The sequence below is a fragment of the Hyaena hyaena genome, unplaced genomic scaffold, assembly GCF_003009895.1.
Source record: "Hyaena hyaena isolate Hyena2069 unplaced genomic scaffold, ASM300989v1 scaffold_1791, whole genome shotgun sequence".
NCBI lineage: Eukaryota > Metazoa > Chordata > Mammalia > Carnivora > Hyaenidae > Hyaena > Hyaena hyaena.
Window position 1 is genome coordinate 1 of NW_024082426.1, and position 72,089 is coordinate 72,089.

The 72,089-nt window shown below is 40.9% G+C and overlaps 1 protein-coding gene and 1 long non-coding RNA gene across 3 annotated transcripts; one reads left to right on the forward strand and one right to left on the reverse strand.

Moving 5' to 3' along the window:
• Positions 1–1,029: 1,029 nt before the first annotated feature.
• Positions 1,030–32,124, reverse strand: DRD3 (dopamine receptor D3). 2 transcript variants are annotated; one of them, XM_039224842.1, is made up of 7 exons: positions 31,839–32,124; positions 20,283–20,395; positions 13,741–13,883; positions 7,508–7,704; positions 2,995–3,130; positions 2,848–2,895; positions 1,030–1,697 (listed from the first exon to the last, which is right to left on the reverse strand). In XM_039224842.1, exons 1-7 carry the CDS (start codon positions 32,106–32,108, stop codon positions 1,501–1,503), a joined length of 1,104 nt encoding a protein of 367 aa, XP_039080773.1. In that variant the 5' UTR covers positions 32,109–32,124; the 3' UTR covers positions 1,030–1,500. The 2 variants fall into 2 exon arrangements, with proteins under 2 accessions (XP_039080773.1, XP_039080772.1); XM_039224841.1 differs by having other exon boundaries at positions 2,848–3,130.
• LOC120226666 lies at positions 14,775–31,425 on the forward strand. The gene is made up of 4 exons (XR_005527077.1): positions 14,775–14,989; positions 16,124–16,194; positions 23,969–24,105; positions 31,285–31,425. It is a non-coding gene; the product is annotated as an uncharacterized LOC120226666 (long non-coding RNA).
• Positions 32,125–72,089: the final 39,965 nt, after the last annotated feature.

A 72,089-nucleotide genomic window follows, 5' to 3' on the forward strand; every position in this document is an offset into this window, starting at 1 on the left:
TCTCTGCCCCTCCCCCGTTCATGTGTGCACATGTGCTCTCCCTCTCTCTCTTTCAAAATAAATAAATAAACTTTTAATTAAAAAAAAAGTAAAATTTTATCAGCGTTGCAGTGGACATCTGTCACGCCTGTGTCCAATCAGTTTTTAACAGTACATTTATTGAAGTTCAGGTTGATAACACTTCATAAATTATCTGTAAATTGTATTTTGATTCTGTAGTCAATAAGAAATAACTTCTGTAGGTGAACTGGTAGTGATGAGAATATTCACGTCCCTTCTAAATGCAATTTTAAATGATGTTGGCATGATGTTATTTTTATAATGACTTTAATTTCAGCTGTTGGAGTGGTCATGTTCAGATTCTGCACTAGGCCTTTACAAAGACTGTCCATGCGCTGTCTTTAGACAGCTATAGTCTGGTGCCCTCAGTTCTGAGGTCGTCTGGCAGTCTAGGGGAGTCTCTTCCATGCTCACAAGTAAATGAACAAACATAGGAGCAGGTGGTGGGATCCTTGAGGGCAGGAGCTGTCTTATTCGTTGTCATGTATCCAGAGCCTGGGAGGTGACCAGCACTTTGTAGTTAGGTAAGACCTACTGGGTTTAGGGTCCGAATGTATTGGGTCTCTGTTAAGCAGGAAATGAAGATGCCTGGGTAGAAAAACTTTATAGCATTATGAAAAGCATATCTAAGGCATGTTATGAACCGCATGGTTTAAAGTGATGCTACGGTAGGAACCGTCATTCCTTTTTCACTTGACAGCCTCATCCCGAACTGCTCTGAGATTGAGTCTCTGGGAATACGGGAATGGAGTCAAAGGGCCTTCTTAGCTAGAGCTATAATACAGGGGTAACAAGGTTTGAAAGGAAGCCCAGGTCCCAATGTGGGACAATGTTTCTCTCTTAGGGTGAGGAATTTTCCTCACCAAATGCAGCCAGATTCTACAGAGAGGTAGAAGCACTGGCCTTGCCCTTATAGTTCAGGATACAATGAACCAAAGGAATGACCAAAAGGGTGTGGGCTTACAAAAGTACAGGGTCAGCCTGATAGTTTAATTATAGGCTTGAAGGAAGAGGGACTGGCTGTTTTGCAAGATGGTTTACTGGCTGAGATTTCAAGGACCCCTGGCGAGTTAACAATTACGAGATCTGTTCGTTTTTCCTTCACTGTGATGAATCATGCCTCAGATGACAATTTGGTATGTGTATATAGAGTAGCGTCACGTTTTATCAGCTTCTTTCTGAATTATTGCTTATCATTTGGGGCCTCCCGACCATTTGAATATTACCAGGATGAAGTCAGATTTTTAGCTGGGGAGGTAGAACATTCTGTTTTGGAAGAAGCAGTTGGTTACACCTGCTACTCAGGGATGTCCTGGCTCCAGGAATCTTCTTCCTACCTCATGCCAGAGAACATAGCACAGTCTTCCTCAGCAGGCGCTGGCCAGTTGCCCAATGGCCTGGCAACTAAAGGTGGGTACTGGGAGTATGCTGTCCTCTCCTTTAGCAAGACAGGATCTTGAGGAAAGCTTTACGGAATTCGACATTGAAGGTGGTATAGATCACAGGGTTGAGGGCACTGTTCACGTAGCCCAGCCACGTGGTGGCACTGTAAAGCTCTGGGGACACATGGCAGGCTTGGCAGTGGGTATTGAGAATGTGGGTCAAAAAGAAGGGCAGCCAGCAGACAATGAAGGTCCCTAGGTTACAAAGAAAGAGAGAAACGGGGTAAGGGGTTTGCTTACTCCATTTGTTATAACACTGAAAATGACTCATGGTTGTTTGTTATGTGCCAGCCACTATGCTGGAATTTTACATACCCGTTTAACTGTATACCAACCCTATGAAGTAGGTGTGATTAGCCACTTTTTTTGGGGGGGGGGGGGGGGGAAAACTACATGCTTACCTCTTTGATTCATCTCAGGCCTTTGTTCCTAAGTCAGTTTTCTAGCTTGCTATTTAGGTAGCTCTTCACCAGTCTTTTCTACTTCTCAATTCAATTCAAATATTTATTTAATGTCTAGCTGTGTGAAACCTGATCCTAGGCACTAATAGGGAAGAAGACCTTAAAGACATGACTGACAGTTGCTGCTGTTGAGATTACCTCTAGATGTACTCCTAAAGTCCCTAAGCTATGAGAAAGTGAGGTTTGTCAGTGACAATGAACAGGATAAATTCCCTTCACTAACTCTATATGGTACTGTGACTTACTGATTTTTTTCTTATTTAAATAAATTCCCTGTTTTTCTACTATAACAACTAACCCTGATTTTGCTCATTATAGGAAACTTGGTAAATACAGAAATGTGAAAGAAGGAAAATAACCACCCACCACTCAAAGACAATCACTTCTGACATCTTGGTGAATTAATTTTCATGTTTTTTCTCTGTATTTAAAATAATCTAGATGTTATCACACCATATGACAGAAGTTTTTTGCATCCCTATTTCTTCACTTAATATTTTAGAATAAGTAAGCATTTATTATAAAATATCCAATATGTGCCAGAAATTTTTTATTGAATTGATATCTTCTTTATTATTTGATTAGTCCATTAAAACTCCATGTGATAGACAACAAACCAAATGGATAAATGCAGCTCACCTAGGTCACTTGTTAAGTTTCATGTTTCATAAATTTCAGCCTAGGTTTTTGAATTTTCACCGGAGTTAACATTTATATGCAAACCCTTTTCAGCTGTGTCATGAACATTTATAAACGTTACAGTTATTGAATTTCCAGTTTCTGATAAATGTGGCTTCTTAGTACCTCCTACCAGCTCTACCAACTCAACCTAACCTGACCAAATTCAACACAACTCAGCCCAACGCAGCGTGACTCAAACTCACCAAGAACGATGGCCAGCATCTGGGTTGCCTTCTTCTCCCGAAGTGGCACTCCGCGGGGTTGCAAGGACCCCAACTTCAGAGATGTCGACAACCTGCCGTTACTGAGTTTTCGAACCTCTAAGCTGAGCTTGGGTGCCATGGTGGGGCTGAGGGAGTTCCGAGTCTTCCCCTCCCTTTTCAATTCTCCTCCTGCTTCTTGGAAACCTGGTCTCCCCAAGGCAGTATCTTGGCAGATGCTGTAGTAGCGCTTCAGCTCCAAGTGTGCCCGGCCAGGGGATAGTGGCTGCAGGTGGGACAAGAGAGGGTCCTGAGATTTCTGAGAATACTGTTTACCTTCTGAATGTTCCTGAAAAGGAAAGAGAATGCAAAGAAGTTAGAGGAAACCATCATTTTGTGAAACCTACATCTGAAAGTAGTGGGATCATGAAAAGTTAAGGTATGTGAAATCTGCTTCTGGGGCGCTTGGCTGGCTTAGTCGGTTAAGGGTCTGACTTTCGCTTAGGTCATGATCTCGCAGTTGTGGGTTCGAGCCCCGCGTCAGGCTCTGTGCTGACAGCCAGCTCAGAGCCTGGAGCCTGTTTCAGTCTGTGACTCCCTCTCTCTCTGACCCTCCTCTGCTCACGTTGTCTGTCTGTCTGTCTGTCTGTCTGTCTCTCTCTCTCTCCTAGAAATAAATAAAACATTAAAAAAAGTTAAAAAAAAATCTGCTTCTGACGTTACAACTAAAAAGCACCTATCAGATATAGGATATTTGAGAATCACAATAACCCCTTGAGGAGGGTAGTATAGGATTATAGCCTGGCCGTTTTGAGTTAGAATGACCTGGATATACAGAGGAACATATTAAATGACACTACTAAAATGTAAATCATAACATCTGCAATGTGGGAAACTGTAAGACAAATGACTCGGGTTTTTTTTTTCCCCAACAAATAAATTGCAACAACAGCAACAACAGTAACATTTACCAGTTGCAAAGTATGGGTCTTATTTGAATTTTGATTCAAATAAACCAACTATAAAAAAAATACCAAACAATTGGGATAATGTGAACACTGATTGGATATTTAATGATATTAGGGAGTTACTGATTTGCTAAATGTGATCTATTGTGATGATATGTTTATAAAATAGTCTGTATCCCTTAGAGAGTCTTACAGAAATATTTTTGGCTGAAATGTTATGATATTTGGGATTTGCTTCATAAGAATCCAGTAGGCATGGATGAGTGTAGGTGAGAATGTAGATGAAATAAGACTGGTCATGAGTTGATAATTTTTGCAGCTGGCTGATGGCTACTAAAGGATTTGTTATATTTGTCTTTCTACTTTTTTATTTTTGAAGTTTTCCACAATAAAAAGTAAAAAGAAAGGAAGAAAGAACGAACCTAGGGTTTTCATCTCAGCTTTCCTACTTATCAGATATATCCTTGGCAAGTTAATTAAATGCCTCTGAACCTCATTTGTAAAACAGAAAAGAAATTGGGAAAAGTAGGTTTAGGATGATTAGACTCTGAGAGTAGGAAACTGCAGCTATGTGGATGTTTCTGGTATTTGGTGAGGATGTATGTGTTCAACATCTGAACTTCTTTCATGCTTGAAGAATCAGACTCTGTGTCAATCTTGAGTAGTAGGCAGGATGCCTCAGCTCCCATTACTGAAGCCATAAAAGCCATATGATTTACTCTCCCCACATCCCCACTGGTTATCTAGAATTCTGGCACATAAACCAAGCCCAGCCATTTAGAGAACTGTACCTATGACCTTGAATTGGAGCTTGTGAAGCAGGGAGACTTCAGAATATGTCTAGCAGTGGTGGCAATCAGTATCCAGTATCCTATCTCTTCCAACCAGATTCTTCCTGAGGCATGAACAGCATCATCTGAAGTTATTCTTCATTGTCTGAGTTACTTGGTATCCTTTTAGTAAATTCCTCTTTCTGTATATTAGTCAGTGTCAGCAACCAAGATTGCTCACTATTTTCTCCTTAGTTCAAGGAATCACAGTGCGATTGCACTGTACACACAGAAACATTGATGAGTGAATGAACGTGATGGACCTTTAAGATGAGAGAGTATTTTTAAAACTGCGCTCAACAAAGGTATTCATAGGGATTTTAGTATAATATAATTTAAAAGTTTTTGATGGGGTTTTAAAATAATTCATATAAACATATTATGTTTTTTATTTTTTTCTTTATTTTACAGAGAGAGAGAGAGGCACAAGTGGGGGAGAAGGGTAGAGGGAGAGAGAATCTTAAGCGGACTCCATGCTCAGCATGGGGCTCAACTCAGGGCTCAATCCCACAACCCTGGGATCATGACCTGAGCTGAAATCAAGAGTCTGATGCTCAACCGACTGAGCCACCCAGGTGCCCCAGCATACTGTCTTTTCATCTGAATGGCCATTTATAACCAAAATTATGATTGTGCTGGCATCTGGTAATCTTCTGCAAGTGAGAATGCTTAACTTCAAATGCATTACTTCTGAAACAAATTCTTGAGGATCCTTATGAAATCTCAGGTTTGAGAACATTGATCTAGTACGATTTGTCTCCATTTCTCATATGTGGAAATTCAGTCCCGAAGAAGCAAAGTGATCCTTTCAAGATTATATACTGGTGAGTGTATTTTTCAGCTCTCTGCAAATGCTCATCACTACCTCTATGGCTGGCATGGGGAAACACTGGATTCCTCTGGGTCTGGCTGACAGAGCCCTCCACTCCCAGATGGTAGGACAGGACCTGTTGTTCCATACTCCTGGCAATTCCAGCCCCTTGGTTCTCCATTCTCTCTTTAGTAGTTACTGCTTTTCTTCCTTTTGGCCTTAGAGCCTCCTCAGGCCTTAGATCTGCTATAGGCAACTTAAAGTTCTTACCTATTTTTAAAAAATTATTTACAGCAAGAATCTATCTGCTATACCAGGCCTATGTAAAAAGTGGTTAATTAACTACACTGAGAATAGACAAAGCTCAGACCTTCATCATTATGAGTTTTTGAATTTGATCTTCTATTTAACAGCTCCATCTGCACTCAGCTAGCTTGGGAAGACGGGGCTGGATTAAGTAAAAGGACAAGGATAAGGGAGACCACAAGATTGTCTTGGTTTCCCTCCACATACAATGGGAAATAGGACACTTGAAAGTCTCTCATTAGCATCTCTTCTCTGCTTTTCTTGGCTCTGCCCATGTGTGTTTCACTGATACCCTGTTCCCTCTAGGCAGGTGACTCTGGATGGCATCCTCACACCATGCCAAGAATCATTGGCTCCAGTCATTGGTATCTAGTTCAATAGTGATATGCTTTTTTGAATATCATTTGGTGATTCCTATTCTGAAGCTCAAATCAGAATCTCATATTCATTAACAAGTAAGGGATTGAGGCCATTCCATTTTGGGGTGGAAGTGGAAGCAAGTCAAGTCAGCATCTTGAGAAAAGGTATATTATTTTTTTCTTGTAATCAAAGTCATGGCTTACTTACCATTTGCCCAGTGGCATCTGATGGAAATCTGTCCCTTATTGAAAACTGCCGAATGGGGTGCAGCCTCAGACAGGAAGACTAGGGTAGGTAGAAGGAGAAAAAGCATAGGTTAAGTTCTGCATGGTTGAGCTATATAGATGCCAGTGTTTTGAATATAATATGTTCATATCCTCATTCTCAGGTCCTTACCTCTTATTTCATGGACACCAATATTCTTGCTCTACCCACGTCTTGGGATTTCAACTTTGAGAGACTAACTCTCACTCAGGTCATTATAGGTTAATCTAAACATCCAAACTGGATCAGCCTTCAGGATCAAATTCAGTTCTAACACTGTCTATAAAGTCCTTTCTTGAGCATATTAACCTCTCTTTTCCAGTTACCTCCATAGCACTTATATTTAGGTGCTTAATAGTCTTCATCTCATTTTGCAAACATCCCATCGGGTTTGGGACTGTTAGTTAACTTTGAAGGTGTGTTTTATTTGCTTGTCTGGATTCTAAACTCCATGAAGGCAGAGGCTGTATAATATTCCTGCTACCCTTTTCTTAGCGTATTGCAAGTGACTGGCATCCATCCACTAATGCTTCAAGTATATCTTGAAGCGTGTGCCAGATGCTAGGATAAGTAGACTTACAGCCCAAGCAAGTGGAATATCAGTGCTGAGGCAGCTCTTCTTTTCAGAGCCTTGAAAGGCCCAATAAAACACATCATCAGTTTTCTATTTCACAAGCTGGGCAGCATCTTGACACAGGGGCACATCTAGTAAGGAAAAGCGGTTTCTGTGGACCCCAGTGATTCTTAGAATAAGTGGTCTGCTAAAAAGTCAGTCCTGGGGACCTACCAGCAATGTGTGGGACAACTACCACACTAAGACTATGAATCCTGTGTGACATCGGAACTGCTGTCCATTTGAGGGCAGTGAAAAACTTTGATGAAAAGGAGAAGTCCAGAAACCATCTTATCATATTGCCAAGCAATCTGAGCTTCAAGGAAGACTAGCAGTGCATTTTTTAATCTAATTTCCTACTCTAAGCATAGCCAATACCAGTAGATGAGAAGGTGGGTGTCAGATGTGTGTCTCCTGTGTGGCAGTATGGGCAAAAGCATGTCTGGCTGGACACAAGGCTGGAGGCCACCAGGCTGGGGATTGTTATCCTCTGCCCCTCCATGGTGCTTACTTGTTGTGGGAAGCCAGGCCTGACACTGATGCACTGACTGTTCTGTCGAGTGAGGATCCGTTTCCGTCTCCTCTGTCTCAGCACCACGTAGATCCTGGCATAGACAAGGACAGTCACTACAAAGGGCAGGTAGAAGGACACCACCGAAGAGTAGATGACAAAATCAGGGTTGGAGATGGAGCAGACAGTGGGGTCTCCTGTGAGTGAGAGAAAAGGAGAAAGTAAAGCTGATGGCCAAGTAGGAGATATCAGTGGGGAGTACACAATATGGCCCCATGTTATGTGTGGTATCTCCACCATCTAATCCACACAGAGCTTTGGGAAGCGGGGATTCCCAGCCCACCCGTTCCCTCATTGTGTCTTGGTTCACATCCTGCTGCATATGTGGAGGCTCCTAAAAGCCAGGAGCAAAAGTGGGTGTAAGTATGCTTCTATTTGTGGAAAAATGGATATACCCACACACGTGCACACACATGTTTGTGTCTGCATACTTATTTCAATCTTAAGATTACTAGTGTTTGCTTCTAGGGAGGGTTACAGGGCAGCTAACCATCTAGGATAGAAGGGAGACCTACATATATGTACGTGTACATATCCCTTTACACCTTATGTTTTATTGAAAGCATACGGATGAGAAGGAGCAAAGAGAAAACACAGAGCTATTTCAGAATCACTGACCCTTGAGGACACTCAGTATCCCATCACTGAGCCTGCACTATCATCCTGTCCTTTCTTTCATATCTGGGTAAATTGCTGTCTGTCCCTGGATTAAGTTTTGTGGCCTCTCCCACAATTTCTCCATGCTTGACTTCCTGTGAGGCCTGTCAGTGGGCAGAGTGACACTGGAGGCTAGTGAGCAGTGAGTGGGGCCCTGCCCCAGTTCCCATTGGATCTGGCCCAAGGGTATGTCTTGTCAGCGGGGCAGCGATTCTAGAAGCTTCTCTCTGCTGAGTCTCAGATGAGGTGGTGAGGACAGTGAGCCCACCCAGGAGATGAGGTGCTTTGTCTCAATTATTTCACTGAAACAGTACCATGCTACTAGTACAATAGCTATTGGGTGAATCCAAGAATGATGAACACATGAGCAGGGCAGACAAATGAGCATTTTGCAGAAGTACAGAAGCAATCACTGGCTGGACCATAATGAGGAAAGCCTCATAATGTGATTGACAATATTTACCCCAAATAATCTCAACATTTAAGGAGGAAAGGATGATAAGAACTCACTAACTTCCTAATTCAACAAAAGTTTATGGAGCACCTACTATGTTCCAGGCACCATGCTGGGTGATAAAAACACTAAATAGCCCCACTGTGTGATCAAAGAGGCTTTTGTTGACTAGCCTGGGAACTTGAGTCTCACAATTTGAAGGGCAAGGCTGGAAGCAGGTTGACTTGACAGGTTCATGAACTTAAAGGACTTTGAAGGATTTGTCTTCAACTTGTTTCCAAAGACAGAAGAGCTTGATGAATCTGAATTTAGGATGAGCCTATTATTCTTTTAGCTTTGGGCTTCTCAACTGGGCTCCCACCAGCTCCCATCTTCTGAAAGCCAGGTGAGGTGTTCTATTGCTCAAATCTAGAGAGTACTCCTCCATTTCCTTGTTTCAAAGGAAATTTAAGACTATTATTTTTATGTATGAAATGAAGGGATTGTACTGCCCATTCAGAGATCTTTAGAATTTCCTCTAGAACCAACACTCTGTGCTCCACCACTGTCAATGATGGGACTTTTAGCTAGACTGCTGAGCCTTGGCGGGGAGCTGGGACAACTCTAGTGAGCCAGGTCTCCCAACTTTGGGACTCTCTGTGACCCAAGATCCTGCCTTATGTATGTGTATATCCAAAAATGCATGTTGCTCTTTTCTCGGACAATAAGGACAACTCCAAGATGGAAGAAACTGATGTTCAACTTTTTTCTTTTTAAAAAAAAATTTTTAATGTTTGTTTATTTTTGTGACAGAGAGAGACAGAGCACGAGCTAGGGAGGGGTAGAGAGAGAGGGAGATACAGAGTCTGAAACAGGCTCCAGGCTCTGACCTGTCAGCACAGAGCCGAATACAGGGCTCAAACCCATGGACCACAAGATCATGACCTGAGCCAGAGTCGGACGCTTAACCAACTGAGCCACCCAGGCGCCTCAACATTCGACTTTTTTTCTGCCTTATGTTGTCTGATAATTCACAATCCTATATAGCAGCCAATTTTATTAAAAAGAGCTCTGCCAGGGGCGCCTGGGTGACTCAGTTGAGCATCTGACTTCAGCTCAGGTCACGATCTCACAGTTCATGGGTTTGAGCCCAGCATCAGGCTCTGTGCTGATAGCTCAGAGCCTGGAGCCTACTTCAGATTCTGTGCCCCTCTCCCACTTATGTTCTGTCTCTTTCTTTCAAAAATAAATAAATATTTAAAAAAAGAGCTCTGTCAGAAAGTTCTTTTGTATTGTACTTCTTAGTGAAAATCCAGACACTTCCAATATCAGGTGTCATTGGCAGTATCCTGCCCTTTTCTCCTCTACTTTTCACAGGATGAGTAGAAAAAATGGCTGAGAGAAGTCATTTATATTGGGCTCTCGAATGAACTTGGGAACTTCCTTATAGATGGAAGAGGTGCTAGAGGAACCCACATCCATCACAGTAATGAAGCTGTACTGTGAAGGTCAGGCTGGGGCAGAGAAGGATGGCTGGGCTTCCTTCCCTTGAGTTCTGCTAATTCCCTGAACCGTGCTCTAGGATGAGGTGACTGGTTTCTGTGTCCACCAGCACAACTATTAGTGCTTAGATTTTCTTAGCAGGTGCATAGTTAAATTTTGACGTATAGAAACCTTTTCTAATACACAATAATAACAACAATAGTGTTAGCTCATATCCATTGAGTCCTTACAATGGACCTGAAGCTTGGATGGGATATATGAATAAGTGGGGGACTTACTGTAGTCTTACTAATAAACTTAAAATTAAGAGAAAGGGGTGGCTGGGTGGCTCAGTCAGTTAAGTGTCCGACTTCGGCTCAGGTCATGATCTCACGATTTGTGGGTTTGAGCCCTGCATTGGGCTCTGTGCTGACAGCTACTCAGAGTCTGGAGGCTGCTTCAGATTCTGTGTCTCCCTCTCTCTGACCCTCCCCTGCACATGCTGTCTCTCTCTCTCTCTCAGAAGTAGATAAAAAACATTAAAAAAAAAGAGAGAGAGAGAGAGAGGGGGATGCCTGGCTGACTCTGTCAGAAGGGTATGTGACTCCTGATCTTAGGTTCGTGAGTTCAAGCCCCATGCTGGGTGTAGAGATTACTAAAAGAACTAAAAGAAACTTAAGAAAAAGTTGCAATACAATAAATTGTGTAATTTTAAAAAAAGTGAAAGAGATTGAAAGAGATGAGACAGAAGTGAAAGTGTATGTGTTAAGTCATGGGCATTTTCTGCCTTCTTAATTGTATATTTGAAGATCCTTTTGGAAAGATTTTTCTGGGTTTTGTTTCTGGAATAATAATGATCTCACTGGTGGCAACAATGCTCCAATTAGCTCATCATTCTTCTGCACTTTAGATGTTGACATTAACCGGGAACTCTGTCGAACATCAGAGTCTGAGACTCTTTTAACTGTTTCTAAGGTGTGTGTGTCTGTGGGAGTGAGTAAAACAGCCCCCGCTAACCTCCAAAAATGAGTAAGAGGAAGCACTCACCCGAGTGAATGGTGGTGGGGATTTGCTGCTGGCGGGGGGCAAGCAGAGTCTTGGGCTAGTAGTGGTCCTGAGTTCCATACTACAAATTCCAACTTAGAATAATGTATTTTTGTATAGAAAGCAGGTTATAGAAGGTGGCTTAGTTATCAGGCTAACCCAAAAAGCACATTTAACACTCATCAAAAATAGTATTTAATTAATTTTTTTTTTAACATTTATTTATTTTTGAGAGACAGACACAGAGCATGAGCAGGGGAGGGGTAGAGAGAGAAGGAGATACAGAATCCGAAGCAGGCTCCAGGCTTGAACCCATGAACTGTGAGATTATGATCTGAATGGAAGTCTCGGTTAACCAACTGAGCCACCCAGGCATCCCTCAGAAATAGTATTTTAATGCCAGGCAGCCTCTGAGGGTTGCCTTAGAGAATGTTGCTTTGGGGGGTACGTGTATGTCCATAACCATGTTTGTGTGTATAAAGTGTCATTCAGTGAAAACAACAAAGTAACTAATGGTAAAGAGTAATGCAAACATGATAGTAACATCATATTTTAGGAACACCTTCAGTTAACTAGGCAAATATTTGTTGGATGACTCAGCTACTTAACCTTTAATGAAGCAGAAAAAGAAGCCTGACCTTGAGCATGTGGTGTGTATTTGGCAGGTCTATGTATGTTATTCCAATTTATTCTTGACTTAATCATTAAAAAAAAAAAGCTCTATGAAGGAAAGAGAGTGGAATTATATGTAGTGTCAGAGTCTAAGGTTAGTGATGAATGTGAACACTATATAGAGATGAAATTTGCTTTGAAAAATCTCCTGAATCACATACAAAGATATACATGGCTTTATTACAGCCCTGAAGAGCAGTAAGTAAAGATGTATGATACATGCATTAATATGTCATAAATGTATTATAAAGAGTTCACACACAGCATGCAATTTTAGAAATGACGTTGCTAAGTTTATTTTCAGGAGGCCATCTAAATAAATAAATGCTGGAAACATTTTGACTAAATATATAGACTCAGTCTATATATTTGCCCAAGTTTATGCTTCAGTGTATCCCAGATTTATCAATACGAAAACTTAAAAAAAGTTAACTAGCCTGTTCAAGGAGACACAGCTGGTAAGTAGTAGAACTAAAGTCTGAATGTAGGTTTTTCTAATTCCAGAGCCTCTCTTTTCCTAAATGTGTTTCGACTTTAATTTTTAAAAAATGTTTATTTATTTTGAGAGAGAGGGAGAATCTCAAGCAGACTCCCTGTTGTCAGTATAGAGCCTGAAATCAGGCTTGATCTTATGAACTGTGAGATCATGATGCAGGCTGAAATCAAGAATCGGACGCTGGGGCACCTGGGTGGCTTAGTCGGTTAGGTGTCCGACTTCACCTCAGGTCATGATCTCATGGTTCGTGGGTTTGAGCTCCGCGTCGGGCTCTGTGCTGACAGCTAGCCTGGAGCCTGCTTCGGATTCTGTGTCTCCCTCTCTCTCTGCCCCTCCTCCATTCATTCTCTGTTTCTCTAAAAAAAAAAAAAAAAAAAAAAAAGAATCAGACGCTTAACCAATTGAGCCACCCAGGTGTCCTGTTTTGACTTTTAAATCACCGGTCAGTAAATGATTCTTTGATAACTATTTATAAGTTAGGATTTGCCTGTATTTATATGCAATGTGTTACGTATAATATCTGTATCTATATAAATACACAGCTATGTGCTTTGTACATAGATACCAGAAATTAATGAACTTGGGATCCAAATGGACAAAACAAGAATTCCAGATGAACAGTAAGATGTGACTCAATTAGTTCTCTCTTAGCAAATATTCAGTGTTTATTGTCAATGCCTGTACTTTTCATTCAACACATGAAATTCCTGAGGCTAAAAGATGGACATGGAACAGCGAAAGAAGACTAATCCATATGAGGTATAAGTCTGGATCAGTGTCTTATATCTAAAAGCCAAACCTCTCAGATATTCACACTGTTAATCCACATGTCCATCCATCCATCCATCTGTCCATCCAATAGAAGATGTACCATGTGCCAACCATCATGGCCAGAATTTTTATATATTAAGATGTAAGAAATATACTCTCTAGTAATTTAGGGATCTATACTAGTTCTCAAATGCCAGGAATGATTTTTATTCAAGTAAAAAAATTAGAAACACTGATTCTCTTTGAGGGCTTTTATAGCATTATTTTGCATTGTAAGTCCATTTTGAATTGTCATTTTTTTCATTAGCAAACTTCACCTGAATTACTAAATAGCTTAATTTTTTAACTGGCACATTGCTTCAAATGAATACAGTGTTTCTTTCAAAATAAGGATAGACTAGAGTTTTCACTAACTCGGGCAGAACTTTATGTGCCAATAAGTGATGAGATTTTGTTTTGTGCTTTAATTATAACCCAAAGCATTGCAGCTTATGGTATCCTTATTTGATTTTAATGTATGCTGATCAGTGTCAGAAATTTCCAGGCTAAGCACCAGTCACTGCCACTCAGATGTGCTATGAATCACATGGGAATTGTAAGAGGGGACATCATTGTTACCTGTGGTGTTGAAGCCAAAGAGGAGAGGGCAAGACACGGCAAAGGCTAGTACCCACACGGTTGTAATCATGAGGGCCACGCGCCGACAGGAGCTCTGTCCTGTACCATGTTGGTAGTGAACTGGCATGACCACTGCAGTGTACCTGTGAATGAAAGTGGAGAGAAGACAGACATGATGAGAAGGGATGGGGAAATCATTCAAAGACAAGATGATAGAGGCTCTTAAAGAACTAATTTGGTTGATACATGTGGCAGGAGAGCAACAGTTTTGTTGGAGAAAGAGAGAAAGGATATTTGAGTAAAAATGTAGAAAGGTTGAGATAAGAGAGATGAACCCACTGAGCAGGGAAAGGGAGAAAGAAGAAAAAAGCTATAAAGCAGAAGACTGGGCATCTGGAAAGCTTCTTTGCCAGCGGTGGTTGAGGAATGGCATATCTGAGCCTTGTAGTCACGTACCCCTTCACACCTATCATGGGGCACATCCGGGGCTTGAACTCACGACCCTTAGATCAAGACCTGAGCTACCATCAAGAGTCCAAGGCGTAAGCGACTGGGTCACCCAGGTGACCTAAATGTGCATTTTGAACAAGCAAGGGTGTCTTAGAATTCTACAAGTTTGAGAAAGTCTGCATTAAGGAAAATTTCCGTCAAAAATTCTTGTTAACGGTTAAGAAGTGAGAGACAAAACTACCTTTACCACTGTTATGTTACTTTTTTTTGTATTATTTTTTAAACACGATTAAACTTTTGGAGTAAACGAGGCCCCCAAGTTCGCCTGCAGGGTTTTCCGCCAGGAAGCCTATTGCGGGTGACCAAGACATAGGTGCTGTTCCCTCACTAGCCATCGGAGGGCACCATAATGCAGCGAGAACTGCCAGCGCGGCAGGGTGAGAAGTTCACCGCTCACCTGGTGGCCTTCCGGGCCCTGTGGGGAGGGAGGAGGGGGGCGGGGAAATTCGGCTCTGCGGTTTCTTGGAGGCACGCGATGGCCCAGAATTCCCATCCCGGAAGGCTGCTCGACCATTGGCCTCCTCCCGAATCGGTCGCAGGTGGCCGCCGACAGCGAGGGCAGGCTGGACTTAGACGCTAGCCGGAGGCGGGCCTGGGCCGTCTCTGAGTCCGGCTGCTGCACACACCGAGCTGTTCCAGGGCGACTCTGCGTGCCACCTCGCTCCCTCGCCTCCTCTTGTTTGAGTTCTTAGCACACTGAGCTCTTTTTGGCGTGGCCGGAACACTGGCAGTGTGCAAGGTGGTTAAATCCGTGGCGGTTGTAAACAGTGATTAGCGTCTGAATCCCAGTTCTTCCACTTAACTGTGTGTGGCCATGGGCCAGAATTTGGCTTCTCTGAGACTCGGTTACCTTATCTGTACATTGGGGATAATGATTCAGCCCGATAGGGCTGTTATGAACACTAAATAAGATGATCTCTGTGAATTCTTTTTAGCACAATGCCTGGTACCTATTTAAACATTTAAAAACCCATTATTATTATTGGCATAGTATTGTGCTAGTCCAAGGGATCTGTGATTATTCATATCGACAAGTTAGTGGTATCTGCCCCCTTGTTCCTGGGAACATTAAAGGGAATATTAAATTTATTTATTTATCAAACAAACAAGTATATGTAACACTTTCTATGTGCCAGTCAACTGTTTGAAGTGCTTTGCAAATATTAACTTGTTTGATTCTTGTAATAACTCTGTTACTATGATCTCCACTAAACAGATAAGGGAACAGAGGTCCAAAGAGGGTTAACTGACTTGCCGGTGGTCACACTACTATGGTGGTAGGGCCAGGGTTTGTAGCAAGGCAGTGGAGCTCCAGAATTAAGTGGCCCAGGGTGTGGCTAGACGCCTCTGTGCAGGGCAGTGTGCTACAGAAGAAAGAGGGTGACTGGATCCTTACTCTTGCACCTACCAGCAGTGTGGTGTGGGCAGACTACACAGTCTAGCCTCAGACTCTTCACTTGTAAAATGGGGATAATATACCTCTCTCGCTGGGGTGACGGTTAGCAACAAGGAAAAACTCTTAGCTTGGCACATGGTACATGCTGCATAAATAGTAGCTATTTGAGAGTAGCATGGAGGAGCCAGGGCACTGAAGACATAGGAAATATGCCTCTTTTACTCCAAGGAAATAGCACCCATAGGGGTAGGCTGTAGGCATGGCCAGAGGCCTTGCTCTTGGTGTCCCATCTCTACTTCCACCAGTGAAGGGGCCACTCGTTATAGTAGAGTACTGGTGGGGGAGTGAAGAGACCCTGTGTCTAGTCCCAGACCAAAGAGGCTGTGGGAGCCCCTGTGAGCATGTAACATTTCTGCACAAATGAGTTAAACTACGATGCCCCTTCTGATTTCCACTTCTGTGACTGGACTTTATAAGCTCATCACTCTACTGAAGCTCCCAGGATCCTGGCAGAATGTGACCTCCACCTGAAGTCCTGTCCCAGGACGGTAGGTGTGTGTGTGTGGGCACTGATGAAGGTGCCTCCTCTGGAAGCTTTCAGCAGGAGGGGGGTGGAGGGAGGCGAAAGAGACTGGTCTGGGTGGGAGGGCCTGAGTCTAACTCCCTGCCTGGGTTTAATGAGCCCCAGAGCTTGGTGAGGGCTGTTTTTCACCACCTTTTATTTGGTCAGACAGGGGGCTCAATAAATCTTTAGTTCTGTGGACTCCCCTCATGAAATTGTTGAAGGAGAAAGCTTTTTGCAAATGACTGGAAAGCCCTTTGCAAATATAAAGTGCTTATTTAGATGCAAACTAAAAATCCAAGGTGGCTGTGACTCATCTGGTACCTATTGTGCTTGCTGCAAAGACGCGGAGGCTTGCCTGTGTGATGGGTGCCATTTGAGAGCCACTTAAAGAACTCCCTGGTGAATGAATTTGGTTGCATTATTCCTGGGCCCCTAGCGGAGGACTCTAATTCTCACCACTCAGAATGTGTCCTCCTCCTCTGACACTTTCTCAGCCCTCTCCCTGAGTCAGTTCTGACCCAGTATGCTGTGGGAGGGGGCTGGCCCCCTGGGGAGGCAAGGCGCCAAGGGGTGGGGGGAGTAGGGGTTTGTGCTTTTTAAAAAAGAAAAGGCAGCATTAATCCAAGCATCCAGGGCTATGCCTGAGAATCTAATGACAATAGTATTACTTGCTTTCAAAACCCCCTTTTATCATTTCCTTTTCTTTCCTATCTCTTACTACCCTGTTATTACATAGCAGGGCTTCATGGCCAAAAAATGCTGAATCCATTTGGTCAAGTTTGTCAGACTGGTGACTAGCATTGTGTGAAGACCAAAGGTCTGCATGAATGACTGCATTTTTAATGAATTGACCAGTGATTTGGCATCACATGAACAGAATTTAATGCTGTGTACTGCACACTGCCACGAAGGATGATGGAGACAGCTTTTCTAAGGCCCGTGTTCATTCCTGGAATAGACAGGAGCCTCCATCTTGAGGTTTGGTGAGGATTGGTTCATGTAGATGTACCAGCCAAGAAAAAAGCATCCTTCTCCGTTGGAGTCTAAGGCATGGCTTGTTCCTCAGATTTCAGGTAGTGAGGGCAACACATTCTGGGAGTTGATCCCTATGGGACAGAGCCAATTCAAGGTTTATCCTTGTCGGTTGTGTGAGTGGTGAAAGGTAGAAGTGTCTGTGAAGCATGGCTGCTGTGAGTGAAATGGTGCTCTTGTGCAGGCTAGGAAAAGCCCCCCCCCCCCCCCCCCCCCCCCCCCCCCCCCCCCCCCCCCCCCCCCCGGCCGACTCAAGGTTTGCAAAAAAACACTGCTTGAATTCAGTTCCCAAAGGCTTGTGCAGGGCACAGCCTGCACAGCCTCACCTGCCAGCCCCATGTACATGAATGTATGTGGATGGAGTGTGTAGGCACACTCTTGAGAGGATGGAGAGTAGGGCTGGGAGCCGAGAGGCAAGGAGGGGGCTGCCCCAGAGCCTCTCCTAAGAAGCTCCCTCCTCTGCTCTTCACACACACTCTCATGTTCTTTCTGAAGGTGCACATTTGTGCTATAAACCTTGGCTACCTTCAGACAAAGACCGGTTTAATATTCTTTGTTTAAGGTCTGTAATAGGCACAGCAGAGAGACCTACAGATGATAAGGAACTAGGACTCGTATAAGAGTTTGGGAAGTGGAGGTGATGATACAGCAAACCAGATGCAGCCTGCTACTTATGTAAATTGTATATTATGGTACTAAATGGCCAGAATTCACACAAAAGACTTAGAAGAGTTCTGTTCTCAGAGACCTAAAAATATTATTGAAATCCTAACTATCCCTTCATTTTAAAACAGCTTTATCAAGATATAATTCACATGCCACATAATTCATTCAGGGTGTATCATTCAATGTTTGGGGGTGTATTCATAGAATTATGCAGCTATCTTCCTTGATTTTGAAACACATTCTTTAATGGTGTGAGTCCCAGCCATACGGATATGTCCTTTAATTTCTCTTCTCAGATGGATAGACAAGTGATAGAGTCGAAAGACTTTCTAGTTGACTGGTCTGCAGTATCACTATAGGGAGGGGTATTCATGTCCATTCTTTTGGTCAGTGTTCAAGATTCCCATTTCAGCACATGAAAGGGAGTTTAGGCTGTTGATAGAGAGGGCACAACCCTGGGTCATGCAAATATCAATCACAGGGAAGTGAGAAGAACCTGCTTTACAACATCTAGCAAAAGGCAGGCTGTAGATGCCTTGAGATAGTTCCAGAAAAAGCACTGTGAGAGTTCAGAGGTAACTGAATCAAGCTGGTAGAGATTCACAAGTGTGGTAGACCTTGAAGCAAGAGAGGAATGTAGGCAGGGCAACCCAGAAAGTGATGAAATTGAAAAGGAAGATGGAGGCCGTATTATAGACAACTTTGAATCCTAGGCTGTGAAAGTAGTTTTAACATTTATTCCACAGGCCAAGGAGATGCTGAAGGGTATTGAGTAGGGTAATGGACATTTGGACTTTACTTCTGGGGGGAGCAATTCTGAGAGTGGTGTGCAGGACTAGTTAGGAGGCTGTGGCAAAGGTCTGGGGGAGAGGTCGTGGGAACCTAAAATAAGCAGATGGAATAGGAAGGAAAGATAGGGGCAAATTTGGGAGAAAAATGGCAAAAATGGAGTCTCTAAGCCTTTACTGCTTAGCTGTGGGAGATGAGGAAGAGAGAGGAATTGAACAAAACTGAGATTGTAAGGCAATGATGTTGCCAATAAGGGATGATCAAGTTAAGATGGTTTGGTGCTTTGATGGTATTGCCTTGTAGGAACCAATGAGATATCTAGGTGGTAATGTGGTTTGAAACTCAGAGGAGGTATTGGAGTATAGCTGGAGATTTGAAGAGGCTTAGCACACAGACTAAGATTATGAACATGGAGTCAGACATGAATTCAAATGCTGGCACTGCTCTGTGTCAGGGGTGTGACTTTAGGCAAATTCCTTAATTCCCTTCAGAAGCTGGAAATGAAGACAATAATAGCAGCTGAGTTGTGAAGATGAAGTGAGTTAGTGCATTGCAAAGCCTTAGCCCTGTATGGTAGATTCTCAATGATTGGCAGCATTTGTTTGGGCTCCCATGTTCAAGCTGTGGAGTGAGTGGATGGTATTGCTGGGAGAAAGAGTATAGGAGAGAGAAGGGGTGGAAGGGGAGGCACGTGGGAGGGGACTTAGAGAAGGTTGGAGGCTTGAGTGGCAACAGAGGCTGTGGTCTGGAGAGCAGTCTCCTTTCCCCAGGGCTCTCTGTGGGCCTGGAGACATCCGTGAGAGCCATGGGCAAGTCTAAGGCCCAGGCAGGGGAAAGGGGAAAGAGGAGAGGAAACAAAAGGAGAGACGTGAGGAATGGAAGCTCCCAAGGCCAGGGCAGGGCACTCTTTGGGTGGGAAAGTATGTCTGCTCAGGTGGGACCTGCACAGAGGTGAGTCACAATCACATAAATCCACTCCACCAACCAGAAAGCAATTCTAAAAAATGTCAGTTTCCTTGTTTTCCTTAAAAGTCATGAAGGAAATGAATAGATCACAGCCATACTTCCTAAAATTACCTTTCTCCCCATCTACTTTTCTCCTCTCTGTCTCCTTGCAAATACTCCCAAGCTTTTCTCTCTCCCCTCTCTCTTCCTCTTTTCCCTCCCTCTTCTGCACTTTACCAAAAACAAACAACATAATAACAGGAATTCTCCCAAATCTTGTCAGCTCACTTGTCTGTCCTGCTCCCCCTTTTATACCAATTAGGAATCACAAAGAACCCAAAGGATGATGGGAAGTCAAAACCAGAATCCTCTTTAGGGGTCTAGGAGGAAGGAGAGGCTAGGAAAGCTTATAGGATAATTATTTTTCTCCTACCACAGGGGTTTCTTCTCTACTGCAAACTGTAGTGTAAAAGAAAATGAGAGAGAAGATGTCCTGAGTGGTAAGTTCTACTTGACAGTGACCCCAGTGTCCTAAAGTGCAAAGCTGGGGCCTCAAATTCAGCAGAAGCAGCTTCCCCAGGCTGGTTTCCCACACCACCTGGCAGCCTAGACCTGGTGGAAGGGGAATCCCAACCCTACCTGTCGATGCTGATGGCGCAGAGGTTCAGGATGCTGGCTGTACACATCATGACATCCAGGGTGACGAAAACATCACAGCAAACTCGGCTGAAGGTCCAGACTCCACCTGTCACCTGAGCAGCAGAGACAAGGATGTTAGTGTTTCCCCCGACAACCTAGTCAACTCTATTGCCTTTCCTAGGCTAGCCTGTGTGTGCTGACATGCCCTCCCTGTGGTTGGTACCATTGTTGCCAAAGGGAGTCAGATGCTGAGGAGTTCCAGGCTGCTAAAGACGGTTGGTCACCCAAGAAAGGACAGATTCAAAGAATATTAGAACATCAGTGCTGGAATAAGTCCAGTGTTTCTGAAAGTGTTGTCCACAGTGGGGCGCTCCTTAAAGATACAGATTTCTGAACCCTTCCCTAGGCCTACTAAATCAGAATCTCTGAATCTGGAGCCCATGAATTTTCATTTCTAATTACTCCCTCTGGCCCTCTCCCCCACTCCAAATACACCAAGGTTTGAGAATTACTGATCAAGTTCAAACTCAGGAGGCAACCAAAGCTCCTTGTGGTTAAGTGATATGCCCAGCTGGTAGCGAGAAGAGCTTGGGTGATAGCCAGATGTGTGCGCCGTGCCTTTCTGAGGCCCTCCCCACAGTGGAGAGCTCACCATATACCCAGGAAATAAGCTGGCAACATGGTTTTCATGAAACTTACCTCTAAAATGAAAACTCTGTCTGGCTTCTGGTTTTAAAGCTTCTAGAACAATATCTGTAAGAAACTGTGTGAAGTAAGTCTGTGCCACTGTGCCTGGCTTGGATGCCCTGGTTTCAGTCACGAGGAGGTGGGGGAACAATGGGTACAGGTCACCGGAAAGGGGTGCAGATCCTCTTTACCACTCACAGTGCCAGTGAGGATGGTCCTGGCCTCACGCAGGTGTTTCAAGCTCCGAAACTTCCTCCTGGTCACGCTTACAGAGTGGCAGGAGCTTAGGTAATTGAATTGATATCCTAGCACATTTCTATTTTACTTTAAAACTTTTTACATAACCTAATCAACCCAGAGACATGTGTCACGGAGATTGTCACTTTCAGAGTGTCCATAAATTCCATTCTTGGGCCCCGAGGCATTTGTGCCTCTGCCTGTGGGGACCATGCTTCTCAAGGGGAAATCTGTGAAGCTTTGTGTCCCTGGCTGTACCTGGGTGCTTCTTATATCCCTTCTGGGCAGGTCCAATGGCTCTTTAAAAGAAAGGGGAGTGGAAAATAGGTACAGTAGCCTCTATAGTAGCTTTTCAAGGGAAAAACAAGCATTGTCCAGATGAGGGTGTGTGAAGATGGTGTTGTTCCTCTGGTTAGGTTTTCTCACCCAAGATTCTTGTTATGTGGCCAAGTCACTTTACTGTTCATTTCTGATTTATTCCACTAAAGAAAAGTTCTGGAGGTCTCTCTCCCCTAATCAGTTCTTTCCCCTTAGATTTATTTCTTTTCAGCACCTGATTTTAGCCCTATATTTGGTCATTTCCAGACTCTATTTTGAGAAGCCCTCACCAAAGATATTTTGTTTAAAAGCAACAATGAAAAGTTCAAACTAGTGATGAAGTTGTTATTTTTTGTTCATTAGGTTGTAGATTTACTTTCTTTAGTTCAGCCATTTGGCTCTATATAAGTAAGGCCTAATATGAATTTATAGGAATTCTGAGAATGAGAAACTCATAAAAAGGGAGCTGTGTAGTCATAATAACACAATGATTTAAGGGAGGCAGGAGAATAAAGGATGGTTTTCTCAGTACATCGGATGGTTGTATGCTGTAAAAGCTTCTTGCAGAAGTTGAATTTTGTATAGTAAATCTCATTTTAACATAAGCCTAGTATGCAATTTATGGCTTAAATTGGGTAAAGCCTACTTTTTGTTTTGCAAAATTGTGAATGCCCGTGTCTGTGAGTTGGGGGTGAAAATGTAGGTGAGAGAGGATAGTTACAATAATAGCAAATCCCAGTGCTTGCTGGGTGTTTATTCCTTCATTCGTTCATTCATTCATTCATGAAGCAAGTAGTTGTGAGGCTCCTCAGTTCATAGAAGGAGGATTTGCTTTGTGTTTTAAGAGGTTTTAAAAATATACTCCAGGCACTGCCCTTGAAGAACTTGTATGATAACTGAGGAGGAGCAAGGCATTCTTAAATAACTAGAGATCATCATGAGATCCTTACATCGTTAATACAATTCCCTTATTGAGAACTTACTCTGCATGGGTCACTGACCAACATGACTCATTCTGGGAATTTCTATAGCTTTGAAGCTTTAGATTCTGAAAACTGAATTTGTTCTTTACTGTAGGTGCCCTTAATGCTTTTGGGGGACAAATAATATACCTAGTCGATAGGAAATTGAATGACTATTCCTTAATTCTGTAGGAGCAGGGACTTTTACTTGTTTGTGCTGGATCCCCGGCTCCTAGAGCAGTGCCCAGCAGGCAAGTATATTCTGCAAGAGTCAGTGGTCTCTGACATAACCTGTGTTAATATGAATAGCTAACATTTCTTGAATGCTTACTAACTCTTGTTTCTGCAAAGCACTTTACATACATGGCCTCTGTTGCCGCTTGTAATCCTATGAGAGACGGCTACTGTTCTCACCGTGGAGAAAGGAACAGAAGCTGGGCAAGGGTCAGCACCTCCCCCGGGGTAGCAGAGCTAGCAGAGGCAGACAGGGCATTGAGATGCCCTGTTACACGGGAGCGTCAAGTCAGGAGGGACAGATGTTGGAGGATTCTTCTGTGACAGACTGACAGACTAGATCCCCTCACTTCTAGGAAATGAGTCACCCTCTCTGATTGCCTCTATCACAAGGTTCTAAAAATAGTGCAGGGGCACCTGGGTGGCTTAGTCGGTTAAGCGTCTGACTTTCACTTAGGTCATGATCTCGCGGTTTGTGGGTTCGAGCCCTGCGTCGGGCTCTGTGCTGACTGCCAGCTCGGAGGCTGGAGCCTATTTCGGAGTCTGTGTCTCCCTCTCTCTCTGACCCTCCCCTGCTCACGCTGTCTCTCTCTCTCTCCTAGAAATAAATAAAAATAAAAAAAAATATTTAAAAACAGTGCAAAAGACGGGGTGGCTGCTGACCTTGGGGTCTAGTGAAAGCACATACCTGGCAGGATTTCTGGTACCCTGCTTCTTTAGCTCCTGGAGGCCAAAGCCTCCAGGGTCTCCCCTGGGTTCTCCTGTGCCACCCTGTTCTGGCCATCCTCTTTTCCTGTCCCCAGTTCTGCCATCAAAATGCCCATTCTCCTCGATCTCAGCTAAGTGTCAAAAGGAAAAAAATCTGATCAGCTGATTGAAGTAACTCCCGCTAAGTTACCATCACTTCGCCTTCCCTGGAGCTTACTCCTGAAAAAGAATCTCTAACTGGTGGGATGTGTAATGGAAATACTTTTCTTTCCCCACTTTTTTTTCTTTCCTGGAGTCCTCCCCACCAAATAGATACTAGAAAGCAATAAATAGAGCTGGGGAGGACTAAGCCCATGCTTAAGTAACTCTCACATGTAAATTTCATAGCAACCCAATGAGGTAACTATGATTTCTAGGTTATAGGTAAAGAAGTGGAGACTGAGAATGGCCGAGTGATTTACCTAAGGACACACAGCTAATAAGAGCAGCTGGCATTTCAAACCCTGAGTATTAACGATGCCTCTATCTTGCTTCTCACAGGTTGGCACCTTGGCACGCAGCTTCTGGGAAGTGTACAGGTCCATCCCTTTCCACCATCCTGGGAGAGAGAAGAGCTGCCCTGGTGCATCCATCCACCACACAGCCAATAGCTACTGAATGTCTGATACTTCACTCAGGTGAGCATACTGAAGCGAGTGTCTGCCCCCAGGGCCTCAGACTCTACTGTGTATATGTTTGGGGGAGTCATGTATGAATGGGTGCGGGGGTGAGCTGAGGGCCCATGAGAGAGACATGCAGGAAATAACTAGGCTACAACGTGAAAAGTGTTCATGGTGACGTAAGGATAAAGCATGGGGAGAACATAAAAGGTAAGGCGGGTTTCGAAATTGAAGCAGGAAAAAAAATACCCAAAATCTGATTGATTTAAGGCTCTGTAGAGACATGATTCTACCTTTCTCTTAAATCCTAATGAATAACTCTCTCCAGAATTGTGCAGTAGCCAGGTGGTGTTACTCTCACTTGCTAATGAATATAAGTAACTCCCTTTGGCGATACAGAAGGTGGGAGTAAGCAAGGCACTGTCTTCAGGTACTGAGATTGGCTATTGATTTCCAACAGACATAGCCTAAGGCGGCATTTCCCAAACTTACTGATTATAAGGCGGCATTTCCCAAATCACCTGAGGCTCTTGTTAAACAAAATGATTCTCAGGCCCCACTCAGAATAATAAGTCCCTCCAGTGAATCTTACTGCCTGGGAGGTTTGGGAAACTCCAGGATGTGGGAGTGGGGGTAGGGGGCAAGGCACTGTCTTCAGAAATGGTCATCCCTAGGGCACAGCTTCCTGAGCATTCTGTGTCCCATGGATCCCTTTGGTCTCATGGTTCCCTTCCCAGAAGAATATTTTCAGGTGCATGCAATAAAATACAGTGGATCACAAAGAATATCAATTATACTGAAATACATTTACCAAAGTATTTTAATATATGTGCTTCTTTAATAATGCATTAAATAACAAGACCTAGTGGCAGGTCCAAAATGCCTGTAATTTCCAAGACTGGTGAGTGTAAATGGTATTTCAGAGTATCTGCAACAACTGTAATGTGATTTGAAAATGTAAATATCTGTGGTTTCTACTGGTGACACTAAAGATTTTTCTGCTGTGGGTTGATGCCTACCTTCATGATTGAAGAAAATGCTAAATTTCAGATTAGTGAAAATAAAGAAGTAATTTGATTTACATCCAAGTTGATGGCCTCCCCTGATTAAGAATGCCTACTCTAAGGGATGGATTTTTGGTTGTTTGGGGAGATGTCCAAGAGGCAAATATGGAATTACTTCTCTAGCCTCTTCATTCCATTTTTGTTTGCCACATTTGGAATCTTTTTGGGGGGCGGGGGGATTGCTGTGGGGCAAGATAGGGAATTCGATGATCTGAATCCCAATTTCCTCATCTGTGAAAGGGGAGTTTTATAGATTAGTGGTTCCTAAATGTCATATTGTAGCAGATGGCCAGCTGCCTGCACAAATTACTCAGGCTAGGAGTAGGGCTGGGGCAGGGGGTGCTGGTACAGTTACTATAGACGTCCGGGGTCACCCCTGGACATTCTGGTTTGGTAGATCTGGGGTAGACCCAGCAGTCTGTATTTTGAATAAGCACCTCCCTATAATAAAGATTTAGCTCAGAACTGCTCAAAGTTTGTGTAAGAGTCATGGAGAATCCATTTAAATGCTGACTTTCCTTGGGGCACCCTGGTGGCTCAGTTGGTTAAGTGTCCGACTTCAGCTCAGGTCATAATCTCACAGTTCTGAGTTGGAGCCCCGCGTGGGCCTCTGTGATGACAGTGTGGAGCCTGCTTGGGATTCTCTTTCCCCCTCTCTTTCTGCCCCCACCTCACATGCATTCTCTCTCTCTCTTGCTCTCTTACAATAAATAAATAAATAAATAAATAAATAAATAAATAAATGCAAGCAGAGATAAAAAAGAGAATATATAAATAAAATAAATAAAATACAGACTCTCCTTTATTTCTAATAATCAACGTCATTACAAGGGCCAGAGGCTCCACTCTCCGAAAATCACGTTGCTCTTTCCTGTCATCACTGTCTGACCTTGATCACTCTCCATGGTAAGTTTCCTTGCCTGAACCCCCACCCTGCTCTTTTTTGCTAGGTCTACATTACTTAAGTCTCACATCTTTTCTCCTGTCCACTCTGGGACCCAAGTATCCTGAGTTTAGTATTCTAAATGTTCCTCCGGCTGCTTATGTTGTCTTTCTGGACTGACATAAGTGCATTAAACATCACAAAAGGTGCTTAACCGAGTGGAACAAAATGGGATGTTTGTGCTCAGAGAGGGAGCTTCACACAGACTGCAGCTTCTAAAGCAGGAAATTAAAAACTTGAGAGGGAATCAGATATAGAACTATGTGTTATGGCACAGAAAAGAGTTTTCGAGAAAATGTTGCAAACTGAATTAAAGAGGCAGCCAGGCCAAGGCCCTCTAAAATATAACCTACTTTGAGATCACCTGTATGATTTTTATTCTGAACTTCTCTGCTAGGCCTGAGGACAAAGAAAACTGAAGAAGGTCACTGACTGGCCTCTGCTAGCCCCCCTGCCCAAGCCTAGGCTCCTGTGAGCCTTAGTGATGAGAATGGTCCCAATGACGGTGTAGTGCGTACTAGCTGGCTGTTCTCTACCTTCATTCCAATAGTCCTTGGATTCCACTGGGAATCCATGAAATTCCTGAGATGGTCTTTGATGTGTTCTCTGGAAAGAACACGTCATCTATGCTAAACCGACTCTTCTATCCAGTGATTAGTTCAGAGAAAACCTTGTGCCAGAAGCCAGTTCAATCAAAGTACACCTTGACACTTCTATTGGGAATTCCAAGACCCAGATTTCCTCTCTTGGTGTGAGTGGTGTGGGGTACACATGTGAGGCCTATCGCTTACCCTGTGCCTGTGGATAAGGCCAATACATAGAAGAGAGCTGAGAGGATTGTGGGGAAATGGAGCTGGAGCCCTGTTCAAACTGTGCCTGTAGCCCACCCTACTACAGGACCTGTAAAATTCCTGGTGTGAGAGCCAATGCATTCTGCTTATTGTTTAAGCCAGTTGGAAGTAAGTTTTCTTTTACTTACAACTAAAAGTATCTCCCCCCCATTTTAAGTTTAAATTTTAGCTAACAGACAGTACAATATTGGTTTCAGGAGTAGAACTTAGTAATTTATCACTTACATACGACTCCTAGTACTCATCACAACAAGTGCCCTCCTTAGTACCCATCATTCATCTAGCCTGTCCCCCACCCACCTTCTCTCTAGCAACCCGCAGTTTTTTCTCTGTCATTAATGGTCTCTTGGTTTGTTTCCTCCTCTTCTCTTCCCTGCTTCCTTTCCATATGTTCATTTGTTTTGTTTCTTAAATTCCACACATAAGTGAAATCATATGGCATTTGTCTTTCTCTGATTGACGTATTTTTCTTAGCATAATACACTCTAGCTCCATCCACATCATTGTAAATGGCAAGATTTCATTCTTTTTGTTGGCTGAGTAATAGTCCATGTAAATATATACCACATCTTCCTTATCCATCCATCAGTTGATGGACATTTGGGCTCTCTCCATAGTTTGGCTATTGTTGACAATGCTGCTGTAAACATTGGGGTTCATATACCCCTTCAGATCTGTATTTTTGTATCCTTTGGGTAAATACCTGGTAGTGCAATTCCTGGGTTGAAAGATAGTTCTGTTTTTAGTCTCTTGAAAAAGTGTTTTAACTGAGCTATTTATAGCTTATACTTCTTAGCTATCAAAGTGCTTTCTAAGTTGACAACAGTTGAACCTGTCATGAAGCCTATGACATAGGCGAAGTGTACTTGTCACCTCCACTTGATTCACTTAATTCCATGTCCTCTGACTCCTAGTTCTGAGTCTTTCCATAGACTAACCTTGCGCTGGAATGACATTTCACACCAGTGAATTTCACCGGAAGCACAGTGTTATGTGACATTTTATTTGCCTATCTCACAGCAATTCCTCAACTACATCTTCTTTTTAAGTAAAACCCACATTTTCACTTTCTTTTCTGTCCTCCCTTGTATCCTTTCCTTATGCTCCAATTTTGGCGAATTAAACTTAAGTGAAGTCCCTTAGGAGATGCTCTGAGGAACTCTGGGGAAAGGGCTTTTCTCTCTTTCTCTCTTCCTTTCTTCCATTCTTTCTTCTTCCCTTCCCTTCTCTTCCCTTCCCATTCTTTATTTCTTTTTCTGCTGTCCCCACCCATCCTATCTATCTATCTATCTATCTATCTATCTATCTATCTATCTATCTACTTTTAAATTTACATCCAAGTTAGTTAGCATACACCCACCCATCCTATTTTTGAATATGGCCATGATGCTGAGGGTTATGGCAGCCATCCTGTGAGTAGCATGAGGCACTAATCCAGTTTGCCAAGATTGGAAGAAATTGGTCCTTGTTGACACCATGGGGCAGGTGAATCAACACAAACAATTGCCTTCCTTCAGAATTATGGTTGCTTGAGAAAAGTAACTCCTATTTGTTTAAGCCACAGTTAGTCATATTTTCCAATATTTATAGCCATATCTACTGGTGTTTGGCATAATTAGGCAATTTTCCTTTGGAGGAGGGTATCTGGCTAGTATGAGCCAATATTTCCTTTAAAGAAGATGGATGTATTCAAGTCAAAGCACAGGAAGCTATGAATTTGGCAGCTAATTTGGCCACTGCATGGTGTTCTTCTCATTTCTGTACTATCCTCTTGGGGGCTCTCATGCTCTCAGCAGTCTCTGTGCTATGGTCAATGCTACATCCTTTCCTCTTTCCAAGGGAGCTCTTAGGTATAATCATGTAATTACTAGATCTGCTCAAACTGTACCACCATTAAGACAAATTAGTGAGGATAATGCTTGGCTTTTCTCTGGGACACATGGACTTACATAGTTACAGTCCCTTTAAGGACTCGACGTACTCTTTTCTCTCATTAAGGTTCCCTGTCTCCTTCTGAGGGTCCACAGAAAGCAGCAGGCATTTAAGATAAAGAAAAGTATATACTGTGGTGGGTTAGGGAGACCTGGTCTTTTGAATTAGAACCTTCTAATATCTTAACTGTTGTCTGTTAATTATTGCTCCTTTATGTCATGTTCTGTCTTTTATTGAGAGAGACTTTCAGTGGACTGTTGGCCAAATTGGTACAGAGATATTAAGTCGCATTGACTAGGGCTTGAAAGCAAGTGGGTAAGACAAAAAAGAGGTCCCAAAGCCCACTTCCCAGTGGAGAGATGTCTACCAAATTTTCTTTCTATGATTGTAGACTTATTTGCCCATGCTTTTGATTACTGAACACTGCACCAAAGAAACTGTTGGACAGAATGCCTATTGGTTTTTATGAGAGGGAACCAGGAGCTCCATCAGAGCCTATCTCATGTGGGAAAACTCACAATTTCCCAGGGCACCTGGGTGGCTCAATTGGTTAAGTGTCCAACTTCAGCTCAGGTCATGGTCTCATGATTTGTTCATGAAGTTGAGCCCCACATCTGACAGTGCAGAGCCTGCTTCTGATCCTCTGTCTTCCCTCTCTCTCTGCTCTTCCCCTGCTCATGCTCTCTGTCTCTCAAGAATAAATAAACATTAAAAAAAAACTGTCATAGATGTAACCTACAGAGAATCCAGTAAACTTCTGGCAAGATTTCATGCTGGCTCTCTGTGGGCTCAATTAGTCTTCTACACTTAGCAGTAGAAGGGAGACATCATCAATTTTGGCAAGTGTGGCTAGCAGAGGATGCCATGGGTATCTAGGGTGGAAAAATCACAATGTCTAATTCCTACACTGGTATCTACAGAGATTTCCCAGTTGGTCTATCCAGAGTGTTGAAAACAACCCAAAGGGACAGTTCAAGAGTGACCCTGAATGGCTTTGTTATAGACACCAGAAGACCGGGCAGACCAATTTTATTTTCAGAAGCTATTAAAGCCTTCATTATAGTGAAGGTCCTCATCCTGTATTTCTGTCTGACCTTCAGTCTTCTGAAAGACTTAAGAATCCTTGTAATGTATAGGGATGGACAGAAACACTCTCAGGTATAGGATGGTGGTGGTGGTGTGTCCATATTATTTACTATGAATCACAAAATAATCCATACTGGTTTTTAGCACCTAAAGTCTACCTTACTCTTGAACAAGAATATCATATATGTCTAATTCCTTTTCAGTCTCATTATTGTTGGATGTAAAAAAAAAAAAACAATTCATTGTAATAATAGATATAGCTGCAGATGCTGTAAGCAGGAATTGCCCATCTAATGCATACATTACAGAAAAGATTAATTTAATATTCATATGTCAAATATTTATTTAGCACATATTATGTGCCAGGAAGTATGTTTGGACTACAGGAGAAAAAAGAACAAAGGCATAGCTTCTGACTTCAAGGTTGCTTCAGTCATTTTGGGTTCGCAGAAGAGTCAAGATAATTGTAAGATCTTTTGCCATCAGGATTATCCTAACTGGGAAAAATTGATGCTTTTTTTTTTCTTTACATCTTCCCTTAGCCTTACCCCTTTCCCAGTCAGCCTAGATGTTTTTCTGCTTTTCCTTTATTTTTCTATTTTCTTGATTTCTTTTTTTTTATGTTTCCCCTTGGAGATCATAAGTCTAATTTTAGTTCCCAGTCATTCTTTAATAGGGGTACCAGCCTAGGCAGTCTATGTTTGAGGTTTTTGCTCTCCTGTGATATGTCATCTTTAATTAACTGTCACCTTCACTATTAATATTAACTGAGATATTAATTTGATGAATTTTAATTTCTCTTAATCATAGCGTCATTTTGATCCTTCATTGGATACCTCTTTAAAATGTTACATGATAGTGTAGGAGAGACTTATTAATAGTACATTAAAGTATTTAAAAAAAAAACCTCTTTAGTAATTGCATGTTTTCCTGGTAAGAATATCTGTTTCTTGAACAGGTGTAGGTATCCCTATTCCTTTGTTAGCAAATGGATGTTTTGTCTTGATCACCTCCTGACTCTGTTTTGCACTTTCAAATGAAAACACTTTCAATTTAAGAACTGTTTCTCTCCAGAAGAATTCTCCAGGGTCTGCTGCATTATCTGACTGGCGAGGGCTCTGTACTATTAATGGAGGCATCAAAAATATAAATGTGAAGGTTGGGTCTATTTGGTAGCAGAGTCTGTGGAGAGCTGGTATCCAGGAAGAAAGGGCTGAATCTGAGGGTAACTAAACCATCAAAAGAAGTCTGATCTATTTGCAGACAGTTTTTTTTCCTCTTTTTTCTCATTTATTAAACGTTTTTTTCTGTTTTTTTCTAGGATTCCTTCTGTGTCCCCCTCCACCCTCATTGCTGTCTCACATCCTTTCTGCACATCCCCAGCCCTCTATGCTTTGGAACACTGATGAAGATACCCACAGGCTGCCTCCCCATCTTTGCAATGTGATTGGCACAGAGAATAAACCTGATTAATTTTTTTAAGTAGGCTCCAAGCCCAGCATGGAATGCAATGTGGGGACTGAACTCATGTCCCTGAGGTCAGGAGTCATATGCTCAACTGACTGAGCCACCTAGGCGCCCTGTCCTGATGCATTTTTAGGACAAGTCTCATCACTCAAGTCCAGTCACCTAGTTGTTGGAGACCTGAGAACACAGTCATTCCCAGCTCCTTGGTTCTGATGTGGGCAAGTAATTCTGGATAATGGCTGCTCTTGGGCCTTCAGTTCTCTTATGAAAAGGAGAATGAGAGGAGCTCTCCTTACTTCCCAGTCCCTGGATCATGGCAGGGAACATTTTGAACCCAGAAGGCCAGAACTCAGGGAAGACAAAGACAAGTACAGTCACACAGGCAGCCTGCACTTGGGGCTCACTTACCTCCAGGTACACCACCCAGGGCATCACCAAGGTGGCCACCAGCAGGTCCGCCACGGCCAGGCTCACCACCAGGTAGTTGGTGGTGGTCTGCAAAGCCCGTTCCCTCAGCACTGCCACACACACCAGACCATTGCCGAAGACGATGGCCAGGATGAGTGCGCAGTAGGAGAGGGCGTAGTAGGCATGTGGGCGGGCTCGGCCGGCTCCTGTGGAGTTCTCTGCCCCACAGGTGGAGTTGATGTGGCCACTCAGCTGGCTCAGAGGTGCCATAGCCCAGACAGAGAAAGTGACCTCAATGGGTTTCCTGGGAAGAGACAGGAAATTTACCAATGTCAGTAAAGTTGGTTTCTTTGGAGCTTTTTTATTTATTACTTTAACAAATAATTATTGAGCACTTTCTATATGCCTGGTATTGTTTTAAGCACTGGAAATACAGTAATGAAGAAAAGGGGTACACATTCTTGCCCTCATTCTAGTCCCCATTCTGGAGGAAAATACAGTAAGAAATAAGATAAAGGATGTAGTATGTTTGATAGTGATATGCATCTTGAAGAACGGTAAATCAGAGAAAGAGGTAAGGAGAGGGAGAGGATTTGTGTGTGTGTGTGTGTGTGTGTGTGTGTGTGGTGTGTGTGTAGGGTTTCTGAGGGCAATTTTTTTTTTTTTTTTTACAAATAGTTTATTGTCAAATTAGTTTCCACATAACACTCAGTGCTCATCCCCACAAGTGTCCTCCTCCATGCCCATCCCCCCCCCCCCCCACATCCATCAGTCCTCAGTTTTTGTCAGCATTCAAGAGTCTCTCATGGTTTGCCTCTCTCCCTTTCCCCCACCATTTCCCCCCTTCTTCTCCCCCTTGTTCCTCCGTCAAGTTCCTCCTAATCCTCCTATAGGTGCAAACATATGATATTTGTCCTTCTCTGCCTGACTTATTTCGCTCAGCATAACACCCTCAAGGTCCATCCATGTTGCTACATATGGCCAGATTTCATTGTTTCTCATTGCCATGTAGTATTCCATGGTATAGATAAACCACATCTTCTTGATCCATTCATCCGTTGATGGACACTTAGGCTCTTTCCATGTTTTAGCTATTGTGGAGAGTGCTGCTATGAACATTGGGGTACATGTGCTCCTGTGCCTCAGCATTTCTGTATCCCTTGGGTAAATTCCTAGCAGTGCTATTGCTGGGTCATAGGGGAGTTCTATTGTTAGTTTCCTGAGGAACCTCCACACTGTTTTCCAGAGGGGCTGTACCAGTTTACATTCCCACCAACAGTGTAGGAGTGTGTCTGAGGGCAATTTTTAATCAAAGTAATCAGGAAGCCCTCATGGAGAAGGTGACAAGTGAGTCAAGACCTGGAGGACATGAGGAAGTCAGCCATGCAGGTACCTGCAAAAAGAGTGGTTCAAGCAGAAGTGATAGCAGGTACAAAGGCAGGATGGACTGATGTGTGGAAATTCTGAGTGAGGCAGAAGTGTCTGGAGCCAAGCGAAGCAGGTACAGAGCAGAAGGGGATGAGGTTGAGAGGTTGTGAAGAGCCATTGAAAGAGCTATGCTTGGACTCTGAGTGAGGCGAAGAACTGTGGCCGGATTAGAATCCCAGCTCTGCCACTTCCTGGGCCCTGGGCATGTTACTGTACGTCTCTGAGCTTCATTTTCCTCCTCTGTAAAGTGGAGGAAATCCCATAGAGTTTTTGTGACTAGTAAGTGAGCTATTAAGTATGTAAGACATTGAAAGCCGTGATACCTAGCAAGCTATATAAGTATGAGCTCTTTTTCTCTTACTGGTCTATCTGTCCTAGCTTCCCATCCCCCTTTCCTTGTTTCCTCTCTCTCCTCCTCTGTTGCCCCTGTTTGCTTTTTCCCCCCCTCCCTCTGTCTCTTCCTTTAGTTTCCCATTCTCTCTCTTGTATCTTACACAGGGCATGGTGGGAGAAAAACTCAAAAGTAATGGGGTACAGAGTCAGTATTGTAGTTTTTATATTGAGGGAAAATCCATGTGTGAAATTTTATTTGAAACCTCCTAATTATAAAAGATTGGTTACCAATTAAAAAAGTATTTAAGCCCCATGAAGTCCCTCCTCCCTTCACCCACAGAATCCCACATCCATGGGCCAATGACCCATGAGCATCAGTTTTCAACATCTGACAGAGTCCAAAGCCCTCACTTTTCAAACAGGGAAAATGAGACCCAGAGAGATGAGTAACACGTCTTAGGTTGTAAAGCTTATTAGTGGCAGAACTAGCACGCAGGCCTTTTGATTCTTCCAACACTCTCCTTTGGCATCTGAAAGCTATAACAATTGTGTTGTGATCCCACTGGGATGAACTAATCCTCAAACCGTGGGGACTTTGGACTTAGGGTGGGAAAGGCTCAGAGCTCATTAGCTGTCCCCATGACACCAGCCTGTTGGGGGCAGCCCTGAAGAAGAGACTCTGGGCTCTTCGAATCAGGTTTATGCATGTCTGGGATAGAGATGGGAGTGGGAAGGGAAGGAGACAAAAATCACCATCTCCTGTAGAAAAATATGGAAATGCCTGTGTGACAATGGTAGCAGTGCATTAAAGCCTTGTATGTTGGAAGGGGAACTCCTGCCTTGCAATCTTTACTTTAAAGGGTCCCATTCTGGACCTCTCTGTCATATCCTCTCCATAGGATGAGGTCATGCCTCCCCCTGCCCCCCAACAGTGCCAAGGAGCAGGTCCACCAAGAGTCCACACTGCCATTCTAGACTACATTCTGGGCACCAAAGTCACAGAATTCTCTGCCTCCAAATGCATGGACCCTGTTTCCAAGGCACAGGCCCTATTCTAGATCTGTCACCCTGAGGGTAGACTGTGTCATGTATATTCGGGGCCCCTGGGCTCAAGCAGTAGCTCTTTGTGGGGGCTCAGATGAGTAGCTTGGATGTAGCCTGAGGTAGGAAGAAAAGAGGATGGTGTTCCTGGGGCAGGAGTTGGGATGGTAGGCAGCTTCTAATAACCTCTCACATTTTGCATTGAACTTTTAAGGGCCCAGGAATCCTAAATTCAACCTTAGCCTTCCAGATGGTTATGAAGGTATATTTGTCAAGGCAGGAGGATTAAACATTTTATTCACTGGTTTGTTGGTTATAACTAAAATGCTTAGACATGGAATATACAGAAACATTTGCTCCAGGCCCTGGCAGAGATAGAGGCTGGCTTGGTGGCCAGGACTTGCTGTCAATCCTGTATCTGGAGCTCTCCTTCGATCAGGGGATTGGCCTAATCATGTCTGTCATTTTATGCCTCATTTTGAAGTGTTTCTTCCTGGAATGTGAAAGTATTAAAATGAACAAATGATTGTAAGGGGCCAACTTATAATGAATCCAGAGAATTGTTTTTTAAAAAATTGTTCTTGGCACGCTATTTGTACTCAATATATTTAAAATATAATAGTTTTTGATAAGAATTATAATTTTCTCATTATTTGGAAAGGGCAGCTGCTACCCTGTAGATATTAATGCTGCTGCCAAGAGCTTTTTGATAAATACAGTGCTCTTTGATTGTTCAAGGATATTTTCACCTTTGAGGCTGGTTTGGACACAGAACACCATTCCTTCTGTTACTGGACCACTTTGGAAAGTAGTGGCCAGAAATCAGTCTTTCATGGGGTCTGTAGCTGACTCATGATGTCTTAGCCTCATCTTGCCTGATAGATAAGATGAAACCACAAAACCTTGAGATATTTGTTATGATCTTGGACTTCTTACTCTGCTGAGGTTTGGTAGCTACTAAAAGAAGTACAGCTGAGTGTCAATGAAAAGGAAACCCTCAACTCTGAAAATCAATTCTGAGCCCGATGTTGGAATCACAGCTGCATGGATTTCTGATTTATTATTATTTTTGCATTGTACCATATCTGGCTTTAGATTCTTTAGAGTAGAAGGTGGGTGTGAGCCTTGGTTGTCCAAGCAGTTCCTGGTGAGTTGTAGGTGTGAGGGATAGAAACAGAATATGAGTGAGATGCTGGATTACTCCCTGCCTCTCAGCTAATTGTATCAACTTTCTCCCTCCTTAGATCGATTGATCTATCTATCTATCTATCTATCTATCTATCTATCTATCTATCTATCTTCCTTCCTTCCTTCCTTCCTTCCTTCCTCCCTCCCTCCCTTCCTCCTCCCCTTCTCTTCCTCTTCCTCCTCTTCTTACTGCTGCTGCTTCTCCTTCTCCTTCTTCTTTACCAGCATTGCTTATATAACACATAGATGGGCTGGGCTTCTTCATTTCCTTCTCTCTCTGATAAATATATTACCAGATAGCAAACTGGTTTCAGGAGAGCCTGGAGAATGTGTTAACTTAATAATCACTGTAAGTAATTCATATTTATAGTCTGGTTTCCTCATCAGCAAAATGAGGATATCATACCCACACCATGGAGTTACTGTGAAGATCAATAAAATTATATATGTAAAGTCTTGGCACTACTGACAACCTGAGGTGGATAATTCTTTGTTTAGGGGAGGGTGTTGTCCTGTGCATTTTAGGATCTTTAGTAGCATCCTGGACATGTACTCACTAGTACCAGTAGCACTTCCCTTCACCCAGATTGTGATAACCAAAAATGCCTCCAGACATTGTCAAATGTCCTTTGGGTGGCAAAATTGTCCTCCCAGTTGAGAATCGTGACTCTAGCATAATGTTTGGCACAAGCACCTGAAGTACTGTGGCTTTTATTGTTAAAGGAGAGGTGGAAATAAGTAAAGAAGTCAAGTAAACTACCATTGTGGAGTGGCTAATGGACCTGGAGATTAGGAGATTACTGGTGACCTCGATAAAGAGTGTTAGTAGTTAAGAATGGATGGGAGGTGAGAAAGTGGAGAAGGCAAAGACTAGAAGATTATGGCTGGTCTTCCTCTTTTAAGATTCATTCTACATAGCACTACTCACAAATTTTAATGAGCCTTTCATCGTCTTACAAAGTATTGATTCATCTTGGTTTTTATAGTTTATTTTAGCATCTCTGAAAGTGAGTGCATAATCTGTTTTAAAAGCGGAGTGACAGAGTGGTCAGGTCCCCGTCAACTATGATATATATCCTGCTTCACTGATATTCAGTCGCTCAGTGCTGAGCTACATTATGCCTGGAGCATTTGTGGGGTGCCTCCTTGGCACTTGGTTGCATACCAGGCTTGTTAGGAAGATACTCATTAAGCCTTACAAAGTTTTAATTATTTGTTCCCTTTCCTTAAGGATATTAAATTAGGCAAAAACCAAACACGATAAAACAGAAACACTTGAGTTCTCAATCTCCTTCTGAAGATAGTAGCCATCCTCTTCTGGTTACTACCATGTGCCAGGCACTGGTACGTTACATGTATAATTTTAGTTTAATATTTACAGGAGCCCTGAAGGTGGATATTGATATCTTTTTTTATAGATTAAAAAACCAAGTCAGAGAAAGGTTCAGTAACTTTCTCCAGATTATGTAATATATAGGAGGCTGTATTGAGCCTAGCTTTGATCTTAAGTCTCCCTAAACATCAAACTCACAACTTACTTAATGTGTCTATGCTGGGGATGGACATTGGCATATGATGGAGTCATTTACAAGTAGAAATGTTTTCTTCTAAACCCAGAACAAAACACCTTAATAGCAGGGTTCCATGGCCAAATCTTCATTTGTATCATAGATCCGTGTCTTTTGCCATCTCTACCCTTTCACTCAGTTATATCCTGACCTCTAGTCTCCAGAGCTTTTCTGGTTCTGGGCTTCAATGCATATTTGCTATATTGTCTGAAGAAGTTGATAATTATAGCTAAAATGTATAACCATTTTCATATTTAAATCTTGCAACAACCTGATAAAGGAGGTGGGTGCTACTATTATCCCCATTTTACTGATGAAGAAAGTAAGTAATATAAAGGTTAAGTATCTTGCTGGGGTCATACAATAATAAATGATGGAACTGATTCAACCCAAGATCTGTCTGTTTCTAGACCTTATGTTCTTAACTACTCCACTGTTGAAGTGAGGAAGTCAAACTTGAAATAGAGACTCATTTTAAAACCTTGCCTTTTCAGAGTGTCTTGTTCACAGCACCTGACCAAGAATAGTGAAGTCAATGCAGGTGCACACTGCATTTGAAACAGTGGGAGTTACATTGTTATTATTATTAGAGGTAGTCTTTAGCATTTCTATGGCACTTTATTCTTGAAAATTGCTATCTAATTTATTTTCCTAATGAAGATTCACAAGTACATTAAAATACATAGCATATTTGGGCATTGGGCATAGTTACACTTTTGGCAAATGTACAGGGAAAAACCATAGCTAGTCTCTGAGATCCAGTACCTAAGGTAATATACATTCTTTTTCTCTAATTAAACCTGCCTCATAATGCAGAGAATTCCCACTTTCCATCACAACTTTGAATGACCAAGCATTTTATCATTCTAATCAGAGATAAAATGGGAACTCAATGGATTGGTCAATCAATAAGCAAATTATAATCAATGGCAAACTTCAGTTCATTAGATATTGAATTTAATATTGAGTAAGATCTATTTGGTATTTGCTTTAATTCATATTATGTAATAAGCAGCCTTCTGTGTAGATGCTTTAACATTAGGCATTCATTTGGATACTGTCAGTATTTTACTTGCTTGAGACCCCTGCTCACTGTTAGCCATGCAGACCTTTGAAAATGTTCAAATAAAAATAAACAAGTGTCTGAGTAAGACTCTTTTTCATATCATGTTTGCTTCTCTTTGGCTATGAGAGATCTAATGGTGTGTCAAACAGTGATTTTTCACTTTTACCCCAGGACAGACATCTTACTGACCTTTTAGTATCAGTAAGCAAAGGACTTTACCTATAAAGTGCAAATAGGCATGCAGAATGAGTTTAGAATCCAAGCTCCACTTTGCTATTGCTGCGTTATTATTGTGCGTGCATTTTGATAGTATTCTGTTAAACTAAATGCATGAACTGGATATGCAAAAGCTAAACGCATGCCTAATTGCAATGACTTCCATTGACCCAATAAGCTAGAATAGTAATGAAAGTCCAACAATTAAACAACAACAATACCCTCAAAATCATATGCTATCATTAATGAAAACATACACAATCATCATCTCAAGTGCTGCATATCTCTGTTGGGAATAATTGAATTCTGACTTTGAAACAGCCTGACTTTAAATAGACCATTGAAAACAATGCCTCTCCAAACCCTCAGCCCTGGATTAACAGGATGCTAAATTGGGGAGTTTAAAATAACAGACCCCTTACAATTAAGTAACTAAGACCCTTAAGGGGAATACAGTCAACTTCCATACAAATCCCAGGGATAGTAACAGCTTTTTATTTTCCATCTTTTAATTCTGTCTTGATATAGCTTCTAGAGTCCATGAGGATCTAATTTTGGGGGAAAAAGAGAAAGAGTACAGGTTTCTATTGTTCAAGAAATGAGGAAAAAATGAAAACAGTTTCCTTGGGGTTTTAGGTTTTTAAATAAGATAGGGTACAGAGTTTTAATGCATATTCCTAGAGAACCACAGAACCCCAAGCTGGTTAAATTACCTCCCAGGAAATGCTGTGTATTAAATTAGAAACAAAAAGAAAAATTACTTACCCTGAAAATTTCTTCTGATTTCTGGAGACTGTGGAGGTTAGCACCTCAGCTCCTGCAGTCATTTACTGACAGCAGACATGCCCAAGCAAAGCAAACTTTGCCTTTCCTAGGACACAGAAACTGTGGAAATGAACAGAAAGAAAATCACCCATTTTTGCCTTAAGGTAAAATCACTTGTGGGCTGCTCTTACAGCTTTCCTATTAGACCTTACTGCATGCTTCATAGCTGCTTTCAAATTCATGCGTTTTCTCTAGAGGATTTGGGAGGGACCCTAAACTGATCGGTGCTTGGGTCAGCCCTTCAGAGGCTCTGTCCTTGGTGCTGAAAGCGAGGTGTAGCAGGCTGAAGCAGGATTCATTTTCTATCTCGCTCTCATTTCCCTCTGAGCCTCTATCTGCTGCGTGCTATGCTTTTTTAGTACATGTGTGTTTTCCCCTCAGTGCTCTTTTTATCCCAGTTATTCCACTGCCTTTCCTTCAATGCTTTAATTTCTCTTGAATACCTCTAACCTTCCTCAGCTTAATTGCCAGTACAGCTTTTGGTGGGTGTAAAGATGATTGGTACAGAAGAAGCAACAGATCAACAAATCGATATCACAAGTGGTTAATATAAATCAGTATAATTTAAAACACAATTGACAGAATAATTGAACTTGGAGGTGTAAGCCTGTCTGGGAAAAGAAAGTTAAAGGAAATATATTACAGTGGAAGCAAAACCAAGGCATGGAATAGAACTGGTGATAAAGATGCGATAAGCTAAATACTGTGAGAAATGTTAAATATTTGTTTAACAGCACTCTGTGTTCAGAGAACTTTACAAAAACATGTGTCGATTCATTCTCACTGTTCTTCTGAGGTATATGTGAGTAAGTTTTCTTTTCTTTTTTTTCTTTAAGTTTGCTTTATTTTGAGAGAGAGGGTGAGAGAGAATCCCAGCCAGACTCTGCACTATCAACCCAGAGCACGACATGGGGCTCAAACTCACAAACCATGAGGTCATGACCTGAGTCACAATCAAGAATCAGATGCTTAACTGATTGAGCCACCCAGATGTCCCTATGTGAATAAATTTTCTAACTTTAGAACTGGCTAAAGTGGGATACAATTAAGGGAAATGTCAGTAATGGTCAGTTTCTGAGCACCACTAGAACTTAATCTTAATGTGGTCATCTGTCCATATAACATCTTACCATGGAATCCTGACTATTCACTGTTCTCTTGCTTTTGAGCTCTTCTTCCTTCAGACAGGGTGGCAATTCTTTCACTCCTTTCTCTGCCAACAGTGGTTGTGCTTGGCAGCTGCAGTGCAGATTGTCATGGGGAAGCTAATCCTAGTTTGACTATGATGGAGACCTCTGCTGGCTGAGAAAGAAGCAGCGGCAACAAGATTTAAATACTGCTGTTACTAACAACAACCACGTTTATTGAGCATATACTATTAGTCATTTTAGTGCACTCTCTCTTTTAATCCTTTCAACAGCCCTAAAAGGTAGGTACTATTTTATACCTACCCTAATTTATAGACAGGAAAACTGAGGCTTAGAGAGGTTAAAATAATTTCTGAAGGTCACACAGCTAACAAATAATGGAGTCAGGATTTGGATCCAGACATCTTAATTCTGGAGCATGTTCTCTTATCCACTGTGCTATAATTCCTCAAAGGTGAAAAATTCAGATTTCCCTGGAGACTGACAATATGTCATAGAGAATAATAATTATAATGACAAAAATGATGATATCAATGATACAGTATTTGTATGGTGACTTATAATTTTAAATTCATGTTCTTGTCTGCATCTTTCATAAATTCTTATGATGCCCATTTTTATAGAGGCTGTTATGGATTGAATTGTATCCCTCCATCCCCTACTCCCACCCCAAATCCATATATTAAAATCCTTAACCTCAGAACATGACTATATTTAGAGACAAAAGTCTTTAAAGAGGTGAATAAGTTTAAATGGTGTCCTTAATCCAGTCTGACTGGTGCCCTTCTAAGAAGACAAAGAGATACCAGGGAGACATACTGAGAGAAAAGGCCATGTGAGGACACAATGAAAAGGCAGCCACCTGCAAGTCAAGGAAAGAGGACTCAGGAGAAACCAAACCTGCTGATGTGTTGAACTTGGACTTCTAGCTTACAGAGCTGTGAAAAAATTAATTTATAATTAATTAATTAATTAATATTGTTTAAGCCCGCAATCTGTGGTATTTTGTTATGTCAGCTGTAGGAAACTAATATAGAAGCTAGAGGTTAGGTCCCATATCCAACATTGCTTATGATTTATAGGGCATACATTTATAGGGCATAACAAATACATTGTTATGTGGCATAACTGTATCGAATGTGCCCTAAAGCTGGAACTTCCAGCTTGGATGTAAGCCCATAGTCTCTTCTCCTGTGGGCTAGGGGATGAAGAGAATATGCACTGTCAAGGATTTGCATGTCTGATATGTAAAATCAGAGAGTGTGTGTGAGTGGAATGAAGGAGAGGTGTATTAAAAATTCAAGGTCTTAACTGCTCATTTTCAGTATCATGGTTCCATCTTTGAGTATTCTGTGTTTATTTTCTTTAATGTTTGAAGATATTGTGTCTAATGATAATACTGCTCTGGTAATGCATAAATGTAGCAGAGAAGGCCACATTTCTCAACTTTCTGTGTTGGGATCCCATGGTGTATCCTCACAGGGCAGCTATAAATGTTGCTGGCAAAATTTTCCTCAGCATTTTGGGAATGCCTTTTTTTGGGCAAAGTTCAAAGGAAGATAATGAGGGATAAAGATTCTTATTCTAATTCTATATAGGGGCAATGGATAGAGGAGTTAACAGATCTGGGATGTCACCCCAGTCTCCAGCAGCTGTCTTTCTGGTAGACTTCCTGACTTGGTGAATAGAAGGGGATTGGTGTAGGAAATGAAAGGAGATGATGAGTGAGGTGGTCTTTTCTCTCGGTTTAGGTGAAGATCAGCAATTGCTCCTTTTAATCTGGCACTTTTCATTCATACTCACAACACTGAACAAATTTAATTATTTTAAGTAAATGGAACTCTTATTCATGATTGGCATTGAAGATTTTGAGATCTGTCTTCTGGGAAGAACTCCAGGACGCCTACAGAACAGACATGCTTGGGCAGAAATCAAGAAAAATGCAGATCATTTTTCTCCTCTTCCTTCCAGGAACCCATCTCAATAGCATGACTGGAACATTCCCATGTATCAGCCAACAGTGCTTCATGAGGGAAGTCTTTATCTTTTGAACCTGCAATGAGAGTTTATAGCAAGAGTTTAGAGGCAATGGGTTTCTGTTACATAGGTATGCTCAGTGGTTTTGTTTCAAAGGGAATCGATGCAAAATGTGTGATAGAAATAATTCCTTTATCATTTTTGCAGTGCTTTCCAGGGTAGCAATTCTTTAGTTTCATCACTGGAATCTTGCTTTTCAGCACCAAAGACTGAGTGCAGCATGGCTCTTTCCTACCACTTAAACTTCCACAGAGCTCACACTCAGCAGCACAGTGTGGAGACCAAATGTGGAGGTATGGGGAGCCAATTTACAGGGTCCTGTATGAACAGAGGAGCATTTTGCTTCCATGTCTCAGCATAACTAGCATTTCTTACTGTGAACTGGAAGATTTGATTATGATGATCTTAAATTGCATGAGTACCTATCTAGCCCCTCTGTGTTTTTCCCTGGAATCGGACCTCATGTTGTAGTGTGCAAATGTAAGCTGGCAAATGCAGTAAGTGGTCCAGACAGTATAGTTGCTTCTTCCATATCCCAGCCCTATTCCTCTCCAATGATACTGTGGTCTTGCCATAGATGAGAACTATCTGAGAAAGCCTTACATCTTATGTTTGAATTCACTCTGCTGCTGTCATAAATTTTTTGAAAGAGAAAAATAGCTGAATTCATTTATTGTTGGCCAGTACTAGGCTCCAATCTTGATTCCTTTCTACCAGAGAATGGCAGTAAATAACGTGTTAGGCTTCCCAACCAATCAAATTGGTACCCAATCACTCTTTTACAGGTAGCAGAGTGAGGGTGGGAAAGGAAATGATATTTGCCTTCATATTCAGACCTACTGTTCTGTGTGCTTGCATCTTACTTCCTTCTTAAACACCCTTCACTTTTCCAACTATTTTCTTCCTGTTTTTTTCCTACTCTATATCAGATAGTCTTCTATTCTTCTACTTTTTCTTCAGTTTATCCAATGTATTCTACATTTCTTTTCTTCTTCCCCCCCCCCCAAAAAAAACATATAAATGGGAATGGAATTGGGCTAGAATTAGAAAATTTATATCATGATTAAGTTATCATATGTTAAAAAAAGGATTTGGGGTTGATAAATATGGCATATTGTATTTCCCAAAGATGACCACAATTGTATCTCCCATCCTTCATGCTCTTCTGGAATTTTGTCACGTCACCATCAAGAGGTAGAGTCTCATGTCTCTCTTCTTGAGCCTGGCAGATCTTTGTAACTGCTTTAACTAAAAAGTATGACAAAAGAGTTGCTATGTTATTTCTGAGGCCAGGCCGTGAAGATGCCATGTACTTCCAGTTTGTTGATTTTGAGCACTTGCTTTTAGAACTCTGTCACCATGCTATGAGAAAGCCCAAGCAGCCCGTGGAGGAGCCCACATGGAGAGGAACCAGCATGGTTGTCCCACAAACCTGGCTGAGCTTCCAGGTTAAAGCTAGCACCAACTTGCCACCCATAAGAGTGATTCATTTTGAAAGTGCCTTTTCCAGGGGCGCCTGGGTGGCTTAGTCGGTTGAGCGTCCGACTTTCGCTTAGGTCGTGATCTCGCGGTTCGTGGGTTCGAGCCCCGCGTCGGGCTCTGTGTTGACAGCCAGCTCAGAGTCTGGAGCCTGTTTCAGTCTGTGACTCCCTCTCTCTCTCTGACCCTCCCCTGCTCACGCTCTCTCTCTCCTAGAAATAAATAAAAAAAAACATTAAAAAAAAAAAAATTGAAAGTGCCTTTTCCAATCTCCAATTGACCGGTCCCAGTTAATGGGATGTGGACCAGAAACAAGCTGTTGTGGCAAATCTCTGCCCAAATTTCAGATTCATGAGCAAAATAAATGTCTGGTACTGTGTTAAGCAAATAATTTCATTGTGTAGCAATAGATAATAGATACAGGGAGATTCAGTCTTTCCAGAACTTGTTATATTCAGTGTTCAGAAAAGCACGTCTCAAATTTTATCAAATCCCATCACATTCTGAAACAATTGCCATTTTGTTGTTTAGTGTGTGTCATTTGAATCTCAGATGCTGTTTAGCTTAGCCACTTTATAAAAACCTTGTTACTCAAAGTATGGGACTTGGACCAGGTCTAGCAGCTTTAGTTTCACTTTGGAAACTGTTAGAAATGGAGAATCTTGGGCCCAATGCCAGACTTACTGAATCCAGAATCTGCATCTTAACAAGATGCCCAGGATATTCATTAAAGTTTGAGAAGCACTGGTATAAAAAATAAGCTCATAAAACAGGTAAAGATAGAGACATTAGACAACTTATTATTTGTTTTCCATTTGCTTTTCTTGCCACCCTATATAGGGGGAGGCTGTATGTGTGGGAGATGGGGGAGGAAGGAAATGGAGGATAGGTGTTACAACAGAAGTAGAAATGGCTGGGAAAGTGAGGACCTAGGAGCACAAAGGGGGCCTTGAGACTTTAGACTACGTGGAGTATGTTTCAATTGTTTGACTCTTGGAGATTTGGGACATTATTGGGAATAAAATGGAGGGATAGTAGAAGCACTTTGCTTTTTTCATAATTGACGACATTCTATTATAGAATAAACTGTGCTTTTTTTAAAAAAATAATATATATGTTTATTTTGTAAAATAGTTTTAAAGCCCTTTAGGATTTCCCAGGAGGAAATGTTCTCTGAGATTGGAAATAGACTATTATTATTGTTGCCATAAGTTGAGGTTTGAGTGTTCACACACCATGCCTCTCTTGGGTAAGTGACTTTATAATGGATTGATCCCTGCCCCAGGTTACAAAGGAGCTCCTTTATCTTCATATCTTATTTTTCAAGATACTCAGCATGTATAAAGTATATCTATAGTCCATTCTCTACAGGTTACATTTTCTAATCCTCCCAATTTGGTTCATATAAGTAGACAGGACTTGTAGAACTTTGTATGTTAATGACAGTAATCTCGCATTCAGTGGTAGCTTTTGTTCCCTCCACAGCCCTTTGGCAAACTTGTCGTTGATGTCCAAATATCTTACTGCACTGCTATGATTGAAATATAGTCACTTCCACAGTAAAGAGAAATGACAATTAAAAATGGGCTGGTTTGAAAAAGGACAAATACAACCATCAAAACAAGGGCATTTGCTGTCATTAGATCTCTTGAGGAAGTTAACAACTCATATTTATTGGGATGGTGTCCTTATTCCTAGACATGGCTATTTCTTCCTCTTTCCTATATTATTTTATTTTAAGAGAGGATTTCTCTCTCAAACTAGTTTCAACTCTTTTTGTCTTAAATATGCCCTATAAAAGTACTGATGGTCATCAGGCTTTGGTCATAGTAGGATACTTAGTAGAACCATAACTGGTAGCTCAGAGAAGTGGATTGTGCTTATATCCATCCTGACTACACATCTGAAATGAGACACTAGAGAATTTCAATGTAGTCATGATGCCTATGCCTTAGGAATAGAAAAGGAGAGGAAAAGATGTGAGTATATTCTCCTCTCCATAAAGGTAGGCAAATGTGTTTTCTAATATACAAAGGTAAGAATCAAATTCATTATTTTGGCTGGGGCTTTGGCAAGCAACAAAATTACCTTTCTCAACTGAACTAAATGGCAAAAAGTTGATTATCTCACAGAGGAAGATCAGAGGTATGTGACTTCACACTTATTCATCAGGAATCATTTCTTTCTTTCTGTTCTGCCAATCTTAGCATATAGGTCTTACCTTCAGGCTAGCTTGCCTCATGGTCATAAGATGGCTGCATCAGCTCAAGGTCTTCCTATTCTCACATAATATCCAGAGGTGGCGAAAGAGATCTGCTTATAAGATGGAAGAAGCCTTTTCTAGAAGTTCCTCATCAAATTCTCTTTATGTTTCATTTGCCACATTTATATCACATGCCTATGCTTGAACCAATCACTAGGAAAGAGAATGAGAACACTGCTGTTGACAGATTTATCAGGACATTCCTGAGTCACAGGGGAAAAGACTGGATGCCTGAACAAAATATGAAGTTTTGCTCACAAGGAAGAGGGTAGGAAGCAGTGAATGGCTACTCTTGAAATTAAAATAACCCCCTCGGAATGTTGTTAGAGAGAATCACCTAAAATGGAGCCTGTGTGGCTCAGTTGGTTGAGCATTTGACTCTTGATCTCTGCTCAGGTCTTGATCTGAGGGTTGTGAGTTCAAGTCCCATGGTGGGTGTGGAGTCTATTTAAAACACACACACACCCACACACAAAACAAACAAAAAAGGAATATCATAGCAGCGTTAAAATGTTTGTAAAAAGAACAACAATCATGCCACTCTAATTTCATTATGCAAATTTCATTCTAGTCTTTGTCCACATATGTGTATACTTTTACATAGTTGAAACCTTGATTTTGTAGTCTATATTTACCATGCAAATTATTGTGAATAATATTTGTATACATTTTATATTATTATTTTCACCTTTGATGACTAAATTCTTTTATTGAGTTGATTTTAATCCAGCCTCTATCATTTAAACTTTTTACTGTCATTAATACCATTGCAAAAAAACCTTTCAAGGAGATATTTATATTAAGCAAACATGAGTGTGAGGTTGTTACTGGCACATCAAGAAAAGCTAGGACAAGTATCTGAAAGATCATCAGACTTGGAGTCTGAGACAAGAATTTTGTCTTAACCCTGCTGTATGTTTGCTGTGCTTCCCTTGAGTGGCTTATTAATCTTTTGTGCCTCACTTTCCTTTCTTGGAAGAAAATGACTTTGGAATAAATAAGGTCTAAGATCATTTCCAGCTCCCATGGTCCATACTTTTATGAATTCTAAGATACTTTGAAAAGCATAAGTGCTTGAGCTCCAGGCTACTATTGACTTAGTAGAGGCATCAAGATGGAAAACTAGTGGCCACGTTGTGGCTGCAGAAAACTTAGGTTTAGCCAGCTCATTTTTATGTAAAGTGAATGCAAGTACTTTTTAGATAGAGCGCGCATGATCCGTTTAGACTGCAGTTTTCTCCACTGTTGTTTTATAGAAGGATGCCTCATACTCTCATAGTTCTTGTCTTGTCCCTGAAAGGCTTTGAGTTTGCAACCCCTGGAAGAGGGTGAGACTTGTGATTAAATGAATCACCCACCTGAACTCAGCACCTAGTTTTCCATGGAAGTCTTCCTTTGGAGTATTACTGAGAGGCAGCCTTATTTGTTCGCAAGATCCAGTGATGGTTTCCATGTTATGCACATAAACACCTTGTCAGGCACCAGAGACAGGTTGGAGAGGATGATTGATGGGAGTGGGCTTGTGAAATCACACCTGCTGTCACAGCAGATGGGGAAAAAAGCCGGAGTAACCTGTGGAATTGCTGATTCTTTTTGAAAATTCACTCCTAAAAACATTATTTTAGTTCTTTTGCATACTTTAGAAAGAGCCAGTATCACAAGCCAGGCTCTAGGGGAGTGACTACTCTATGAGTTTTCAGGAGCATAATTTCAATAAAATAGCAAGAAACCTTCAACAACCAGGTGAACTGGTGTTTTAGCTCTGGGGTGGTGAGGCAACTCTTTCTTTGCCAAGCCAAAAAAAAAAAAAAAATGTCATTCAAGCTTCAATTCCTGGCTGGCTGCCCACAGGGCATATAAGCCTATCCTCAGTGAATGTTATCCCAGTCCACACATAGCATTGCCTTTGGAGCACAAAACGCATCTTAGAAAGAAAAGAGAGATGAAATTGACTTTGCACAGTGCAAACCAACGAATGGCCAATGGGAAACATAGGCTATTTACACCAATAGGGAATACATTTGGACATGAGACAGTGTTCTGAGGTCACCGTTTTAACCTCATTTATTGTTGGCTCTGTCCTATACAGCTTACCATTATGTTATCCTAGTTTTACCTGATATATATTAAAAAAATGTATTCAACAAACTAGTTGAGTCTCCACTATGTTCACTGCACTGTTTCATGGAAGGTACAAAGAAGTGTGTTTAGGCAGGAAGAATATATGCACATGTGCTGAGCTAAGAAGCAGAGGACAAGTTTAACGGGACTAGGCAGCGGCTATAATAGAGGAGCATCAAGGCAGAATATGATTAAATCCAAAGGTATCCTACAGACAGAGCTGTGTGAAGAGGGAAAGGCGCATCATCTGAGTGGAGTAAGACTTTCCGGAGAAGCTGGGAATTGATGTGCATGTTACAGTGCATAGAAGTTAGGTTTGAGCAAGGGTATGGTAAGGGAGAACAGTGTCAGATACCAGAGTCCAAAGTCTCAGGAAGTTCAATTATTCACTCACTCATTCATGCACGTATGCATTCATTCATTTGTTCAACAAATACTTATTGAGCATCAGTGCAATGCCAGGCCTGTTTTAGGACGAGGGATACAGTGAATAATCATGACAGACAAATCCCTGCTTTGATAAGGGAGACAGAGAATAAAACCAGCAAACAAAGGAAAGTTTCAGGTAGTGATTAGCATTATGCAGAGAGGTAGAATTGGGTGATATGACAGTGATTGGGTGACTAAAACAGGATAGGTGCTTTCTTTGCTGCTCTGGAGAGACGATGGCTAAGTGAAGATCTGAACGACAGAAAGCAGCCAGCCGTGCAAAGGTCAGGGGGAAGAGCATTCCTGGCAGAAGGAACAGCTGGTGCAGAGACCCTGAGATGGGAACACGTTTGGCACATTTGAGGAAGCCAGTGTCACTGGAGTGTAGGGGATGACAGGAGTGGAACAAGGTGGGACTGGAGAGGGAATATACCAGATGGTATAGGAGTTTGGATTTTATTCTAAGTGGGATGGAAGGCATTTGAAGGCTTAAGTAGAGGAATGATATATTTGCTATGCAGAAATCTTTGGCTACTGTGTATGAAAATGGGTCACAATAGGTGGAACAGAGGAAGCAGTGGTACTGTGTATGAAAATGGGTCACAATAGGTGGAACAGAGGAAGCAGTGGCCAGGGAAGGGGCCAGTGTGGAAATCCGGAAGCGCACTGGAGGTTCCTTGGATTCCAGTGGTGGAACTGGAGATGGGGGAGAAGTGATTGCATTTGGGTTATGTTTGGGATATAGAGTTGACGGGACCTAACAGTAGGTTGAATGTGGGCACGAGGGAAATGGAGTTGCCAAGATAGTAACAGAATTGGACTCACTTATTAAGAATGTGCTGATTTCTCTGAAATACTTATGGAAGCTCTATCACAGCAAAAGTTAGCTCTACAAACAAAAGTTAGTGTATTGTGGAAATAAAGACCAACCAAATGAGAAAACCAGGGGTTATTTATTCAGAGCTCTTAATAGCAAAGGACTCAGCCACTGTCTCTAGTGTTATGGCAGAGACTCAAAGGCAGGCAACTTTATAGTGAAAAAAAAAAAAAAAAGGAAGGCTTTAAGTGTGCCTTGATTGGAAGCTGTTGGCCTGTGGGAGCTCCATGTGGGCTAAGAGAAGGGTGTCCTATGTGATTGATTAAGGGTGTATATGTAGCTTTCTGTGGTTGGCCCTAAGTTGGAAGTAGGGAAAATCATTAGGAAAGTTGTCAGTTACTAATCAAAACCTGGTCATTTCTGGCTTATTGTTACATAAATTATTATTTAGCTCCTGGGTTGTCACTAGAGATAGAAATCTTCCTTCCTGCAAGTCTGACTTAGAGCAAGATGGCCTCCTGGGTTGTTTATTCTAGATAAAGGGTTGCTTTCCTTAGCAGGTTGCTGAGGGTTGTAGGGCCAAGTTCTATTTTACATACAGTCTGGCCATAGTCCATCCCTCAGTGTCATGAAAATACTTGTTTTTATTTTAAAAGCATGTCATAAATTTCTACATCTTTTTTCCCCTCCAAGCTTTTGCAAATCTATTTCCTACACCTCTCCTCTTTCTTGTTGCATGTTTCTGTTTCTGCTCCAACCTCAGTTTTCCACTGGAGAGTAGATGTTCCTTCAATGGCTCATAGAGCTCTCACCTCTCCCAGATAGCTATTTTATAACACATATTAGTTGAGCTTCCAATATGAGACCCATGGTTGCCCAATGACATTTTATGTCCACCTATTGTAATCATCAAAAGAACATTCTCTAGGTTCAAAGGATGGTTTACCAAGTAGTGTTGATAAGTAAATGTTGTTTCTGGTCTGAAATAGGATAAATACAGAAATTGACAGTAAGCCTCCAGAAACATTTGTAACAGTTTGACAAGATAAATTTATATCTATTGAACTTAATATTTAAATTTTAGGCTTATAACTTCTCCCCCCACCCATTTCATCAGTCTGGTGTATGGATTTGAAATTAAAAAAGAATTCAGACTTTCATAACATGAGTTTGAGAAGCACTGTGCTAGATTCCTCACAGGCCTCAATACTCGAGTAACTGGAAGGAGAAGACGAATGGAGAGGAGAGCAAACAGTCAATGCTTCCATGTAGGGTTGGAGACAGTGGCTGAACTGACTGAGGGAGGGCTACTTCTCCAGCCTGGAAGGCTCCCTTTCCCTACCTCTCAGAAGGGTTCCTGAGTCAACTAGGCCTATGCTGGTCTTCCGTTTCTTAAGCTGTGTTCTGCCAACACAGAACGTCCCTATTGGGTATGAAAGCTTGCTCTGGCTTGGTGGGCAGAAGTGGGGTCCAGGACCCGGGAGAGGAGGAACACTCGCTAGTTCTTGGTATCCTAACTAGACTCCCCCTCAAACACTTGCATCTCCTCTTCCTGGAGTTTGTATGTATCTAATCCTTGGAGTCCTTTGACATTAAAGACATAGAGGGATACAATATCAGAGTCTTGAGAAAAATCTTAAAATTAGCATCTTAAATTTTAGTTGTTCCATTTTTCTGTGGATTAATAAACACACATGAACAGTGTATTTGGGTGTATGAACTAGATTCAGTTAGCGGGGTTTTTGTTTTTGTTTTTGTTTTTGTTTTTTTTGAGTTCGCTGAGTAGATACAACTTAGGTTGTCTTATTGCCCTATTCCTCTACCACCATACATTCTGGGCTCTCCCGGTCAGTTCTATCCTATAAGTAAATATTCTATAAGTAAATTCATATCTGTTGGATCATGTATTCTGATTTTTGATTTATAGAATATGGTCACGGTGTCAATCAGATTCTATCTGTGTCCACCTCAGTGACCAAGGTAGCATGCCCTAAATGATATCCCCAAAATATGACAAGTGTCATTTTTGTCCTTCTCCAAGTCAGTGTTTTAGAGTCACTTTCCTTATTCTATTTCCATCTAGCTGGTGGTTTTCCTGTCTAGTTGTGTTTCAGAAGGCACACACTGGCAGGTCCTAAATCCATTGTATTTTCTGTCCTCCACACCTCTAAAGATGTGCCAGGAATGTGAGCTTTTGTGATCTTACAAAACCATGGGGCATGCTGTCATCAGTTTTCCCTGGGATGACCTTGGAGTGACCACCTGCTTTTCTGTGTTCCCTTGAAGGACAGCATGTTGTCTTGTTTCACAAAAGTCATTTCCTACCTTGCCTCCTCCCACAGAAAAGACTGACCTCAGTCTTGGGTCATATTGTAAAGATTTTTTTTTCTTTTGAAATCACTCAAGTAAAACAAAGTCTCCTCTTGCTTTCAAGTCATTTGTGAATAATGTTCAGAGCAAAATCTGCTTCTTATAGTCATTCACAGTGAAGGAGGAACAACTTTCTTAAGACTTGGGAAAGCGCTTCTGCTCTTAATTCTTAGGAAATTCCCCCAGGCAGCTATCTCCAATCAGCTCTAATCTACTCATCAGTGATTTTCCTTCAAACAGAACCACTTGAGGCTGAGCCAGAGGCTTGTCAAGTGCTTTATGTCTTTTGGGGAACACGCAGGAAGGCAAAGACGGTGGATGAAGGGGGGGGGGCAGCAATGGGAGGGTTTATGAATCTGCTACTAAATACCAGTAAAACTGTTTCTGAAGGAAGACTCTGAATTCTAAGAGGGAGAGTATTATTTCATGTAAGTTACTTTTGTTTTATTTTTGTCTTATTTTCAGTAACTGGAAGATTGTTTCAGAAATCTCTGTAAAACAAAGGCCAAGTATGTACAGCCCAAGTTTAGTTAAGGAATGCCAAGCCGACGTGTCCAAGGATGATAATGCACCCTAACAAAAGCATGAACATCAAAATGAAGCAATGTTAAATATTTGCAATCACATAGTCAATAAAATGTATAACATTATGGGCAGATTTCAATTATTCACAAGTTGGCTAAGCAAAGTAAGTTCCATAGCTGTCTTTATTACTCACATAGTAGCAGAAACTGGCAAGGAGACAGTAAGACATAATGTGACTTTTAAAAGTTATTGACCTTGTGATTGAAAACCTAGATAGTTTTGCTTTCCAGTTTGAAGTTAATTCAAAATGGGGAGGGATAGCTAGTATAATGCAATGTGGTTCTTGCAGTTAGGATTCAAAGGGTTAAATAGAAAGCATTTCTTTTTATACCATAAGACAGTTTAAAATAATAAAATATCTTAGTTTCATATAAAATATCAATTTATCTAAGTAGAGGATCTGACTTGACAATACTTAGGGGACTAACACTTTGTGGGGAGTGGTTGATTGGATTTTAAATTTAAAAAGATTTTAAAATCTTTTTAATCTGAAAATTTTAATCTGAAAATCTGAAAACAGGGAGGCAAACCAAAAGAGACTCTTAAATACAGAGAGCAAACTGAGGGTTGCTGGAGGAGTGTTGGGTGGGGGGATGGGCTAAATGGGTGATGGGCATTAAGGAGGGCACTTGTTAGGATGAGCACTGAGTGCTACATGTAAGTGATGAATCTCTAAATTCAGCTCCTGAAATCATTATTCTGCTAATGTTAACTAGAATTTAAATAAAATTTAAAAATTAAAAAAGAAAAGGATTTAACAGTCTGATTAAAGAAAATGTCCACAGAACTTCAAAAACGATGCCACCTTAGGCTGTAGAAGCAGAAGTTTACAAAACCAGGGAGAGAATGTTCTCTTTGTGCTCCAAACTGTCCAGGTAACCTTTGGAATGTTGCTGGGCAACAAGAGCACATTTGGAGCAGGATGGTCCTATTGGTGGAGAGATACAGGATGATGGTATTCATGAGGAAGCACTGACTCATGCAGTGTCTCTCACACTATGCTTCTTAACCGCCCCTAGAATTTTTTTTTGATTGGAATATAACTGACAAACTACCCATATCTGAAGTATGCAATTCAATAAGTTTTAACATAAGTGAGTCATCCCTGGAAACATCACTATGATCCAGGTAGTGAACAAATTCATCACCCACAAGAATTTCCTTGTGCCCATTTGTAATCACACTCAACCATCTCTTTCCATATCTGACCCCTATTCCTGGGCAACCACTTCTCTCTGTCACCACAAATTAGTTTACATTGCTAAGAATTTTCCTTAAATAGAATCATGCAGCATGCGTATTTCTGCCTTTCACTTGGCATAGTGGTTTTCTATTCTTTCTTGTAATTTTTTTAAAAGTTTATTTGTTTATTTTGAGAGAGAAGAGAGCATGCACACACATAGAGGCAGGGCAGAGAGAGAGGGAGAGAGAGAAGCCCAAGCAAGGCTCCGCACTGTCAGAGCTGAGCCTCATCAGAGGGGGGGCCTCAAATCCATGAACTGACAGATCGGGATCTGAGCGGAAGCTGGACGCTTAACTGACAGAGCTACCCAGGTGTCCCTATTTTGTATTCTTTCATATTGTGAGTGTGTATCAATAATTCATTTCTTTTTAGCACCAAGTAGTATCTCATTGTTTATTCATTTGTCTTAGTATGGATATTCTCTCTTTCTAAATACCTAGAAAGAATAGAATGGCTGGATCATGTGACAGGTGTGAAAGAATACCACACTGTTTTCCAAAGTGTGGTGGTACTATTTTACATTTCCACTGGCAGTGTATGAAGCTCTAGCTCCCCCACATCCTTACCAATACTTGTATGGCCAGTCTTTTTATTTCAGTCATACTAATAAATGTGAAGTGATAACTCATTGCGGTTTTTAGCTTGTGTTTCCCTAATGTATAATGATGTTGAGCATATTTTCACTTACTTACTTTCTATATATCATCATGTCAGTGAAATGTCTATTCAAATCTTTTCATTTTATTTTGGGCATTTATTTTCTTATGATTGGGTTTTTAAAGTTTGTTATACATTCTGGATATAAGTATTTTATCTAATATTTGCTTTGATAATATATTTTTCCAGTCTGGTTTATCTTTCATTTTTTAAAAGAGCAAAAGTTTAAAATTTTGATGAAGTCTAATTTTTCAGTGTTTTCTTTTCAATGGATTGTGTTTTGGTGTCTTATGTAGGAAATTTTGTCTAAGCCAGGCACAAATATTTTTTTTTTCCTAGAGGTTTTATAATATTAGTTTGTACAGTTAGGTCCATGATGTGTTTTGAGTTCATTTTTGCTTATGGTACAAGACATGGATTGGAGTTCATAGTTTTGCACACTATTATCCATTTTTTCTACTAGTTGTTGAAAAAGCTGTTTTTGTTTTCTGCACTGTATTGTTCTTGTCCCTTTGTCAAAAATGAGTGTCCTTATATGTATAGGTGTGCTTCTTGATTCTCTTTCATTCCATTAATCTGTTTATCTTGACACCAGGACCTCAACTCTTGATTATTGTAGCCATGTAATGCTTGAGATTAGGTAGTGTCAGACCTCTCACTGTTTTTATTTTTCAGAGTTGTTTGGCTAGTCTAGGTACTTTCTGTTTTCATACAAAGTTTAAAATCAACTTTTATTTTTTACCAAAACCGTCCTTAGGGATTCTGCTTAGAATTACATGTACTCCATAGATCAATTTGGGGTCTTCCTTAGAAATGAATACTGACATTTTCAACACAGGAATAAAGATATATCTTTTCATTTATTTAGGTCTTAGTTTTTCTCAGCAATGTTTTGTAACTTTTAGTGTATACATCTTTCATTTTTGTCAGATTTATCTCTAAGTATTTTATATTCTTAATGCTATTGGCAATGATATTTCATAATTCAATTTCCGGTTATTTGTTGGTAGTATATAGAAATACAATTTCTTTTTAAAAATATGTTTGTTTGTTTCCAGAGGGAGAGAGAGAGTCCCAAGCAGACTTCATGCTCAGCACAGAGCTCGACACAGGGCTTGATCTCACAACTGTGAGATCATGACCTGAGCCCAAATCAAGGGTTGGTCACTAAACTGACTGAGCCACCAGGCACCCCTGAAATATGATTGCTTCTTATATATTGATTTTGTATCCTGTAACCTTGAACTTACTAGTTCTAGTACTTTTTAAATGTAGATTCTTTTGGATTTTATAAATAGATGATTGTGTCATTTGAAAATAATGATAGTTTTATTTTTTTTCCAATCTGGCTGACATTTATTTCTCTTTCTCTGTTGGTCTGACTCTTTCTCTATAAACAAACAAACAAATATTTAAAAATTCTTACTGTGTTTCATTTAGACAGTTTCTCTTTTTAATGAGAAATTTACTAATCTTTTCTACTGTGATGTCTAGTCTGCCATTGATCTCATTCCATAAATTTTTCATATCCCAAATTGTAGTTTTCATGTCTAGAAATTCAGTGTTTTCCCCTTTGCATGTTTGTACTTAACTTTCTGAATATCAAGAATGCAGTTATAATAATTATTTTAATGTTTTTATCTACCAAATTTAATATCTAGATCAGTTCAGGGTCATTGTTGATTTATATTCCCCCCCCCATTATAGGGAATTAATAACTATTGGAACTAACCCCTGAGTCAGATTTAAAATTTTCCTAGTTTAACAACTGATTAGCAGGCCAAAAATTAAACAGTTCAAATTATAATGTAAATCAGAAGAGCCATGAAGAATGTCTTTAAAGAGATGTGTATACATTACAGATTGATGGTTGGGAACCTGGAAGTACAAAGTACATTACTGATGAGAAGAAGTAGATGAATGAGAGGTGACAACAGCAGCAACAACAGAGAAATATAATTACAAATTCAGAAAAAAACTAAGTACATATGAGAAAGCCATGTTCTAAAAATGAAGTAAATTACACTGTATGATAGGAGCCATTGATGGGAATGGAAAAGCAGCATTTTATGAAATAACGAAGTAAAATTTCAGATATGTCAAGAAGATGAAGAGAACACACTGATGTTTTGTATTCATATGCAGTTTCTTTGGGTTTGTTGTAATTACTAGATTTAATAATATTCCTGTAATGTATTTAGTTTTTCCCTCTTGAAACTAATTTGTCTTTTTTGTAGACTATGTTTGCTTTCAGAGCAACCTGTCCCTATTAGTTTCTTCTAGAGTTTCAAGCTTTGTTCTCTTTTTAAATTAAAAAAAAAAACAAAACATTTTTATTCTTGTTGTTTAATCTTAGTGGTATCTTCAGATGCTTAAGAGACATTTGATGAAGTGTTACTTCTTGGAAACTTAAACTTATTCCCATTAAGAAACACATATTGAAAAACTCTCATGCAACCACTTAATGCTCTTAATCTCTTAATGATTTTCTTAAATTTTTTTTAACATCAAAGAAAAAATTGGGGGGATGGAAAGATTCTTGTTTCAAAGAACTTATTTTCTGATGTTCAGTGATGCCTAAGGTTGTTTTTTTTTTTTAGTACATTTTTTCTGTCATATTGAAATAAAATTATATCTTATAGTTTTTATTTAAGAAGAAAAGATGTATATTGACAGCCTTTGTGTTCAGTGGGAAATTTATCATTCATTTATTTATTTTCTGTCTCCTCTCCCAAGTCCTAGATTTTATTTATAAAATTGGACATCTTATATTCAGATTGTTTTTGTTATCTTTTAGATTATTAGCTTTCTGACTAAAGAATTACATTTGGCATTATTATTACTTCTAAAAACAGTGAATAGCAATTCTTTTTTATTAGATGTACTGTAGGTGGTTGTTCCTGGGTAGCAGCTGTGGAGATAGATTACAGTCCAACTTGTCCCTCTGCCCAATCCTGCTTTCCAGGACCCTTGTTCCTAGAGAGGAATTCCTGCCTCTTCCCTTTTAGGCTTCTTCCTCAGACACCAACACCATCACTGCTTCCTCTTATTGAAATGTTTTCAATTTTGTCCTTTAGCTTTCTGCAGTATTCAGTCTGTTATTCATTTGTTTTTATGACTGTTTTTAATTCTCACAATAATGGCTTGTTTGTTTTAAGTCTCCATGAAATCTTTCCTTCTTTTATATTGCTTTCTCTTTATTATTAATGGTTTTAGTTTTCTAAATAAAATGTTCTTTCTTGAGAATTCTAAAAGAAACAAGAACATTTGGGGGACATTTCTCCTTCAAAGAAGACATTTTTTCCCCTCTATTTTTCTTTGGGATTATATACATCTATTTTAAATTATATTTTAATTTACTTATTGGCTTTTTGGCTAGAAGTATTTGTATTACATTTTAATGGTTGCTATAGGGTGTATAAAATACATCTGTAACTTTTCATTGTCTGTCTACAATTAATATTAACATGAATAATATTCACTTTGCATGAAATGTAAAAATCTTTCAACCATAAAGATCCATTTTTTCCCACCCAGATTCTTTAGGCTATGATTATTATAGGTATTTTGTCTACATACATTATAAACTCCAACAAGGTAATGCTATTGTTTCTGCTTTAAACAGTTTGATGTATTTTAATGAAAATGAGAGGAATAAATAGTCCTATATATTTACCAGGTATTAAGAATTTCTGATGCTTTTCATTTCTTGCTGCAGATTTTTATTTCCATTTGGCTTCATTTTCCTTTAGCCTGAAGAACTTCCTTTATATTCTCTGATAGCTCATGTCTACTGCCAATTAATTCTTTTAACTTTATTTTGTCTCCTTTTTTGAAGGATTTTTTTTGCTGGATATAGAATCCTGGGTTGACCTTCCCCCACACTTTCAGGACTTTAAAGTGATTCTCTCTTTATCTTTAATATTTAGTGGTTTGACTATAATGCTGCTTCACATGGTTTTCCTTGTGTTTATTCTGCCTAGAGTTGAATCTGCCTAAAGTTGAGTTTGTAACTTTATGTTTTTCACCAACATTGGAAAACTTTTGGCACTTATTTTTCAAATATTTTTTATTGCCCCTTTCCATACTTTTCTCCTTCAATGACACTAATTATATATGTTTTAGACCTTTTGATATTGTCTCATGGGTCTCTGAAAGCTCTGTTTGTTTTTTCTTCCAATACTTTTTCTTACTTCTTCAGACTGAGTAATTTCTGTCGACTTATCTTTATTCTTTCCTTTGACATCTCCATTTTATTATTAGGTCCATGCAGTAATTTTTTTTAAATGCTGATTTTCCAGTTCTTGAATTTATATTTGGTTTTTAAAATATAGTTTCTATAATTTGACAATAAACTATTTGTAAAAAAAATAAATAAATAAAATAAAATATAGTTTCTATATGTCTTGTGAGATTTCCTATCATTTTTCTCATTGCAAGCATAATTTTCTGTAACTCATCAAGCATAGTTATTATAACTGCTAATCTAGCATTTGAGTCTTTTGGAGTTACTCTTCATTTCTTTTTCTCTTGAGAAGAAGTCACATTTTCCTGGTTCTATGTGTGTTGAGTAATTTTATCCTTGACACCATGAATGGTAGGTGTGGATTCCATCATATTCTTCTACAAACTTATATTTCTGGTACTGTTTTATTAGGCAATTGACCTAATTGTACTAAAAATGCAAATTCTGTCACTTTGATGACAACTCAAACCTTACTTCATTTCTTTTATCTTTAGCTGGAGTTTGCCCCACATATGTGTGGTTCAGGAGTCAACCAGAGATTTAGACAAAATTTATACACAGAATTGGAGGTTCTTCCACTCTGTCTCCCTTTTTTCTGGGACTCATCCCTCAACTTCCAGGGGCTGTGATTCTCTAACACTGTCATCTGGTTCTTCAGACCAGACAAATGATGATTTTCTATTAGAGTTTTAGTTGCTTTGAGCAGTTACTCACTGCAGCCTGCCTTCAAGCTAAACACCATAAAAAGGGCAATTTAGCATGTGCTCATTCCTTTTTACACTCTTTTAACACTCCTCCAGAATCTACCTGCTTTTGTTCATGCTCTGGTGCCTTTGGATAGTTTACCTTTTGTACTTTGTGTAAAGTTTATAGCTGACATCTGCAAGAGAATCAGTCTGGTTGGAACCTACTTTATCATAACTGGAATTGGAACCAGATTCTTTTCTTTTGAATCACAGAATCTTTATCAAGACAGTAATTTTCCTGTGCTTACTCATCGTTAGGAAGTCAATCTATGGTTGACATTTATTAGCTTACTGTAAAGCAAGAGTTGGAATGGCTTCTTTAAGAGATTGTTGTGGTCAGTTTCTCAACCCCCAATTACAAAATGAAGAAAAAAGTATAAAGTGAAAGTTTACCTTTTTGGTAAATCTTTGTTATTGGTGTAGAGATGCTGAAGGCTTAAGGGAGTGAAGAGGCATCTGGAGCCAGGGGCAAAGTCCACAGGGAATTTGGCCTCTGTGCCAAAGGGTATCTCTTTTGTGTTTGGCATGGGATAAGCTTCATATGTTTCTGATTTTTTTGCCTGGCAGGGCAACCTATACCATATATTATGTTGGAACTAAGCCTCGCCTAGACTCAGCTCAGTACATGAGTTAACATTCTAATAACTGGAACTTGCCAATACTGAATGTGATCCCATATAAATAGTGCTTTCTCTGTCACTAGAATTATTCAAATAGAAGTTTGATGATCATCTGTACTTTCTTATTATTACCTCTACTTTTATTATGGGGGGTAGTGGGAGAATATGTTACTGTGTTCTCCCTGGTACATAGTAGGCTCTCAGTAACTAAAGGCTGCATAAACAAATGTTTAGTGAACTCATTGCATGAATGAATTGAAATAGACGGTTTTTTCTGCAATATGGCATTTTACATTTTAAAGATCAAGGACTGAAGAATTAGGGTAAATATTATCTCATGTCTTCCCTTCAGAATGTTCTGGTGGAAGGGGGCATGAATAGGATAGTAAAACATTTTTTAAAAAGCAATTATTTGATTACAATCAGTCATTTGAAACAACCAGCATATGAAACTGAAAATACCTATTTTAAAATAATTTAAAATTATCACTGTAGGAGAAATCTGAACCACAATGGGATGGCTCATGGCAAGCTCTCAGAACCTAGAAGAGTTCATGTGCTCAACTCTGCATCTTTGTTTTGTTAGTTCTTTATGTTCTTAAAGAAGAAGCTGTTTGTTGGAGGGTTGCACAATTTGAACACTCAAACAGGTGTTCCTTGCCTTCTGGTCTAGCTATCAGATAATCATTACAAACAGTACCAAAATGAGTCTTATTTCCTATCAAGAAAGGTTAGAACAGACTTGGTGTTCGTAATTAGTCATACTCAGGAAGCAGTGTGCTTTATCTAAAGATGTTGGTGCAGTCATATTGACTTTTCAAAAACATTTGTAACCATAAGGTAATCTGGACACTAGAAACTACTTGGAAGATTTTAATTGCTTTAGGGATTTCATCTAATTCTTACAGTTACTCCAGCGATGGCTATTATTCAATTCACACCTCCTTCCCTTCACTTCATTAGTTGAACAAAGCAAGATTGCCTAATAGTTCAATAGAATACCATTCACATAGTAAGTGTCCATTAAATATTTGAATGGAGAAATGAATGGCCTATTTTATTCATCAGGTACCTGGAAACTCAAGTTAAATAATTCTTCCCTCATTTAAAGTTGCACAGACAGATGTTTAGACTCTTGAGCAGGAAAGTAACAGTGCTCTAAAATACTATAAGCTGTCATTTAATGTACACTTTGATATGTTTCAGGCCCCTTCCTAAATAATTCATATGCATAATTTCATTTATATTTTATAATACCTTACGAGCTAGGCATTGTTATCCTCATTGTACAGAGAAAGAGATGGAAAGCATTAGAGACATTGGGTAAACAGCTTATGATCAATCTCTCAAGAAGCTTCATAGCCAGGATTTGAACCCCGGAACACCTGGCATCGAATCTGAGCCCTTAACCACTGGTTTAGACTGTAGTAGGAAATACAGCTGAGCAACATTAGGACCTGTGAAATCACTTCAAATCTTGAGGGAAACTGAGGTGAAAAGAGAATGATCTAATGAAGGCAACTATTGCTTTTGTCTAAATTTTACCTGAGACCATGAGCATAAGTATATTCTCTAAATTATCATAGGCAAAACAGTAATCTCTGACTTCTTCTCAGATTATTAGAGCCTGAGAATTTACAGAAAGTATAGTGCTTCAAAACTGGCAACCAAGGAAGTAGCTGTTGGTGGAAGCAAATCCGACCTCCCCCTTACAACCTCTTTCATGTCACAGATCTGGCAGGATATAGTCCAAGGCATCCACATTATTGCCTGTATGGCCTCTATTGATGGATAAGTATTTAATTCTATAATTTGTTGAGCAGCTATTGTACTATATTATTTTTTAATGTGGAAAAATAGATAAGACATAAAATTTGTCATTTTAATCCTTTTAAGTGTACAAGTCAGTGATATTAATTACATTCATAATCCCACGCAGTCATCACTACTCTGTTTCTAAAAACCCTTTCATAATCCCAAACAGAAACTCTGTACCCCTTGTGCAATAACTACCCCCATTCCTCCCTTCCCCTAGTCTCTGGTAACCTCTAATTTCTGTCTTTATGAATTTGCCTATTCTGTACAAAGGTGCCAATTTCTCTAAATCCTTACCAACACTTCTCTCCCTTTTAAAAAAATGATAGCCATCTTCGTAGGTATGAAATGGTATCTCATTTGGGTTTTAATTTGCATTTCCCTAGTGACTAATGACGTTGAACATCTTTTTATTGGCCATTTTCATATCTTCTTTGGAAAAATATTTATTCAAGTGCTTTTGCCCATTTTTAAATGGTCTGTCATCTTTTTTGTTGCTGAGCTGTAAGAGTTACATTTGGTATCTTTAATCTTCAGGACAGCCCTGCAAATTAGGCATTATTACCCTCACTTCACAGAGGAGAAAACCAAGGCTTAGAGAGGTGGGGTTGCTTTCCTGAGAGCCTTCAGTAAGGGGCAGGACCAGATTTGAACCGAGGTGTGGATGAGTGGTAGACAGTCACTAGGATGGCTCCCCATGGTGCCCTCCTCCTGGTATTCATGCCCTTGTGTAATCCCTTCCTCTTGAGTGTGACTGATGTTAGTGACACATTTATAATGGGTAGAACACAGTAAAAGAGATGGGATGTCACTTCTGAGATTAGGTTGCAGAAACATCTGACTTCTATCTCGCCTGCTCTCTTTCATTCTCTTGCTTTTTGCTCTGAGAGAAGCTAGTTGCCATGTTGTGAAATATGTGATAGAGAGATTTATGTGGCAAGGAACTGAGGGAGGCCTCTGGCCAAGAGCCAGTGAGGAGGTGAGGCCTTCAGTCCAGAATACTGTGAGGAACTGAATTCTACAACAGTTGTGTGAAGTGCTTAGAAGTGGATCTTCCCTCAGTCAGGCCTTCAGATGAGACTGAAGCCCTAGCCAGCACCTTGACTGTATCCTTGTGAGACCTTGAGGTATAGGCTTCTGGTTAATATGCACCCACATTCTTGATCCACGAAACTGTGAGGTAATAAATGTTTGCTGTTTTAAGCTACTAGGTTTTGGAGTAATTAGTTATACAGCACCCCATAACTAACATACCATGTTTACTGCTCTTTTACTAAGGACCTTAAATTGGCTTAAATACTAGGCAAAGACACTTTAAAGAAGATAATGGGGCAAGCCATCTTTGTGGACCTGTTTGAGCATAGCAGCCAGGGCCAGCCTAAAGAAGAGCTAAATTGTGAAGTGGGAATAGTTGAGCTCTCTGTGGTTGTGAATAGTATACAGAAAATATATTTGTGTATTGACTTATAGATGGTTCAGGTTCAACTGACACTCTAGTTTCCTTAACACAGAAGAACAATCTTCTGGAATATCTTTACTTGCTTCTCTGCCTTCTCTTTGTTCTATCATGGGGTGGAGAAGTGCTAGAGAGAAGGATAAATGAGTTATGATTGCTTTCTACTTTAGAACTTATTGGATTGCAACCACAATGTTTATTTTCTAGAGTTGTTAAGGCTTTGAGAAAACTTAATTACACAAGAAAGTGAATCCATCATCATCATCATCATCATCCAACAACATCAGTAACAACTATTGATGGTGACTAGTATTATGAGCCTGTAGTTCTTGAATGAAGTATAGGGAATTCAAAGAAGCCCTTGAAATTATAAGCATGATGGTGTATGTTTGTGCAAATGTACATTTTTCTGCAGAGAGGCCCATAATTTTCATAGATTCTTAAAGGGGTATAGGATCCTGAAACAGTTAAGAACCACTGCTTGAGTTTCTTATTCCCTGCTGTAAGTCTCCTCACTGTTGTTGATTCTCTCTCTCAAAGCAATTTACTCTTAAACATACCTGATAATTCCAAGAAGAGACTCTGGCAAATTTGAATCTTTTGTAGTGTCAGAATGATAAACAGCATTGACTGTAGATCTTATCTATTATCCTTGCCTTATCTTATCTATTATCTTATGGCAGTCTCAAAAGTCTCAAGCTACTTTAAGAATACATGTCATGTTTTTAAGCCTCCTCATCTCATCCAATCTGAGAGCATCTGATTGTCTATAGTAAGGAGAGTGTTTTTCTTCTCACTTCATGCTTCTTGAAATGAGTTGCATCCACTAAGTCTACCTTTCTATCCATTTTTACTGTGATTTATAGATTAGGGGCTCTAGATGCTGGAGAAGATGTTACTGATGTTATTTACACATATGTATATATGTTTATGCGCACACACAAGTGTGCGTGTATATATATACACCATATATACCATTAGCAACAAGTGTTAACATCTAATTTCCCCACTCTGTAAAGAGAAGCCAACACTGTAGTAAAGTCTTACTCCACCATCTCCACTGTGGGAGTGGTGCCAGAGAGAGTAAAGAACTTGTGTTTTTAGTTCCGTAGTACACGATTAATCTGAGGGTGTCAGATGGCAATATCTATGCTGGGAATTGATCAGGGTGCTACCAAACTGACTGAAAGTAGACTTACTGCCTCTCAGGCCAATGAAAGCTTGGAATAGTTTGTATGATTAAAGAAATAAGAAGATATAACACTATTCAACAACTTGGTACTTCATACCACTATTTGTGGTTATTTAGTTGTATCTTGTTTATGAAAGTTTTCATACCAGATTGTCCAACTGGAGTTTTAACACAACAACAAGAGCTTGTCCATTTCAGGCATGTGTCTAAACAGTGATGATCTTTTTGAGACAGTATACAATCTGTATTCCTGCAGTTCTTCCCAGTTTACGAAACATTATTTTTTGTTTCCTTCAATAATTTTATAGCGTAGGCAGGGATCATTACCCTCTATTTTACAGATGAAGAAGCAAAGCCTCAGAGAGATCAAGGGACTTTCCAAAAATCATAGATTTGGTGAGTGCTGGTGGAGGTGGGTGGTGAGGGGGCTTCAGATGCAGGCTTTAGGTTCCAAGTCCTTAGGTGCTGTCTGCCACTGCATACCATGGGACACAGTGAGCCAGGAATGAAACTTTTGGGCTGCCCTTTCCCAGCTGGTACCAGAAAGGTAGGTTGGAGATAAGGAGTATCAGAATTGCCCTTCTTTTGGCTTCCTGTAAGAGAAACAATAGCTTTTTAATAATGAAAGTATAATTTACATACAGTGAAATGCACAGACACTTAAGTGTATAATTTGATCAGTTTTGACAAATACAGATACTCATGTAACACACATACAGTCAAGATGTAGAACATTTCTGGGGCGCCTGGGTGGCTTAGTCGGTTAAGCGTCCGACTTTCGCTTAGGTCATGATCTCGCGGTTCGTGGGTTCCAGCCCTGCATCGGGCTCTGTGCTGACTGCCAGCTCAGAGCCTGGAGCCTGTTTCAGTCTGTGACTCCCTCTCTCTCTGACCCTCCCCTGCTCACGCTGTCTCTCTCTCTCTCTCCTAGAAATAAAATTTAAAAAAAAAAACATTAAAAAAAAAAGATGTAGAACATTTCTGTCACTTCATGTCCTTCTCAATCAATCTCCCTCTCCTTCCCCACCAATCCCTTCAATCATATCCTCTTACCAAATAACCTCAGTTCTGATTTCTGTCCCAGAGATTTGGGAAACTGGTTTATGATGGTTCTGTTTTGGTCACCTATGGGAAGAGTTGGATGGGCAGTAGTGAGTGTGTCCTCTTTTGGTTGCCATGGTCAAGCTGGAACTAGGATTCATGTGAGCCACTGAATAGGTCAACCAATTCACTGAACAGAGGCAGTGTCTCTGTGACAACTCCCTTCTGCACTAACTAGGCAGTGAGTAATATTTCAACAGCTTTGAGACCTCACCTGAGGCTCTTGTTGGCATGCACATAGCATACCACAGGAATCTAGTTAACATTGAGACAAAATATCAGCCCCATCCCATTCCACCTGTGAGGAAAGTGGGTTATCAGCACATAGTTATCTACTCTGGGGTTTCTCTTCAAGGCACAGACTCTCTTCAAGCCTGGGAAGATGCATTACTCCCTAGTGCCCATTAGCCAACATCTTCATCATCTTCTATCGCAACCACCACTATTCCCGTTTATTAGTGGTGACTCTGGTGATTCTGTCTGGGTGATGTGCATGTGGGGGGGGGGTACTCCCTTTTTAGGAAGGAAATAGGTTTGAGAAATTGTACAACAGCCAGGAGGTGGCAGGTAAGTGACTGGACCAGACTCAGGAGATGCTTCTAAGAAGAGATACCTGGCTTCCCAGTACAGTGTCCCGTACCTCAGGCCCATTTCTAGCCAGGGGAGCTCTTTCAGGGGATAGGGTCAGCCAGGATGCTTTCCCTCCCACCCCAAAACTGTCTTTCTTGCCAGTTCCTTGGAAGGACATTCTTTGTCTGCTTCCTTCACACACACAGCTCCACAAAATGGAGGGAGGCCATTTTGTACTCGGAGCAAGATCCAGCTCAGGGTTTTCCCATCCTAGGCTGAGCTCACTCTCTGCCCTGATTAGGAAAGGTGCTAGGAGTGTGGAGCACACTGTCTAGCCGCACTGGGGTCAACAGCAGTGAGAGAGAGCCTTTTTTTTGGAAAGGGCTCAATAAGGCTCTCCTTGGTCATGCCAGTGAAGTGCAGGGGTAGCGACCAGTTCACCTAGACATTCCAGGGTATGAAAGAGAGAATGGATCCAGACAGTAACTTGTTTTCATTCATCATTGCCTATCTTTGTCTCCAGCTGGCAAGCTAGAATGGAGTTGGCACTCCCGCAACAGCAACAGGGAGTCATAGTCTTTTCATCTACACGTGGAGAAACAAGGCATTAGCAGGTACAGGGTACAATGGCTCAGGTGGAGCACAGGGAATTTATGATTTTAAAAAAAGATTCTAGATCCTTCTTTCCCCCTTGCCAACCCATAATCAGTTTTTTCAGTCACTTCCCTATTGCCCCCCATCTTATTTAAAACAGCACAAATTCGTATAATCCCACTTCATCTAGACAAAAACATAAAAGGAAAAGACAGTCAGTCAAGAATCTGCTTGATTAACGTCTCAGGAGAAAGCTAACACAGATCTTCAGGGATGAAAATAAATGGCTCCGAGCCCGGGCTGTGGTCATAGGCTGACCTTGTCACTGCCTAAGCGAGAAGGGCAAAAGAGGGAATTAGAGCTCTCATCCCAGTGTGATTACAGTTATACCCTTAACAGGACATGGCGGTGTTTTCTGGCATTCAATTATGTTTGCTATGCGTGCGTACATACACTCACACACTCACACACACAGAGCTGGAATTGAAATCATCTCAAGTGAGAATTCTTGTGATGCATTTAAGGGCCTGCATTTGACAGGTTGCTACCTAGTTATGGACTAAAATCTCACCAGGCACCCCCATAGCTTATCGCCTGTCATTTCAAAACAAAGACATCCTGCTTCCCCTTTCTGTGTCACATCTCATCGACTCATTCTCAGCAGAATCTTACTTTCATTACAAGCTTGGTGCCACCTCCCTGACTTTCATCAGATGAGAACTTGAAAAAAAAAAAGAATAAAGACAAAAAAATCCCATTCCATGTTTTGACTTGGACTCTAGGTGTTATTCTCTCAGTCCAGCTTGAAAGAAAAAAAGCCCACCCCACGAGGGGGCAGGCCTGCTTCCCTGTCTTCTGCCACCACACAGTCTCTGAAGTGTGTGAAGAAGAGAGGAAGAGACAATTAACACTCAGCACCAATCTGCATTTCCTTTTTAGCTGCCATTTACACGCTGCTCAGGTTTTGAAAACCAGCATTTCATGCTGCTCCCCAGAGAGCCAGCACCAGCTTCAGCAGGACCCATCTGCACAGCAGTCACAGTGCTGAAAGCTTCAGCCAACCCAGAATTCATTTATTTATTTTTTTGAAAAATGAAAGAGAGGAAGAGAGAGCGCAAGCCAGTGAGCTGGGTGAAAAGAATAGATTGGAATCTGGTAATATTTAACACACATGCTTGACCAATCCCTGTGCTGGTCTAGACAGGGGTGAGTCAGTGGAGTTTTTCTTTGATCATCTTCTAGATTAGTGTGAGCAGTGAGTGAATGAGCAAGAGCGGCGTGACAACAGGGGCTGACAGGCTGTGAGGTTGGAGGCAGGAAGGACACACTCGATAAGTTTCGGCGCTGCTCATCAGCCTGTGTGTCAGCACGCTCTTGCTGACGGCGAACAGCAGGGAGGAAAGCCATACTGGGAAGTCACTGCTGGTGTGGGACAAGTTACAGGATGCTTCTGGAGGAGGGAAATGTGTGTCATCAACTCCTCAGGTCTGGCCTGCTTGCTTTATTTCCTCCTGCACCTCCCTCTCCCCCCAAAAGGGTTGGGAATGGAAGCATAATAACTTCGATAACCTTTGTTATTTTATCATTATTATTTTTTAAACTGAATTCAGCACCACAGGAGGTCACAGAGTCAATGGTCACAGCTGGCTTTTAAAAAGGGGTTGAGTCATTTTGTGATTGGTAAACAGAGACTCAGCCTGAGATGAGGGCAATCAAATTTCCTGCTTCAAGGCATCGGTTGATCACCACAGGGGTCAGAAAGAAGTGTTTTTCTCATGCAAGTCCTCGCATGAATATCTAGGTGAAGGCATAAAAAATAAAAAAGCTAACTTCTTCCTTTGAAGAGGGAGCAGGGCTGAGAAGCCCATCCTTATTTCCATAGACCAATGAGTGTTCTGATTCCATCTAGCTCTGCTCAAATGACAGTTGTGATTATAGTGTTACAGATGCATTTCCCATCTAAGCAGGGCAAGATGTCACTGCCTGCATGGGCACAGACTTACCCAGGGACGTGCACAGGTGTGCTCAGACGGGGGAAGATACCTCAGGGCAGGTTTGGAGGTGGGATGAACATATGGTAGTTGGAATAGAAGCTGGTGAGTTAAAAAAAAAAAAAAAAAAAAAGACTCCTAAGCAACCCGTGGTGATCTGTGGATGCAGTCACATGTCAGGTCAAACAAGATGTTCTCGGGATACAAGGGTGTTTTGAATTTCTCTTAAAAACACAAATATGTAACTTGAATTTCTCAGCCTGCCAGACAGGGGACAAAAACAGCTTTTGTTCTTTTGGCTCTGCTTTTACTAGGTGGAGTCTCCAGTCCTTCAAATTCGCAAATAGTTCTTGGAGGCACTGGTGGCAAGGATGGCCCTCTTCTACTGTTGGGACTCAGTGCCACTGGAGTTAGACTGCATGGGTTCGAATCCCACATTCATTCATTCAAAATACATTTAAAAGGAGTGCCCGCTATGAACCCAACACTATTCTAGATGCTAAGGAAAAGTGGTCCAAGCTCCCTTTGTCATTTTGGTTCTAGCAAAGGGAGACAAATATAAATAAATAAGCAACTAAATATATAATATTCCAGAGAAGGATAAATGCTGTGGATGAAAGTACATTGGCATGGGGTGGGTAGGGAGAACAGGTGGTGAAAATAATGGTGGTTCAGTGTTAGATCAATTAGGTGGTGAGGGGCTCACTGGTTTTTTTTTTTTTTAATGGAAGTATAATTGACATACAATATCCTATTAGTTTCAGGTATACATCACAGTGATTCAGTATTTTTATACATTATGAAATGATCCCCATGATAAGTCTAGTTACCGTCTATCAGCATACAAAAAATTATTATAGTATTATTGATTATATTCCCTATGTTGTACATTCTATCCCTGTGACTTATTTGTAACTGGAAGTGTGTACCCCGTAATCCCTTTCAGTTATTTCGCCAGGCCCCCAACTCCCTCTCATTCTGGTAACCAACAATTTGTTTCCTGTATATGTGAGTCTGTTTTCTGTTTGGTTAGTTTGTTTGTTTTTTGCTTTTTAGATTCCACATACAAGTGAGGTCATACGGTATTTGTCTTTTTCCATCTGACTTATTTCACTTAGCATAATACCCTCTAGGGTTGTCCATCCATGTTGTTGCAAATAAAAAGCTCACTTCTGAGGTGATTCTTCAGTAGACACTGAAAGGGACAAGTTCTTTGTGGGAAGGAATCAAAGAAGAAAGAGCAGTAGGCACAATGCCATGGAGACAGGAATGTGTTTCCTGTGTCCCAGGAACAGCTAGGAGGCCTGTTGACTACTTAAGTCCGGATGTCAAAGAACAGGTCTAGGCTGGACCTGTCACCTAAGGAATGATTGTAGCTGGACGAGGAAAGAGACCTGAAAGCCTAGGAGATTGCAACATCTAAATGTTGAGGAATAAGCACAAGGTACTCAGGTGGTCAACTGGTGAGGGAGGGGTGTCCCAGAATGGAAGGGAAAAAAGCATATTAACAAGGAAGGTGTGGACACCTGAGTCAAATACTACTGGCGGTTTATGTTAGAATGAGAATTTACCACTGCACTTAACAATGAGGGGTCATTGCTGCCCTTGACAAGCACTGTGTCAGCAGAATGGAGGAAACACGAGCCTATAGGATGTGTTCAAGAAAAGACAGAAGAGAAGAATGGGGGGGTGCATAAGATCAACCATTTTAAGGAGTTTGATTATAAAGGGGAACAGAAATGGAGTAGCAGTTTGATTTAGATGTGGAGTCAGAGGAAGTTGTTTGTGTTTTTGATCACAGGAATAACATCCTGCTTGTATACAGATTCTGAGAGAAGGAAACTGGTCCTTGGGTAGGTATGAGGGAGTGGGATCCAGTGCAAAGTGGAGAGATTGGCTTTACATAGCAGACAGACAGTTCACCCAGAGCAATAAGAGGCCAGGGAAAGCACATGGGCAGAAATGCAGAAAGATTGGCAAGTGTGATTATAGAAACCTGTTCAAATTCTTCTGATTGCTCCAGTTTTCTCAGTGAAGTGGGAGGTGAAGTTATGAGCTTTGAGCTCCTGAGAGGGAAGAGGTGTTAGAGATTTTGAGAGAGAGGAAGTGAAAGAGTTCTGGAAGGTGAGTGGACATGGAAGGTAGGCTGCCAGGGACCACAGGGCCCACTTGAGGTTTGTGGTAATAACTAAAGGGAGACTGGTCAGCATGGTTGTTTTCTTCAGTTGCACTTAGCTGCCCATATGCAGGCATGGAGTTAGGGGAGAGTTGGCTTGAACAGTTTAGGGTTTTACCAGCTGAGCATGATGAAGGGAAACCGCTTGAGGCAGTTGAAGAGACACACAGGAAGTAACACCATCATGGCCCATGGAAGTTGGGTAAGGAGAGCAGAAGATAGTGAAGGGGTGAGAGATAATCAAAGGGTACCAGGAACCATGGCTCATAGATCCTGGTGTGGTCCAAGAATTGTTGGGACTGGGACACTAGAAAAGGTGAGCTGGAAAGTCCAAGAGGGAGATGCTGAAACAGAGTACAGCTGCAGTTGTGGTTGGTGGTGACGTCGAGACAGGGGCGTGAACATGGGGGCCTAGCTGAGGTAGGGTAGAACAAAATTAGCTTCCTGTTGTAGTTTACATGGCGGTGCTTCCTCTGTTGAAAGCACCAAGAACCGTGATAGAAGGCATTTTGGAAAGAGTCTAACTAAACTAGAATCTTCAAAGAATAAGAGGGAGGGACACAGAGGTCAGGAACAAGGAGGGAGAGGGACGGTGAAGAAGTCTAGCTTACCTTCCAGCTTGAGAGAAGCTTGAGAGAAATGGAAGTGAAAACAACTCCATCTGGGTGGTAGATGGTCCTCCATTTGTTAGTCATGTGATGCTGGGAGTGGTATTTAACCTCTTTGTGCCTTCGTTTTTGCAAATGTAGAATGGAGATAATAATTGTACCTCCCTCACAGGATTGTTCTGAGGGTCCAATGGGAATGTATGAGATGTGCTTAGCACAGATCCTGGCTCAGCGTGGGTTTGTTTCTTTGTTTTCAATGAAGGCAGTTCTGTCAGCTTCAATTCGGGTCACTGGAGCTCCCGTTTTTCTGAGGGACAGAATG

Coding starts and splice junctions, on each gene's coding strand:
- DRD3 (XM_039224841.1), bottom strand. CDS start 32,108: ATGGCACCTCTGAGCCAGCTGAGTGGCCACATCAACTCCACCTGTGGG. Junction 13,884..20,282: donor TGCGCCATCAGCATCGACAG/GTAGGGTTGGGA, acceptor TTTCATTCACAG/GTACACTGCAGTGGTCATGC. Junction 3,131..7,507: donor GGCCTGGCTTCCCACAACAA/GTAAGCACCATG, acceptor TCCCACCTGCAG/CCACTATCCCCTGGCCGGGC.